Raw genomic sequence first — 60,948 nt, 5'->3', positions numbered from 1 at the left:
CAGCGTCGTGGTTTTGATGAAGACAACTAAAAGCTGTGACTGGCGATTTCTGGAAGGAAAATCTGTCCCTCTTACTGTGGGGACTGGGCTACATTTATCGTGAACGGCTCAAAGACACTGAGAGCTCCCAGCTAACTGCTCACGTGTCTGGGTTGCAGCAGCACCCCCAGCTCACCCTGGCAGCACCATGACCACCAGGAGGGACCCAGGGTGCTTGATTCAGACTCATCCCTGCATAGGTAAAGGCAAAACCAGGTTCAAAATCCCCCCACCCGTGCTGGCCGCCCACCCGCTGTGCCCGGTGCTGACTCAGCGGCGCACGCCCTGTGTAAACGCCCGCCAGCTGCTGCCCCGGCCGCTGTTTGCTCAGGCTGCACCGCTCTGTTTGCCTTGCGGGGATCACGATGCAGGGAGACAGCCTTTCGGCCGCCGGCAAATGGGGCAGGGTGGCCCCGGCAGCTGGGGGAGACTCTCCCCGTTTCAGGGCTAAAACCTGCCCAAGGTGCCTCCAGTATCTCAGCTACTGTGTTCCCCAGCCCCAGAAGCAGCAACTCATCAGCAAGACCCCAATTAAATCCCGCACGGAGCTCTGGGAGCCACAGAAAAATGCACCCGCTGCAGCGTAACCTGGCTGCCATACAGCCAGGAAAATTATTTATTATCTTTTCCTTGCAACAGAGATACAGGGAAAAAAGCACCCACCCTCCCCAGGTGCAAACAGCGGCAGCTGCAGCTTCCACGTAGGAATCTATGTACATCACAGTGTAAAGTCCATCGGAAAAAAAAAAAAAAATCCATCCAAGTCTTAAAAAACTCCCCAAGGATGACCTAAAACCAGGAACCAGAAAAAGTGGTTGAGAAAATAGGTTGGGCCCCTCCCTCCCTCTCACTATAAAATATATATAATTTCTAAGGCGACGTTTCACAAAACCAGAAGCGAGCTTCCTAAAGAGTCTGGGCTGACAGCCGACGGCACCGCGTGGGCACGGCTCACGTCGACACGCAAACCTCCACCCTCCCTGCAGCCTCAGTGGTCGGCGTAGTCCTTGGTCTCCACGCCGGTCTCGTTGAGCACCGTGGTCCTCATGATGGCCTCGGTGACCGCGTAGGGGTCGCAGTTGGCCGCCGGCCGCCGGTCCTCGAAGTAGCCGAAGCCGTCCTGGCCCACCTGGCGTGGGATGCGGATGCTGGCCCCTCGGTTGGCCACACCAGCGGAGAACTCAAAGATGTTGGAGGTCTCGTGGTGGCCGGTGAGCCGCCGGGAGTTGTCCCTGCCGCCCCGTGGGTCATACACGCAGATGTGGTAGTCGTGCCGCTTGCTCAGCTTCTCGATGGCTGCTTCGATGTGTCTGGGTGGGACCAGGACATGGTCAGGTTTGGTGTGGGGACCAGCAGAGCCCAGAGGCACTCTCAGGCCACCACATATGACAACATGCTTTTTAAATCAGACACTCCCCCCGGCTCCGCATGTGGCCCCAGCCCTCCCGCATGCAGCCCAGGACTCCCCCAGGGACTCACTTGAGACCCCCGTCCCTCCGCATCTCCTCGGTGCTGTAGTTGGTGTGGCAGCCGGCCCCGTTCCAGTTGCCCGTCATCGGCTTGGGGTCCAGAGTGGCCACCACCCCGAAGTCCTCGCAGACTCGGTGCAGGATGAAGCGAGCCATCCAGAGGTGATCGCCCATCTCGATGCCTTCGCATGGACCCACTTGAAATTCCCACTGGAAGGGGAGAGCGGATGTGTTGTGGGGACGGGAGAGATTTGTGCCTCAGCTGTGGGGCAGCCTGTGTCCCTGTCACCCCCCATGGGAGCTGCCAGCACGGGGAATGGCTCAGCTTTATAATTCACCCATCAGGAATCAGCAACGGGATGGGGAGCATTGAGTTAAGCAACAGGACAGCCTTGGCACGCCAAAAAAAAAAAGGAATAAGCTGCTCAGAACTAAGGAGAGAAAATCGGGGGTCTTTTCTCAAAATTGAAGTATCACGCCCTGCTCCAAGGCTGGCGCTTGAGCTGCTGGCATGCAAGATTCTCCTGCAAGCTGGGCACGGGACTAAAGATGTCCCCACGAGTCCTTCCTGGGGACAGGGTTGCACCACCCATGGTGACTAAGCTGGGATGACGCATCCACAGCTGCTGGCATGGCCTGGCCGGAGCACGGGGTGCTGGGGGCAGCCAAGGAGGACTCTGAAAAGATCAGGGCAAACAGCGGGGTCATTAAAAGCCCTGCCGCTGATAAACCCCACTTATCAGCAGGAGAATCAAATTGCCGTCGCCCAGTCTGGCCACCTGCATAAAGCAATCAGAGGCTCCCTTGTGTCAGCTCCTAAAAAACCCAAATCTCCTCCAGCTGCTGCCCAAGGCTGTGTCCCACAGGAGGTTCCCAGCACTCAGGGCAGGGGAGCAGGCCGCAGACACCCTCAGCTCCCCTTGCTGCTCCCGCAGCCCATCCTGGCTCATGCTGACACCGTGCTGGGCACCACAGGGTGGCCCAGCCCCACTTTCCATCACTGTGGACCCAACAGCAGAGAAGCCCCAAGGAGAAATGGGGAGCACAAGTCTGGGAGAAGCAGACCTGGAGCATCCTCATGGTCAGCATCTACGGGGCCGTGGACACCTACCTGGGAGGGCATCACCTCCGCGTTGGTACCACAGATCTTCACCCCCGCGTAGAGACAAGCCTTGTAGTGGGACTCCACGATGTCCCGCCCGTACACTTTATCTGCTCCAACCCCACAGTAATAGGGGCCTGGGAAGGAAACAGAAGGCACCACACAAATAAGGCTTTGGGGAGGAACGGCTGTGTGCTCCCACCACCGCCAGGCACTGGGACCAGCATTGGCTGCAGAGGATTTATGGGGATCAAATGGGGATTCTTGGCGCACCAGGCCACCGACCCCAACTCAGGGAAGCGGTGAGCGACCATCTGCGCAACCTCGGCCTTATCTCTGCAGCTCAACAGGACTTGTAACGTGAACTGGGAGGCAGCCAGGAGATAAGGAGAGCTTGGCTGGGTCTGCCCCGGGGCACCCCGTTGACCCCCTGAGCACTTCAAACTCCGGAGATTGTTCTGCCAGCAGCTGGCATTGTTCGTGCCTAGGACAGTCAGCTGGCTGCGGTTTCGCAGTGCTCTTCCTCATTCACGCAGGTCAGAGGAAGATCTTCTCCCCGCCTAGGGGAAGGGAGATGTTGCAAACAGCCCGTCCCTGCGACGCAAAGAAGTCAGGTTGGGAAACCCCTGGCCCTCTCCCACGAGGTGCTCAGCCTCGTGCGCTGCAGCACCCAGCTGGTCCCTTCACCAACAGCCGCGGGGAGATTTTTCCGGCCGAGCTCTCCAGCCCTTGACAAACAAGTTGTGCAGCCCAGAGCTGTTTGTGCAATGGGGTCCAGCAGGAGCGGTGCTGCCGGCCGGCTCACGTGAGCCACGGGGCAGTCAGCAAAACAGCTCCGGCCCTCCTTCTCCTGGCTCCCACGAGGGGAAATGTGCCGGAGCACCAGCGGTACGATGGGATGGGGTGCTCGGTGTAGGACAGCATCCCCCGGTGAGCATTTGGGCTGGGGTTCGTGGGAAGGCACTTACCCTGCGGGCCGGGGAAGCCGTTGTCGGGCCAGCCGTAGGGGTGGCCGTTGATGCCCAGCAGCGTGTACTCCTGCTCCATCCCGAACCAGGGGTGGCTGTCCTTCACCAGGTCCATGACCTTCTTGCAGGTGTGCCTCAGGTTGGTCTCTGCAGGCAGGGAGGTCTCGGTCAGACCCATGCCATGGGCATGTGCCCACCACACTCAGCTCTGTCCCACTCAAGCCTCGGCCACCTCCCAGAGCATTTCCCGCGGAAGCCTCAGGGAAAGTGGTGAGCGAATCCCCCTTCCTGCAGCGCCTTCTGCTCACCAGGTTCCTCCTTGCAGAGCCACTGCATGCCCACAGCATCAGGCCACAGGCCCAGGAGGTTTCATTAAACTACCCCCAAAACCACTGCCTCTGCCCCATGAGCGTCCTCCTCCTACACACCAAGACATCGGGACACGTCCCCAGCCCCGTCCCCCGGGCACCCGGCACATCAGGGAGCAGGGACTGACCACCTCCCATCACTTCTCTGCACCCATCCCCAGCTTAATCCTCCTCATTTCCCTCCAGCCCTGTGGTTTTGGGAGCAGCTGGGCTGGCTCGGGAGCAGGACAACATACCACACGAGGTCCTTAATGGCAAGGAGGAGCTGGAGGGCTGGGAGCTGCCCGGCTCCAGCACCCAAGGCTGGCTTTAAGCCTTGCTCCTTCAGAGGCAGCGCTGCCGGGCAGAGATCCCAATCCAAACCCTTCCCCCCAGGCATCCCCTCCTCCATCCTGGGCTTTATCAGATGGACTGACAGACACCGGGACTGCAGACTTCTGCCCTTGGCGATAAGCCCTTGCGTTTGCAAAAGGACGCCCCGAGCCACACCAGCACCTTCGCATTCCTTTCCTGCAGCCATCAACAAGGCGAGCAGCCACCAAGCCGGCGCATTACAGCGAGCTGCTATTCCCCTCCCCGAGCGCTTTGAACACCGCTTCTCACCTACAGTTTCCCCTTATTTACAAGCCTGAGCACTGATGCTCTGCACGGCCCCGCAGGGCTGGGTGCGCTCAGGATTAAGCCCTGGGCCACCCCGTGCCACCTATCCGCACGGAGCAGGACGGCAGCCGCCTCTCGCTGCTGCTCCTCGCCCTTCGCAGCAGCTGCTGCAACAGGTCCCTGCACGCACCCGCCTCTGCCGGGGCTCGCATTTCAGAGCCTTAGGCCAAGAGCTCAGCGCAGTTTGGCGAGGAGCAGTGTCAGTGCCAGCGGTCCCCTCAGAGAGAGGCACCCCACGTTATAGCGGGGTGGCTGGGATTAGTAGTTACTGATGATCCCAGTGCTCACCTGCAGGTTTCCTGTTGTACTTGAGCACCTCACACAGCACCAGCTTGTTGGGGTCCAGGCAAAAAGGGTCTCTGAACATGCAGACGGGCACCAGGAACATGTCGCTGTTGGAGCCCTCTGCCTGTGCTGTGCTGGAGCCATCAAAATTCCATTCGGGGACATCTGTTGGGACAAAGGGAAGAGCGGGGTTGGGAGGAGGTATCTCACGTACAGATAGTGAGAGGTGCTGCTGGCTTAGACCAGGCATGGAGCACACAAGAGGGCACCAAGCGCTGTGACACGACAGCCACCGAGGTTTTCACGCACATCCCTGAGCACCGGTGCATTCACCCACCCCAGTGCCATCGGGGTGCCAGCAGGATCAGCGCCGGAGCTTTTCCTCCCTGCCGGCCACCCTGTGCCAATGCCTGGCACGCACCGCGCTGCCTGCCAGCCCGGCTCCACGCCTGTTTGCCCGGTGGACAGGGGCGAGGATCTCACGTTCCCCTTCCCACCCAGGGCTGATGACAGATTGCAGATTAGGCAAACGGCAGCCTCGCAGCCGGATATTTACACTGCCACTTTATATAACCCCGTGAGACGGCTGCAGCGGGTATCAGCAGTGCCACGCAACCAAGGAAGGCGAGCGCTGCCTCCCACCGCCCGAAGCACCCCCAAACTTTATCCCAGCGATGCTCAGCGCCATCAGGAGGGAGCGGTGGCAGCGTTACCTTCGATGCTCTTGGGCTCCTTGTCGAGGGTCCTGCTCTTGCAGCGCACACCCTCGCCGCTGCCGTCGATCCAGACGTAGGTGACCTGCACCTGCCCGCCCTGGGGCAGCCGCATGTACTGCTCCCTCACCAGCTTGTTCAGCCTGGAGCTGTGCGACACCGACATGGCGACAGCCCTGCGGGACGGAAGCGCGCCGTCACCCCTCTGCCCCTCTTCCCCCCCTTTTGCCCTTGTTCCCCCCTTCCCCGCTCTAACTTTCCAACCGGCCCCCCTGCCAAAGCGCCCCCCCGCTGCCTGTCGCCCCCCGCCGGTCCCCTCGCTCCCCGTGTCCCCGTCCTCCCCCCAGCTCCCCGCAGCGCCGCCGCCCCCCGCGGGACTCGAACCCGCGGCCCCGCCGCTCACCGGCCCCGGCGCTGCCCCCGGCCGCGCCCGCCGCGCTTTATAGGCGGGGGGGGGGGGGCGGCGCGGGGGCGGCTCCGCCCGGGGGGGCGGCACCGAGCGGGGACCCGGCCCCTGCCGGGAGGGCGGGCAGGGCCGGGGGGTGGTTATGGGGGGGGGGCGGGCAGGGGTCTCCCATGGCTCCATGCTAAGCTCCCTCCCCAACACCTGGGGTTTGGGTCAAGCCACAGGGCAAAGGGTAGGGGGTGCTCGGGGTGGTGGTGGGTGCTCGGGGGTGTGGGGGATGCTCGGGGGGCGGTGGGCACTGAGGGCAGCTCGGTGCGGTAGCGCTGGGTGAGAAGCCGTGGGGCGCAGAACTGCCCGGGGACCACCGAGTCCAGCCCCTGGCTCCGCTCAGCACCACCCCAAACCAGCCCCTGTCTTGGAGCCTTGTCCAAACTCTCCTTGAGCTCCAGCAGCTCGGTGCCGTGCCCACGTCCCTGGGCAGCCTGTCCCAGCCCCCGACCACCTCTGGGTGCAGAACCTCTCCCTAACACCACCCTGACCTTCCCCTGTCCCAGCCCCATGCCATCCCCTCGGGTCCTGTCGCTGTCCCCAGGGAGCAGAGCTCAGCGCCTGCCCCTCCGCTCCTCACCCATCTTCCCTTCCTCACCATCTCCCTAGCATTCCCTCGGATGCTCTCTGACAGCTCTGTGTCCTTTAAATAACGAGTCCTGTTTATTCAAACTCCTATCTACCACCTCCCTCCTGGCGGTTTGTTTCTGTAGGGTCACACCACAGAGTTTTGACCCCCAGCCCCACTCCGGGGGCCAAACTCCTCCTTCCCCAACCCCCAGGACCATGCCCCCCAGGAATCCTGTCCTGCTGCTTGCACGGACAAACTGTGGAGCTAAATCACAATATTTTACATTTTCAAGCACCAGAGAGTCACTGGGGACCTTCAGAAGCAAAACCCGCCCACAGCAGTGGTTCTGCTCCGACTCGCAGTCGGCTGCAAGAACCCAGCAAACAGGTGGGAGCTGGAGCCGACTGCCTCAATACAGCGGTGATTTCCAGCTACCGAGCTGAAACCAAATCTCAATTAGATTAATTAAACAGGCGGCTGCCTTTTTACTTCACGAAGGTCCGGCGTTGCAGGGCTCCCCGTTGTCCCAGCAGGCAGAACAAAACTGCCCCGACGGCACGAGCACAGCCACAACGCAGCCAGCGCTGGCAGCTCACGGGCGTTATCTCAAATCCCCTGACAGTGTTTTTTGTGGGGAGGAGGAAAAGGATTTCAAATAACCCCCCAAAAGCCCCAGCTGCCAGAGCTGCAGGAGCACACCACAACTCCCCACTCTCCCTTGTTTTTCTGTTTTAAGAGAGGTCAAAATGCTTTAAAACATGCCCGAGCTCCAAAGCAGTGCAGGGTTTTGCTACCTCAGGCAGATTCATGCTCTCAGCTGTCTGACTCACCCCCAGGAATGTTTTTGTGCACAACAGTGAAACATCTCCATGCCACCAGGGCAGCTAGAAGCCCTCTTGCAGCAAACCCTCCCCTGCGCCTCCTCGCCGGGCACCCACCCGCAGCTCTGGTTTTCTTCTGGAGGTGTTTTGCTCCCGCAGGCAGATAAACAACCGGGAAGACACACGAAAGCATCTGCGATTGCACAAGCACCAGGAAATGAGATCGACAGACACAGAGGCAAAACCTAATTAGCAATTTTGGTCCCCGGGTTGTGACATCAGTGGCACCTGGACGTCACCCGGCCCACCACCAGCGGGTGCTGTCCCTAGGGAAGGAGGTCAGCACCCAGGGGTGTGCCCGAGGTTACCCGAGCGACGGTGGTGGAGGGCACGGGGCTCCCTGGTGTCACCCTCCTTGCTGGGTGACATGCAGGGACCTTGTGCAGGAGCCCCTCAAAGCACGCGGCTTCGAACCAGCCGCCTCCCTCAGCGGGGTGCTTTGGGGACACATCCATAAATCTGGCTGCGAAGCCCAAACATTTCCTTGTTCCTGGCTGGAAATTGTCACGAACAGGGCGGCAGCCCAGGAGGAAGTGTGTGTCTGGGTGTGCAGCCCAGGCGGGGTCCTGGAGGTGTTCCCGAGGTGGCTGCGTGGCCGTGTCACTGCCCCCTGCCCACGCTGGGCTGCACCGAGGCTCCTGAGCTGGAGTCCACGGGAGATACAAGGGGCTGGTGTTGCGCTTCCATGGCTGGGGGCGAGGAGGAGGAACCCACAGCCCCCGTCCTGGATAACAACGCAAACCTGGCCCCAAGAGCAGCCAGCACTGAGCCCCCTGCAGTGTTGGATGGGTCAAACACGGTGGTGATGCTGTCAGGTGAGCTGCACAATGCCAGGGATCAGCCAAGATCCACAAGTCCTCACTTTATGCCCAACAAAAGCTCTGGTTTTCCCTCCTGAATGTGCCCAGAAACGCTCCAAAATTGTGTACACAGCAGGCTCAAAAATACAGAGAAACAAAACAAAATGCCTGCTGCACTAACATCCAGTAGTAACTGCATGGTTCAGGGAGGAAAACTCATTTTTGGACAGCTGGAAGTGCCGAGCACCAAAATAGTTGCAGGGGAAAGACAGAACAAACACCGGTAATCCCTTACCCGGTCAAAGCCCAGCCCGACAGGGCAAACAGGGCGCGTTTATGGCTTGGGGCAGCAGGGACGGCTCCAGCCTGCGAGTGCAGGGTCCCATGCCTGCCCCAAACACCGCCAACGGGGCAGCTCACCAAATATTTGATGGATAGCAGTGTTGTTTAGCCACAAAAGCCTGCTAGGGGTTTTAGCAAGGTATTTCTGCCATACAGTGTTAACACCTGGTTATTTGCATTTTGCTGTCCACCCTGGGATCAAGTTTTATCTCACCATGGTCTAATTCCAGCCATTTCTATAGCATAAACTCGACGGTACGCTAACAGCAACGAGCACAATTCCAACCTGGATCCCTGAGCCTCTTTACCCTCCAGCCAACGAGCTCTGGGCTCTTTGCAAACAGCGGGCTCCTGCCCGCCCGCTCTGCGACAGGCACAGCAAACATCAGCCACCGCCAGGCACCGGGGCGAGGGATGCGTGAGCCGCCCAAGGTCAGCGCTCTGGAGGGATGGAGGCAGGAGCGGGGATGTCCTTGTGTCTGTAAATGGTCACACATTAAATCTCCAGAGGACTTTGGAGAAGACTATTTGGGGAGGGTTTTCTCCAGCTAGAGGACTGCAGGAGGAGCAGAACGGATGAGCCATCACCTCCCTCATGGTGGCTGTGAAGCTCAGAGGTGAGCATGGGCTTGGCAGGGGTCTCCCATGGCTCCACGCTAAGCTCCCTCCCCAACACCTGGGGTTTGGGTCAAGCCACAGCCTGGGGAGCTCTGGCCAAGGCTGAAATTCTTCCAGGTTTTATCTCCCTGACTTTGAGGCTTTATCAGCCCAAGCGTTTCCCAGCCTTGCCAAGATACACCAAAGATATTATTAAAGCCTTTGCTTTGTTAACAATAAAAGCCTTAGCAAATTTTCCAGGTTGAAACACTTCAGGAACACAACATGATCTACCAAGAATGGGTTAAACAGATACAAGCTGAGTGACTTTGGGCAAAGGACCCGTCACTGCCCACACCTTCCCCAGCCAAAAGCAGCAGGGTCCACACCTGGGGCAGGGGGTGCTGCAGCCTTGGGCACTGGTCAGTCCCCCAGTGCCCAGACACTGCACAAAGCAGAACTAGCAGGATGGATAATTTTGAATAAAAATCCAATTCTCCTCCAGGAATCAGGGTGCTGCTCCGAAATGAGGGGTGCCCTGGTTTCATGGGTGAAATCTGCAAAGCACCGCCTGCAGCCCCAGGCTGGAGCGCTCCCTCTGCCCGCTCCAAACAGCACGTGCTGCTCTGTCCCCTGCCCAAACTGTTTGACGACGGGGAGATTAGAGGGAAGGCAAAGAGCAGGGTCGGAGTGGGGGAGCCCGGCACAAACACCATAAAGGGATTAGAGGGCAGGGGGCTGGGGGAGTGCAGGGATTTTCCTGCGCACCACTCAGGAAGGGGCGGATTTCTACAGGTAAGGAGACACGAGGGGGATGCTGCGGGATGCTGGAGGTGGGTGTGCTCTCCCTAGCAGGTTTGCAAGAAATTCCCAGGGCCACTGCTGGGATGCGGCAGGATGTGGCCAGGGTGGGCCAGGTCAACCCTGAAGGGTTTAGCAGGGGTGACCTGGCACTGGTGCTGGAGGTGGTGCTGAGCATCACGGACCAGGCACAAGCATGGGTGATGTTTCCTCGGGGGGGTAGGGGGTGGGTGAAGCAGCATTTCTGCCTCTGACACACGCTCACTTTTACACTTTTCCTACAAAACATCTGAAGTGACAGTTTGCATTCACAGTTAGAACACATTTAAGCAACACAAATCTCGTTACGCCTGGATGTTTGCACCCAAACCACTTTCTCTTCATTCAAGCAGCAGTTACACCTTTCCTATACACACACAGATCACTCCTTAGATAACTCACAGATAACTGTCACACCAGAGCACACCTGGGCAACCCACAGTCCCAACTCAAATGGCACTTTGGTGGCCACCAGCCCTATTCTGGTAGCCCAGCTCCCAGCCTGGGCTCTCCCTGGGTCCATGAGCCTCCTGTTCAGGCTCACCCCAGCTCACTCCCACCCCGATGGGAATTGAGAGACCCCAAATTGGGATTTTCCCACTTTTTCTCTCATCAAGCCCTGCTCTGAACCAAGCAAGGATGGATTTTGACCAGGTCCATGCTGTCCTCCAAGCTGCAAATGCCAGCAAGGGGTAATTTTGGCACAGGGTGAGCCTCTCTGCCTCCAGATACGTGCTTTCTCTGGCACCAGCTGGATGCCAGCACAGCCAAGCCGTGTCCCTTCTCTGTGTATTATCCGGGCTGGCTGGGACAGCTCCGTGCCCAGCAGGTTTTGGAGAATGCCCTCCGACCACAGGTGACCAGGAGATAACACCCTGCAACACTGACCAGTTGCGATGAGCCAGAGATTTGCTCAAGATCACAGCAAAACCCAACTGCAGAGGCAGCGATTCATCACCAGCCTCACGTGAGTGAGTCAGCCTCAATGAGAGGCTTTAAAAATTTAATAATTTTTAAATTATTTTTAAACCATCGGCATTCATTTTAGCAAAACCAAACCTCAAGGCTCACCAAAACCCCCATAACAGCTAAGTGCTCTGAGCACAGCTGCCAAACCAGCACGTTAGCCCTCTCCATACCGCATGCTGGTTATGATCAACAGCAAGCGACGCACCCGAGCACAAGGGTGAGCAGCACCCGCAGCCTGCTCGTCCAGCTGCCTTCCCAGCCTGTATCCTGTTTGGCAACCCAAATTTACAGCCTTACACAGATGCAAAGCTTTTTCACTTCCCTCACCGCTTGCGCCGAGCCTTTGCTGATGTCAGCCCCGGCACTCACAGCAGCGTGACTTGGTTCGCCAGGGTCGGGGGGGGGACTTCAAGAGAAACAGGAGCAGGCATTTAGTTGCTGTTTTTGGTGGCGGTGGTGTTGATCCCCAAATGGTGCTTTTCTCTGCAGAAGTAATGTTATCTCTTCGCAACCACATGATTTCTGGAGCTGGATTTTTTTTCCCCTTAAAGTTAATTAAGTGCTTTAAAGGCAGTTCTCGCAGCTTGTAGGATTTGGCCTTCGATACACAGAACCTTGAGGAGGTGCCCTGTAGTGCTCTGAGGCCATTAGTGCAGCAGGGGAGAAAATTCTTTGGCAAAAGCTTTATTTTGTTTCTTCTTACTGCTAAAGGCCACCTCACTGCAACCCTTTGCACAAACACGTTGATTTTGGCAAAAGTTGGCTTTGAATTAGCCCAGAGCAAAGCAACCTGGTGTGCATGAGTGCTTTGGGCTTGTGGGCGTCGAACCTGCCCAGGCTGCAGCTCGCTTCTTGCGGGGTGCCCGCCCTGCCCAATTTAAAACAAACATGCCAACCCTATGGACTCCCTTGTTCTGGGGGAAGAGACTCCCTAAGAACTTTATTTTGGCCTGGTTCAACCCATTTTGCAAGCAGTTGCATTTGAAAGGAGTTCCTGTAGTTCCCTAGCAAAGCGTCTCCATCCACGTTGGCTTTATTCCCACCAGATGCTGCTGGTGCAGGTTTGCTTTGCTGCAATAGCAGGGCCTGGCGCTCCCTGCCCCCTTGGGTGCCCATCCTATGCCTTCAGCCCAAACCTCACCTGATCACTATTGAGCCCAAAGCAGAGCTTATTCCATCACCCAAACCTCGGGAGCATCGCCCAGCATCACCCCAGGGCACGCTGCTGACGCAGCCATCAGTTGCTGCCTGCCCTTCGGGACTTCTGCTGCTGGAGCACACGACACACGCTGTGGTGCCCGTGCGCTTACCCTAGCCTGGCCAACTGGCAGCACCTTGCATTTCCAGCTGCAAGGGGGCAGAGCAGGCAGCATCACTGCTCCCTCTCCTCATGTGGTGCCTGCACGGCCGTTGCATTGCCTGCTGCCCGGCCATAGCAGGGCTCCGCAGTGAATCACTCCTCGATTCCACCTCCAGCTGCTGGCTCAGTAATTGCTCCTGGCTCACAAACACCGAATACAAACGGTCCAGGACCAGCCAGGCTCTGTAACAGGCTGCGTGCCTCTGAGCCTAGTTACCAGCATCATTTTGTGCTGTGCATGCATTCAAGCTGCTGCTGAAATGGGTGCTGCCTTTTTGTGCTGGCTCTAAAGCTACAGGGCCACAGGACATCAGGGTAAGTCACCAAGAAACTTCAAACACTCCAGGTCCTTCTCTGCCCCTTGCAGCCAGACCCCACCACTGCCCCCTGCCCCTCTGCTAATGACCCCATGGAGCAGCCCCTGGGAAGCTCGGCCATGCTGCTGCACCAGGAGCGGCCCATCTCCTTCTGCATCCTCCCTGCCCCAGACCTGGGGACATCCCAAATCATCTTTGAGGGCTTTGGCCCCAATCCTGCCTTGAACACATCCATTCCCTTCCAGCTCCCCTGCCCTCCCTGCACTGCTTGTGAAGGAGCAGAGCAGGGCAGGGCACCAGTGGTACAGCCAGCTGAGCCCCAGCAGCACCCCCACAACCCACCCCACATCTCCACCTCTACAGAAAGCCAAAACAATGCCATGTTCAGCCCTTACCAAGCTGAGCCCAGGGCTGGCACCATGGCAGCTGAGCCCTGCAGCCCCTCATGGCCCCATCAGGATCCCCAGTCCCTCTCCTCAGGGCTTTGTGCCCTGGGGCAGCACCTCCCGCCCCCAGCTGTGGGACATGATCACCCTCATCCCACACCTGCCCCAGATGCCTGGGCTTGCTGCAGCCCTCCGGAGTGGGGAATGGCTGGGAAGGGTGCAGGGTGGCTGGGACGTGATGATCTGGGGGGGACTAAAACACAGAGCAGTGGGACTTTTGGGAGCTCCACTGTTGATTTTTCATCACTAGAAGGAACAAAGGATGGGTGGATGGATGGAGCTGTGTGTGGATGGGTGGATGGAAGGATGGATGGATGGGTGGATGGAGCTGCATGTGTGGGTTTGTGGCCCCAAACTCAAGCTTTATGCCTTGTTGCTGGGGTGTTCCCACATCCTTTTTTCCTCCTCCTGTGTGAACCCTGTGAATTCAGCTCTTCACTTCAACACCCTCCCCAGCTGTCCATCCCCAGAACAGGTGACAACCCTCAGCAGTCAGGCAGGGAGGGAAGCCAAGGCACAGCACACTGGGGTCTTGCAACCAGCTGGAGGAGGTGTGTGGTTCTTTGTTTTTTTCTCCTTGTAAATAGGACTCTGCCTCCAGTCTCACACACTACTGTTCTCCTTCTGCTTTCCTTTCCTGCTGCCCTGAGCTATGCTTTCCCAGCTGTGTGGGTGCCAGAGCAGGGATGAGATTGCACTGATGAGGGATGCCCTTGCCTGATCCTCAGTGCAGGCATGAAGCCACACACCTGCCCCACAACCCAGGCTTCCCCGTGCTGATGCTTGGAGGGGACATCCCTGTGTTCCAGGGACCTGTGGGCACCAACGGTGGCACTGACAGTTTTGACTAATCATTTTTAGCTGGACTGGGTTTGGAAAGGCTTCACAGTGAGGAGAAAATGAATGTTGTCTTCTAGGTGCCACCAGTGAACATTCCTTTCCCAGCAGGTGTGGATCTGGGTGGGTTTTGTCTTAGTTCTGGCGGGGTCTCCCCAGCCTGGAGGACACCACGAGCCAGCTCGGCGTATGGCTGGGCAGCGGGACAGGATTCAGTGAATGGCTTTTGTTAACCAGAAGTGGTGCCAGGGACATCTAAAGGCCACTCTCCACATAAATCCCTCTTGTAAACATTTCTTCCACATAAGCACCCGTTGGCGATCAGCCCCAAAGTGCTCAGAGCCCTCTCACAAGGACCGCAGCTTTGAGGCCAGCTTTGTTTGTGTTGGAAGCAGCAGAAGGCACTGCAAAGCTCCCTGTTTGCAGGGCTTGAGGGACACACAGCATTTAAGTCTCTTGCTCCTGGCTCCATGCAATCTCCCCCAATGCCCAGTCTGCAAATTTTCCATTTTCTGTTTTGTGTTCAGAAATAAACTTGAAAAAGCACCTCATTCCCTCCCGGAATGCCCCAAATTAGTGACAAGAGCACAGACCACAACCCCTGCAACTGTTCTAAAGCTGATTTAGTGATTTGCAGCCCCAGCTCTTGGTTTCTGAGCTACTGGAAGAGGAAGCAAGCTTTCACAACAGCACCAAGCCAAGACAGCATCCAGTAAATGCCGTGGCAGGGATGAGCTGGGCTTTGGCATGGTGTGTTCATCGAGGCAGTGGTTGTGCGTTATCATCTCACAAACAGGAAGCCTGCTTGCAAGTCACCAACTAAAAATGTGGGGAAGCGGCCATCGGCACTGCCGGGTGAGCAGGTTCTGGCAGCATTGGTTGCCCACGCGCCAGCTCGGAGCTGCTGGGCTCCTAACACAACGCAGGCAGCATGTCCCAGCCCCATGTGGCAGGCGAGGCCAAGGGCTTTCCCCAGCCCACGTCAGCAGTGTCCTTCCTCCCACTTTGCCTGTTGGGATGGCGCAGGAGGGCTCCCACGTCACAGGAACACCTCACCATGGCTCGTCGTGGGCTGGCACCGTGCCCAACGTGCTGATGGGCTGGTATTTCTCCAGGGGAGGGAAGGGTTGATGAAAAACTGGGAAGTCTGTGGAATTAAGTGTTTGTACCTGAAGTGACGGCCTTCTGCTGAAAACATCGATGTTGTGCAGAGCCCGTCTGTAGCAATCCCACTCCCATGCACACAACTTGCTGCTGCAGCACCATGCATTGCAAACCACAATGCAATGTGCCATACAACACACCATACAATGTGAAAACATGCAAACTGCAATGCAAACCTCAGCACCACGCTGAGCACCATGCTTTGCAAAGACTGACACATGGTTTGGGCTTGGTGTCAGTTGGGAAGAAACCACTGGTTTAATCCAGAGGTTAAACCCAGCTGCACTGTGGAAAGGCACCATCCACCCATGCTCCAAGACATTTCTGTGGTTTTTAGTGCTTTAGCAAGCTCCTCACCCACTTTGCTGTGCTGCTCAGTGAGCTTAAATACAAAAAGATAAACTAAAAGCTGGTGGATCTACATGGGACCAGGATCTCCATTCTTCCAGGTTGTACAGAGGGACTTGGTGCCATGGTAGTTTTCTGGGCTTGGGTTCACCAGGGCTTGTCCAGAAACTATCATGCTCTACAGAAAATGAGCAGTGGTGCTCCAGTCAGCCTTTTGTTCTCGTGACTACCTCTTACCCTTGAGTGCAAGGACTCCAAAGCTGTGTTGAGCACAGGAAGGTTGTTTGGAGGATGCGAGATGCTGAAACAAGACTGCCTGCAGCGGGCTCCAGGCCTGAGCTCAGCTGAAAACCACCACAGAACTGCCTGTGGTTGTTCACTAAATGGTCAGAAGGATCTGGGAGACCAGTAACAGGATTACAGAACCTGCTCCTTTGGTCACCGCTGTTCCCATAAGCGCAGTCAGTAACTGAACCCTTTACACTGTTCATCCTGGCCCAGTGACACTCTGCCATGTGCACAGTGAGCGGGACCTGATAGCTCTTCCCTGCCTTAAAAACCAAAACCAAAACAAAACAAACAAACCATGATTGTTAATCACAAGCTGCTTCTGTGCACGTTTAATAAATGGCCTTATGAGAGCTTCATGCCTTGGGCCAGACTGCAAAGACGGGGCTACAGCAGGCCACTCAGCCGGGCCTGCAAAGGCTGGGCCAGGCAGGGCCGCAGCCTTCACCCAGGGCCATGGTCTTCACCCAGGGCCATGTCCCAACCTGGACACGAGTGTTCATTGCTGGCCACAGCCTGTCACACTCCTGCTGGGCTTAGGCTCCTCTCTCCTCTTCAGTCCAGTGATGGAGAGTTGGTGGAAGGAAACCCCCATTTGCTGCCCCCAGCCCTTGGCCACCTTTCAGGGGTGAACCACAGCTCAGAGCTAGGGGGAAACAATGTGAGCTTAGACAGGGGTGGAGGACATGGCATCAAGATCCTTAAACCTGAACATGGCAGAGGTCAATGGTCCAAAACAATCAGTATCTTCAGCTTTGCTCAAAGCTAGAAACAGTCTCTGCCTTGCAAAAGAGGTGCCTGGTATGGCATCTGGATGAGGCTTCAGATCCACTAAAGGTGCAGCCATCAAGCAGTGATAATCTACATTTAACTAAGTAGTGGTGTGGTTGTGCTCGTTATAAGTGCACGAGTTCATCTCAGGAAGTTGTAAGAATCACCTTAACACATCAAAAGCTTAAAGGCAGTCTCCTTATAGCAAGTGAACAGGGACTATGATCCCAAAAGTTCCTTAGGATCAAACATGTCTGAAACAGACACAGTACTTGAGAACAGGACACTCTAGGCCACACCTGGAGTGCTGAGTCCAGCTCTGGGCCCCACAGTACAAGACCTGGACGTACTGGAAGGAGCCCAGCAGAGGGCCAGCCAAGATGAGGAAGGGCCTGGAGCCATTCTGCTGCAAGGGGAGGCTGAGAGCTGGGACTGCTCAGCCTGGAGAAGTGGAGGCTCAGGAGGGATCTCATCAACATCTATAAATACCTAGAGGGAGGTGCAACAAAGAGGGAGCCAGGCTCTTTTCCATGGTGCCAAGTGCCAGGACAAGAATCATAGACTATCCCAAGTTGGAAGGGACCCACAAGGATTGTCAAGTCCAACTCCAAGAGGCACTGGGCAGAAATTGGAACAAAAGAGGTTCCCCTGGCCATCAGGGAGCATTTATCCACTGTGCAGGTGATGGTGCCCAGGACCACCTGGATGTGGTCCTGGGCACCCTCCTCGGGATGGCCCTGCTGGAGCAGGGGTTCAACCAGAGTTACGTAGTCATGCTGTGATTACGTGAAAGGGGATGCTTTCACTGCAGTTAGCAAATACTAGCAGCTTAAACGCAGAAAAGAGGATTTGTGGTCATGCTTAGGGTAGAGTTGTTTTTTTTTATTGTAGGATGAGATACAGTCACATGCAAGACTGCAGATACATTTTGGTGCCCAAGCATTGGCTGCAGCTGTACTTGCCTGAACAGCTGCCGGTTTTCAAGCCAGCTGTCCTGGCTGAAATACTGACTGCCAGTTCATTAAGAGTAGGAAGGTGAATCAACATTCACCTGGAAAGCATTTTGCATCAAAATTTTTGCTATGCTCCCTGGTGGAACAAAAAAGGATTATCCTGATGTGGTTCCTCACCATCACTTGCTCACCTAGGTTTTGAATATGTCTTCAGCTTTTCTGTTTCTTTGGCAAATGTTCTGATCAGGGACAGGGACAGCCACCCTTTCACAGACACATACAAATGCCTCCTCATTTAGGTATCAGCTCAACACAAAAATATTTCCTCCTTCAAGGAGGAGCCTGAAACCAAGCTGCTGCTCGCTGCCACCCACATGCCCATGCAAGGCAGGACTACGAAGCTTGCCTGGATGTTGCAATAGGACCCATCCAAGAGCAGCATTACTAACAGTAAGGAACAACCTTCCGTCTGATCATGCAGGGGATTGACTATCATTATACTCACAAATCAAATAAAGCTTCACAACTCCCCCCTGCAAGGCAGGCAGGCAGGGATTAGCCAAATAATTAATTAGGAGAGAGAAGTAAAGTTAGAAAATGAGTTTCCTGGTCATTTCTGGGTGCCCTTGGTAGCAGTTTCCAGGATGAATGCATTATTTGTTATGTTCTGTGGGCAGTCAGCTGGCCACAACTCCGCTGGTGGACCAGAAGGGAAGGAGCAGGCATGGAGGCTGATCCAACAGCTGAGACATCCAAATCCAAACTGAAGTGGGATACTGGGAACCAAAACCTTGATGAAAATCCCAACCACAGCCTGATTCCTCTTAGGTGATAAGGTCTTGCTCCCTGTTGTCCTACCAGCAGCAGTCATTACATACAGCATCTTCCAGGAAATCCAGACAAAATCGAGCTCTCTGTGCCTGGCTTTGCTCATACAGAAAGTAAATTGTGGGCATGATCTGCGGCTGTAGGTTTTCAGTTGAAAGAAGCAAGACAGAAAAAGGAAGGGCAATTAGATGCATTTCAGAGATGAAGAAGTGAAATTTGGATCCAGTATCATGTTCACAAAGTGTATAGCAAGGCCTAAAAATAAACCCTGAACATCCAAGCCATTGCCTTATACCCAGCCAGCCTCTCCTCTCTCTGCCTCCTTCTTTGCCATGGTTTGCCACAAAAACTTGCTCAAGTGTGCAGCTCTGTTTATTCAGCACAACTCTGTTTGGCTGGTTCTGTTTTACAGCGAGGTGAATTGAGGCAGGGCACAGGGAAGGGCTGGAGCACACGACCCTAGGGGAAGTGACGTTACAGCTCTGCCCACTCTTTTAAACACTATTTCTGCACCTCACTTTCCATTATGAGCTTAGAGCTGCAGCAGTCAGAGCCTCCAACACTCTCACATCCTCCAGTGTGAAACCCAGGTTTAAAAGAAGCCCGCTCCCCCACAAAATTATATACATTTTTAAGTTACACTGTATTTCTGATCTGCAGAAACCCTGAGCAGCCCAAGAACTGCCAGTTCCTCCACCTCGGCTGACCCAGCACCCACCTCAGCAGTTCTGCCCCCACGAGCTCAGGCTCTTCCACTCCCTCTGCTCCTGCAGCAGAGAGCAGCCAGTTCCCACCACCCTGAGGGAAAAGCCACTGCCCTGGGGCTGCCATGCTTCCAGAGCACAGGCACCCATCTGCATGGCGTGATGGAAGAAGGAGAAGCACAGTTCCCTGCCACAAGGTAAAGGTGCCAAGGATGAGAGCAGCCACAGGGCTGGGGGCTGGCCAGGCAACATGCCCAAACATGGCCTTTGCATTTGGGCTCCAGGTTTCTGCACCCTTCAGCCAATACTTTTGTTCTCCCTGGTGGCCACTCAGAGTGTGGTGAAGCAAGCTCCTCGCAAGCTTTCAGCCCAGTCTTCGTGGGACAAGGGCAGACTGATGAGCAGGGCGCTCACACTCCTGTTCCCCAGGACCTTCCAACAGACTGAGTCCAGATTTCCTACCAGGCTGATGAAGCACCTTTCTCCATCCACACACCTCCCGCCTGTACCCATCATCCGTGGCTCAACATCTGCCACCTTGTCCTTCCATCTGGAAAGAGCAGATGCATGGGTAAGGGGGAGCCTGGCCCCAGCCCAGCAGTGCACAGGGCTGAGGAGATGCTGGTGCCTGGACAGGGGGCATCCTGTGGGTGCTGGGACCTGCGCCCTCCTCAGCTCCCCACACACGCAGACCCTCCTCCCCAGAAAAGCACAAAAACATTCACAGTCAGGAATTCACAACAGTTTTCACAGGAATTTCTCCTGATTTATGACTTGAGGTGTAAATTATCTCCCTATTCCCCCCTTGTACCCAGTAGGGCTTGGCTTTTTCAGCACTCTGAAGAAACCCATGTACGAGAGGTTCAATCACCTGGGGTACAGCCAGTGCATAGAGCTTCCTTACAGCCCAGGGAGCCCCTGCCTGCAGGAACAACCTCTTGGTGTCACTGGGGGAACACAGAGAAACCCCCAGGTCCTGCAGTGTTGCCAGGCTGAACTGCTGCTGGTAGCTCTGGGGACCTGGGACAGAAAAAAGGAGGGAGAAGCTGAGGGTTCAGTTCTTCAGCATCGGCCCTCAGGGGGCTCCCAGATCCCAGCAACACTCACTTGGTGCCCCAGCGTTTGCGGAAGGAGTCAGCAAAGCTCTTCTTAAACTTGTCATTGGCAAACACATAGATCAGGGGGTCCAGGCAGGTGTTTGCCATGGTGAAGACCCAGCTGATGTAGTAGGCAACTTCCACTTGGTGCAGGAGCTGGCAAGACATGTTGTAGTACTTCACAATGACGCCTATGGTCCTGCAGATGTGCAGAGGACCAAAGCAGATAGCAAAAATCACCAGAGACACCATTATCATCTGCAGAGACCTGTTCTTCATCTTCTTACCTCTGGAGCTTCTCTTGGCTGCTTTAGCAATGGCAGCTCCCAGCAGAGCACCGCAGGTCAAGGAAACAGCAAAGGGCAGGAGGAAAGACGACACAACCACAACCATGTTGTAGACTAAGTAAACAAAGGACAACTCCGACTGGTGAATATTCAGGCATCTTTCTGATCCATCAATAAGCGAAGTTTTAAGGATGAAGAAAAAAGGGAGCCCTTGGACAAAGAGGATGATCCAGACAAACAAGCACAGCTTTCTCAAGAAGGTTCTCTTCTTCCAGAGGGACTTACTCTTGTACCGAACAACCACAAAGTACCGGTGGATGCAGATGACCGTCAGGAAATAGATGCTGCCGTACATGTGGGTGCTGTGTAGGAAGACTTCGAGCTGGCAGAGAAACTGGCCAAATGGCCACTGGTTGCCAAGGCTGAGGTAGGAAATCTGGAGTGGAGCAACGGGGATGATGGCGATGTCTGCCAGGACCAGGCTGAACTGGAGGATCATGCCCGAATCCCACTGCTTGATGTGGAAGCAGAAGACCCAGAAGCTCACGCCGTTCAGCAGGATGCAGCCCAGCAGGAGCAGGGTCCCCAGGGCGGGGATGGCGGGGTGCAGCCCCTGAGGCAAGCAGTTCGAGCTGGTGTTCATGAAGGTGAGTGAGGCCAGCAGCTCCTCGGCCACCTCTGTGCTGACCTGCAAGGGTTGGGGTGCAAGAGAGAAAGCAGTGAAACCACCCGAGCTCATCTTCTTGCACATGAAGGCTGAGCTGCATCAGAGGCGGGTTTTCAAACACTGTCGTTGAGGCTGAAGATCTGTGGCCAAACAATGACTATTAATTACCACAGGCACCACAGAGGAGACCTGGCAGGTGCAAGGGGCCACGTCCTGCTCTTCACAAGCAAGCACGACCTCGTGGTAATCGGACCTGACCCCGCCACACTCAGCTTGGCTTCCTCTGCTTGTGCTGCAAAAGAAAGAGAAAAGGCAACAAAGGAACCACAGGAGCAGCTCACACATTCAGGGCTACTAACTGCTCACAACAGAAGATGAAATGAATGATGCTGTCACTGCCTGGCTCCAAAAGCCTCTGCATTTAAAATCCCTTGCAAGAACCCAGCATCACCCACACTACAATCACTTAGCAGGTTTTGTTACAGCGCAACTGGCAAGCGGCCGGCTGAATTACCCCACCTTCTGCTGCCAGACTTCACCACCCGGCAGACAGAGCAGCCCCTGCACACCCACCCCACTCAGCTGCCGCATCCGAAATCCTCGCACTGCCCGCCAACCACAGCGGGACACCCCAGAGGGTGAAGGGCGTTGCACAACCTGGTGCAGGGAGCAGCTCTGGTCTCTTTCTCCAGGAGGGAGGACCATGGGGCTGCTGCTTCTGTTGCTCTCCACCCCGCTGGGTTTGTGCTTTTAGGTCTCGTTATTTACTGCACAAGGAGCCAGGGGCTGCCTGGTGCCATCCTGGTGCTGTGCTTTCAGCCGATGGCACTTGCCACCGTGGGGTGACCCACGCTGCTGCCCCGCTCCTCGGCAGCAGCGGTGGTGGGGCGAGGAGTGGGACCACCTTTTTGGCACACAGCCTCCAAACCCGTTGGTGTCTCACCAGCAGGAAAACTTTCCCTAGCCACTTGGGTGCCTCAATCCTTCTGGATGAGCCTGAAATCAGACACTTTTCTTTGCCTGAGTTTAAGCACTTGGCTTTAAAGCCTGGCTCTCTTGTGAGCTGTCACTCATGCTGCCTTTAGGGAATGAGCCCACCACTCCTGAGAATCCCCTGGTGCTCAGCGCCACTCTGGGATGCAGCCCCTGTGCCCAGGGATGGACCACAGGGAGAAATGGGGTGTGAAGGTGTTTTCACAGCTAATGCATTTCCAGGCAAAGGCACCTTTGCACCTTGGCTTCTGTCGGCCAGAGAAACTTGTGATTAAACCAGACCTTTCTGTTTGCTCAGGGCTGGCTGGATGTGGTGGGCGATGGACATGGCCTGAGCAGCTCAGAACGGGCCAAGAACCAGCCGCCCACAGGGTGCCACTTCCTCACTGCAGCCTTTAACTCTTCTTCTGGTCAAAACAGGCATTTAAACCCATGGGCACTATCGGTTAATAACCAGCCCTGGCTTAGCCAACACCTAACGACAATGCCTTCTAATGCAGAGAGGTGTACGGCTATCGCAGACGCACCTTTGCGTTAACAGTTTGCTCACCTCTGTCTTTTTTTGCCCTAGAAGCGAAGCTTTCCAAAATTAAGCATTTTTTTAAAATAAGGTTTTGTTGCTGCTATCATCCACAAGGATTTGCAACCGATCCAGAAAACTCAAACCAGGGCTGCCCCGTTGCAGAGAGCTGGCAACAAGCAGAGCCCTTCCTTCCTGCCTGGAGCAGAACTGCTGTGGCCACAGTGACCGGCCTGGCTCTGGGGGTGGTAAACACCCCCCGGGCTCCTCAGCTTTGTTTTTTCTGTGCTAATGAGGGCTGGGGTTGATGCCTGGGTTCACCGTGCCCTCTAGAAAGTGAGTTTAAATATATGCAGTAATTTCTTCATGAAAGAAACAGAGCCTCCCTACTCTGAGTAAGAGGAGAAATTAAAAGCAGTAAGACGAAAACAACTAAGAATTACCCAAATAAAAAAAAAATAAAAAAATAAAAATAAAAAAAAAGAAAAAAGAAAAAAGAAATCAGCATTGATTTACCAAGGCAAAGCAGAAAAACGATGAATTTTCACTTACCTTGAAGGTGAATCACACAAGCCATTAACCATACACTTACCTCAAAAACAGCGCTAAGGATCAGAGCAGGACCTAGAGAGGAGGAATGCAGAGCAGCACCCAGCCCTGCCTCTCAGAAGGGATTTTGCTCCTTCTTTATGTACAAAATTCCGCTGGTTTAGCCTGTCACCCAAAGGTGAACTCCTGCTGCTCCACCCCAGAGAACTCTTTGGGGCCGGAGGGGAGCAGTCCCCAAGGGTCACTCCAGGGCTGGTGGCACCGCCGTGCTTGAAACCCTTCCTGCACCCAGCCACCCGGGGATTTCTCTGGCTTGACATGGAGGGGCAGGACTTCTCTGAGCCATTTCAAGGCAAAAGGGAAGTTTCTAAGAAAGCGGTGGTTTGGAGCAGAGCCTGCAGCCCACGGAGCCTAATCATAGCAGTGGGACAGCATCGACCGCAGTCTGAGCTGCATGCGGGGACTTCCACCTGCAGGACTGTGCAGCGCCCCACGAGAAGCCTCGAGCGAGGGCTGCGGTGTGGCTTACTGTAAGCACTTTGCTTCTTATTTTATTCGTTTTCTTTTAAAGCACAGAGCGTGGCCTCAGGGCTGCCTCCAGGCTGGCCCCAGTGCCTGTGGAGCCCAACCAACACCCCTCAGCTCTTTGCCATCATCAGCTCCCCCCACAGGAGTGCTCCTCGGGCAGGAGCTTCCCTGACGCAGCTGCAGAGCAACCTGGATATTTGTGTGAGAAGGAAAAAAATAAAGGAAAAGAACAAAGCAAAGCCTACAACCATCCAAAACAAGACTCTGGATTGCAGCCACGTGTTCCTCTGCGGAAAAGACAAGAAAATAAGCATTTGTGTTACAAGTTCAGCATTCGAAGATGCTTTTAGCCATACTGAGTCACCGCTTACGCTGCCAGCAGCCACTGCCTGTGCTGGCTCCCAGGCTGCGAAAGCCGTGAAGAGACATGTAAGGGCTGAATGAGAAAGGAGACGATGTAAACAAGATGTATGTAAAAGAGTTTATTGGAAGGAAACGGGAGGGTATTTACAGGGATAAATCCAGCATGTGATCAGCAAAGCAAGGCATTCCTGTCCCTTCCCAAGAGTGTGGCTGTTTGGACATCTCTGTCCCATTCGGGTCCGCCTGCTCCGTTGAGGCTGGGAGCCCGGCCATGTCCTGCACCACTCCAGGAATTCAGGTACACACCTCTGCATACTGATCGCTCCCAGCAGATTCCCCCACACCAGCAGAAGGGTCGGCAGAGCACCCAGCCATGTCCCCCACAGGCTGGGGGCAGGCTGGGAAAGCAAAGCCCCCCACCGCCCAGAAATGCTTTCCCACTGTTTTTCCCCCCAACATCTTCTCTTCATTTGTTGTTCTGTTCTCTGTGGATGCACCTGTGTGCATTGGGACAGGCAGTGGATGCCTCGGGGATAGCCACAGTGTCCCAGAGCTGAGGCACATCTTTGCAAGTTTATCCTTTGGGATGTGCAGAAAGCGGGTTCCTTGCTACTTCTAGCCGCCCCCTTTTCAAAAAAAAATCTCAGAACTCAAGACACAAACTCCATCTCACAAGGCCAGAACTTCATCTCCCGTAGAAGCAGAGGCCTGCAACCGGCCTGCAACCAGCCTACTTGCCCGGCCTGCCCGGGGCAGAGGACGGGTACCTCGGGAGCAGGGTGCCCCCAGCTTCCTCCTGCTCGGGGCTCCGGGTGCCCGGGTTGGGCACAGATCTCTCCCCTCACCCAGGCACCTTCTGCAAGCTTCAGCAAACGCAGCCCCCACCTCAGGAGCGCCTCGCACACAGCCGGGAAGCAGACGGACATGCAAATGCAGCAGGTGGCTACTTCAGCATAAGGCATGCCTGGTTCTGAGTCCCTTCCCTATCTACTTCTGAATAATGTGTCTGCGAGCCTGAGTCAGGCTTATAAATGGTTGGCAACGAGAAAAACAGGCTGTGTTTGAGCCAAACGTTACGTTCAGCAAACAAGGCAGTCAGTTTTGCCCTGAACATTTGCTGTTAGGAGCCTGGTGTCAGAATCCCGCCAGCGCTCAGAGATTCCCCGTTCTGCACATGACTGTAAGCAGGGCGGCAGGACGCGAGGACTGACTCTTGCCTCTAAAATCTAATTTTACGTCTAAATCACAGACTAATAAAAGAGCAATATTGTATTCTTTTGCCATCTATCTGCTCATTAGAAAGTCACTTTTACATTTGCCTCAGCTGCTGGGAATGCTGCAAGGAAATCTAATTACAAGGTCATTGCAGCCAATTGCCTTCAGTGGCATAACTGAGTCACCGGTTCGGGGTGCTTTCCTTCCTCCAGCCCAGAGCCACCCACTCAACGGTGGTGACGAAAAGCAGAAAGAACGTACAGACCCCCGTGGGTGAGATTTAACAATTTAACTCATTTCCAAAGCAATGAGTGCCATCTCTTTAGGTGCTGCTGTGGAAGCACGTCCCCCTGGGGCTCTGGGGTCAGGTCACCAGCGGGACACCAAAGCTTTCCATCACTTTGGGCAACTCTCACCAGCCATGCAGCCCTCGGGTGGGCGAGAGGAGACTGAAACCCTTTGGAGACTTCCTGCGGTTACCCAAGGAGCAAATTTCATTAATTTCATTCTGCCTTAAAGAAGTCTGCTCTCCGTCTACTCAGCCCTTTGGGAAGAAGAAAGAAAAGTCACCTTGCTGCGTGGGGTGAAAAAACCTCATCCAAGGCCACTGCTGCTGGCTGAGGGCATCTCCCCCGGCCCCTCGCCACACAGTGCCAGGTCCCCGCGAGGAAGGGGCTCTTTCCTTCTCAGCCACGCCAGGCTCAGGGGAAGGAGAAAGCTGCAGGGCGCAGCTCATGGTGCCTGTGGGACGCTCTCGCAGTGGTTGCTACACGGTGGTTGGTGTGGGCTGCACAAGGGGTGGTGTCTTTGGCCCAGAAAGCTCACTCCATGCTCCCTGACAGACCTTGGGGTGTCCTCACGCCTTCCGGATGATCCGTCCCGGTTTCCTCCAGTCCCGGTACCGCTCCCTGCGCACTGAATGGACCAACGGCCTGGAGAAGCTGGAGTGGTTCGGTCTGGTGGCGCTGCTGGCGAGGAGAAAACCAAGACAGTGTCAGAGGCATGGGTCAGAGCCAGGGATATGTCCCCTGCATCTATGCCCGGACATCAGAGACCAAGGGGTGGCAGCTGCAGGGATATGCACTGAAATTCCCTGCAAGAAGGGGGGCAAGGGGGTGATCCCTGGGGCTGGTGAGTAGAAATTTACCCTCTTTCTAGATCCTGCTCAGCACCGCTCCTCCTGTGATCCCCAATAACTCCCCACCATACCCACAAGCAGCAGAGGGGGCTGGTGGAGCTGTGACCCTTCCTGTGGCTGAGGAAAACAGAGCTGGGGAAACGCTGTGAGCGGGAGAAAAAGCTGCTTTACGCCAGAGCTCGTTACTATTTGCCATCCACAAAAGGAGGACGAGCCCTGAAATCCCTGCCTGTGCTGCAAGTGCAGCCAAGAGACAGCTCTGCCGTGTCCTAATTAGCTTGCTGGTTTATAACTTCATTTCCTAATTGGTTTTCAGATTAATTACTTTAAACTAGCAGGCTGGGGAGGTGGCAGGAGGTGAAGCTTCACCTGACAGTGCTGGCCTCCTCTGCCAGGGAGGTCTGGCTTCTGGGGCTGAGCTCTTACAGGAAGGCTTTGGGTGACTTCCTTGGCAACGTCTGCAAATCCTAAAATTCAATAATCCCTGAATCTTGGAAGGCACCAGCTCCTTGCTCACATTGCCCCTGGCAGGAGGTGGAAACGAGCAGTGCAGAAGCATTCAGGGTGAGTTGCAGCTCCCTGGCTGCCTGCGCTGGGACCTGTCCACCGAGCTCGCCCAGGGAACCGAGCTCTGAGTGCTCAGCCCCGTGCAGGTGTGGGCATGCGGCCACTTTCCATCCCCCAAACCATCGCAGATGCTGTGGTTTTCTTGGTGCCAGGGCTGCACCAGCTGCCAGCAGACGGGTGACCAGGGCTGGCAGGAGGCTGCTGTGGACAGATGGTGCCTGGCCCGGTGCTGAGCCGCGCGGTGGGAAAGCCGCCTCTGAGCTGGCTGGTGCTGCCCCTGCCCTGCTGATGGAGCTCTACAGATGTGACAATTTCTGAGCACTTCCTAAACCCATGCCGATACTGAAGGGTGAACATTTGGCTCCAGCTGTGCTCTCTGAGCACTGGGAAACCTGGCCACAAGGGCTCATCACCTGAGAAAGCTTCACCATGCGCTGCCTCGTCGTGGCAGTGTGTAGCAGCCGCCACAATCCCAGCCCCTGTACACACACTCCCTCACTCCATCACCGACACTGAGCTGGTTTTAAATCTGCTCAGCCCCTCCCCAGGACAATCTTACTTCCACTAAAAGGATGCCAGTTCATCCCATAATTTCCCACTTCTCCCCGCTGCAGAGCTTCTTCTGCTGAGGGTGCAGCCTGTGAATGCTGAGTGACGCACGCAGAGCTGGTGGCTCCGCTTTCCCAGGCTGGCTGCAGTCAGCTAAAGGAGCAAAACGATGCCATGGCCAGCACTTCTACAGGGGCATGGGGTGCCCAGCGATGCCATTTCCCCAGCTGTGCCACAGCCCAGCCACCAAAGCGACAACGGGGACAGGCACAAGGATGGGGCTGGGCTTGGATAGGAAAGGTGGGGACGTGCCCAGGCTGCAGAGCCCTGCACAAACCCTCCTGCCCAGTCCCAGCTCCCCAGCAGAGGCTGGGTCAGATGCCGGGTCAGATGCCGGCCCCCAGGGATGTTTTGTTTCTGGTGGGGTGCCTCATTCCCTTAGGTTCTCTTTGAAAGCTCCATCCTACGACATTATCCTGCCTGCTGAACGCAGGTTGTTTGGTGGCTGCTGGTAAATAAAATATTCATTAGGTTTTTCCGCATCACATCCGTTTGCTAGCAGTGGGTTGCCTCATACCCAGGCGAGTTATTCTCCAATACATCCCTGTGCCCTCCCCTGAAGCCAGCGAGGCAACCAGTCTCTGTCCACAGATATAACCCAGCCAGTCCATCGCTTTCAAGCTATTTCTCCACTGGAGCTGCCTCCACCCATGGCTGCGTTCCCAGTGCAAATCACGTTACTCGTACAACTGCACAGCACAAGGTGCAGTTCAGCTTTGCTGGTCAGGAAATGCAGCCAGCGAATTTATCCCAGCTGCAGATGAAGAGTCTGGCGTCTCCCGGCTAGTGCCTGCCAGCAGGATCTAGGGACAACCGGGGACAAGCTCGCCATCCCCTCCGTGGAGGCACCGTCAGCGCGTGCAGCACCCAGCACGCCAGGGCTGTCACTGCGGCTGGGATGCTGCACGTCACGGGATTAGGATTAACGGTGAGCCGCCAGCTCTGCTCGCTGTGCTGCGGCTGCCAGACCAAGAGCAAACTGGGTCACGGGCATCATCTTAGGTCCAAAGCCACGACGTGTTGGTGCCACAGCCCGAGACCTGGCAGGAGGTGAATTTTGGATCCCAGGGTGCAAGTCTCTGACCACGCAGCCAACACAGAACAGCCAAGATAATTTTCTTTATAAGACAAAATTAAGACCGTGATTACCCCAAGCATACAGTACAATGTTTGCAGAAACATAGTTGAATTTTAAAGGTACACAAGGTTTTCCTCTTATGGCCTTATTTCTAAAGCCTATTTTTGTTGTTGGTCAGAATACAAGAAAGGGATTTGTGTAGTGGGCACAGCCCAGAGAGAGGGAGGAGACGGAGAGATAGTGACATGCACGCTAGTGATTTAGCGAGAAATACTCTGATTACAAAGTCCCTAGAGGTTTGTGTCTCATTGATGAGCATCTTGCCTAAAGTGGTACCCACATTTTCATCGTCAAGGCTTGTTGGTCAGGAACCTGAGTCATGGGGAACATGCTGAGCTGCAGCACATTGCCACAGAAAAACAAATCACAGAAATTGCCACACAAAAACAAATCTGTACCTGTGTGTCAAACACACGGCATGCTCAGACAACACAGGCTCAAAAGATTAACGGACCTAATCCTACCTGTGTGCATTAACACACAACAGACAGGCACATGCACACATCTACAGGGAGTGTTGTAGGCACACAAAAGACAAGCTTCCCCACCAGAACATACCCGCTTCAGGACCGAGCTGTTCACCCTTTGAAAACACAACAACAGCAACTCACCTAGAAGACCAAACCGGACCCGCCTGCTTCTTTGGCTTGGCTATCTGCTTTTGGTACTCCATCCAGCCACTGACCAGCTCGTGAAGGATCATCACGTAGAGGAGGAAAATAAGAATCCTGGGATCCATTCGTGGCACTTCGGGATCTGCTTCATTGGGTACAGGTGACATCTGATCCACGGGGACCAGCTGGAGGGGCGCCGCTCCTGCTGGCTGGGCTCTCGGAATCAGTGAGGGCTGGAGGCAGGAGCGGGTGGCTGCCTTGGAGCAGCCTCACGGCCGGGTTTTGTGCAGAGGCAATTAATGCCGTAACGATCTCCCGGGGGGGACGAGAGGCTGGTGCCTCTTGCGCGAAGCAGCATCAACACAGCTGCAGAGGCTACGGACGCCTCCTTTAATGGGGTGGATCACATCTCCTGGGACTCCATCCCCGTGCTTTGTCTGCATTACTCCGCAGCCATCGGCTTCCTTCACGTTCATCGCAGGAGCAGCCCGGCTCCAGCGGCGTTGATTGGCTGCGGCGGGGGCGAGTTGGCTGCCGTGCCCGCAAGCCGGGAGCGGGAGCGCTGGCTGGCTGCGAGGAATACATTAAAACCAGTCAATGACTGGGGAATCTCCGAGCCGTCTCTTCCCAGCGGCTCAGGATTTTGGTCTGCAGTGAGCCAATGTTGCTTTGCAGCATTACAGAGTATTTTGCAGCTGAGAAATCTTTTCTGCTTGCTTTTCTTACAATCTTATTTTATTCTCCTTGTTATTAGCGCTCACTTAAATCTTTAGCTGTTATTCCCACTGTAGTAAAACCCTCGGGGTGTTCCTGATGAGCAGCAAAACCCTTCAGCCACAGCTCTCAGCCTTTTCCACACCAGAGCTCCCCTCCCAGCCCCTGGATGTCTTCCTGCCTGGCAGTGTAGGGCTGTGTTCAGCTGAGGTGCCTGTGACACTGGGGCCCCAGGGCCTCTCCATTCCTCCCGCACAGAGCCCCAGGACACCACACACTACACACACCTGGTATTTCCAGCAGGGCAAAAGCATAGCTCTGTCTAGTTCAGACACTTGTCTATAAGGAAGGGGAAAAAAAGAAAAAATAAGCCCTTTTTTTCATCATTTAAAATCAAGCCGTATCAATACCTGCCTTGTGTTTCCAAGTGCATCTTACACAAAATTTACATTATTCCAAGTGGAATTGTTCCACAGGAGAAACAGTAAGCCCTCAGCAATTAGTTAGCTACCAGGATTACCTGGAAGCAAGAAGGCAGGTTGAGCACCCTGCCTTTGTTCGGTGGGGCTGTGCCAGCCGAGGGGCAAACGCAGCGGCCCCCGAGGTCTGCGCAGCACCTGCAAGAGGGCACATACCCCTGGGCTTGTGCTGGCCGTGGTGCAGGGTCTGGCACTGTGGACAGCACAATCTGCCGAGAAGCACAACAGCCACATCGCACCCAGACTCACAACAAACTCACCACAAGGAAGTTTCTTCTCTGCTAACAGATTGCCTTACCCTTGGGCCTGGCACTCAAGGCAGGATGTTTCTCTCAGAAATTTTTGCCCTTTTGTATAGAGCTGCAGACAGGTGCACAGAAGCCAGGGACTGTGATAGTTTTAAGTACACCAAGACAAATACAATGAGCAGCAGGGGATGCTAATTACACTCTGTGTCTGCACGTGAAACAAGCCCAGGGGCAGTAACAACATCCCAGCCAAACGGGCACCTCAAAGGACTGTGTGGCTTTTGTTCAGCTAACAAACGCTGTTTCATTTACGAGTTCAGAAGTGCTGAGTAACTCCAGATTCGGAGGAAAAGCACTCCTGGATGGGAGTGAGCAAGTGAATGAAACACGCGAGGGCTGGAGGTGTTGTAGCAGCTCCGAGAACGGGAATGCTTGAGGTTCTCCGTGACAGGATGGCTGAGCCACGTCCCTATAGCAACAGAGAGAGTTGCCAGGCTGCAGGAGATGGGTTCTGATGTATGGCACAAGCCATACAGCAAGGGGGTTTGGACAACACTGATATTTTATACATATGCAATTTTTAATGAACAAAGGCAACGTTACTCCTTTGTTCCAGGGAAGAGCAGCATTTTACATGAAATTCAAGAGAGAAATTACCAGGGAAAGACCGGCAGGATAGCACATTACAACTTACTCCTAGTTTTGTATTAGGTGCTCCTACCAATGAATTGAAAAAATTAAAAAAAAAAAAAAAATCTTCTTGTTGCTGTACATTACACCTTGAGTGACTAATGCTCATTTAATAATATTGAAAATCCCAGCAGACTGCAGACTTAAATGCCTTGCTTCTGCTCTTTTGCCATCCTCTATATTCAAGCAATCGCTGCCTATGTCTGAAATTCTTAAGTCTTTAAAAAATTACCTGAGCTTTACCATACAATTTTAGTCTCCAGTTGAAAATGTCACCAATTCAGTCTTAGTGATATGCAAGGCAGAAAGCCAGTAACCCCCGAATTATTGCCAGAGCCCACAGCTCTTATTAAGGATTTTTTTGTTTGTTTCCAGACAGCTTAGTGACTTGTCAAAAGCTGCAAGTTCTTCTCAAAGGATTCAAAAAAAACAAAAACAAAAACAAACATTACGGTGAAAAATACTTGCTATGAGCAATCTGATCAACTCTACTGAAAATCATGGTTACTCTTATACCAAAGAAATGTGCCAGGAAATGGAAATATTTTCTGCTTTGGTCTGCTGCACCCCGCCACTAGGAGCGGCGAGTTACTGTTTGCTAAGGGATTATGCGTGGGACTGGGTGTGAATTCCCATTGCTAAACACACCAGGGAGCGTGCAGAGGGAAGCGCCACGCCTGACTGAAGCGTGCTGGTGCCAATTTGGGTCGGTGTTTTTGGAAATCTGCTTGTGAGGGAGCAGAAAGGGCCCGGCTGCTCTCCTGGCAGCAGAGACACCGTGTCCTGGGCCAGGGGCAGCTCACAGCCCCGCATCTGCTTCTCCTCTGCCCCAGCCCAAGCTCAGGACCAGGCCAAGGGCCCAGCCTTGTGGAAGCACCCGTGTGAGTCCAGCTTCCAGTCGGGCCAGTAGCCCCCGAGCAGAGGTGCAGAAGCAGCTCACAAGCATGCTGGGGACTCCTAAGGGTATGGAGCGAATATTAACTGGTCTGTTTGTTGCACACATTGGTAGTCAGCTTTACGAGACAGACATGCCAAAAAAGCATGGATACAAGGCTATCACATAACAGACACCTGCATGCTGAAACCTTACCTGCAGACTACAGCCTTGATTTGCTTGAGTTGTTCTGCAAATGTTTTTAATCCAGAGCCAGCACCCCTCAGATCCATCATCCCTCTCTCTCTCCTGCTGTTTTCAGACACCTCTTTACAAAAATGACAAGTAGGTCAAATATGGATAAAGGCTGTGTGAAAGAAGTGGCACAGAAGAAGAGTTCTCCAAGGCTGAAGCAGGATGAAACAGAGCAGAGGGAACACCAGCGAGCCTGGACTCAGGCAGGCTTGGAATAACAGAAGGAAATGAAGGCTCTGGGACACAGCACAACCTGCCCAGGTTTTGGTGGGACAGAAATCCATGACAAGGTCAGTGCTTTCAGCTCATGGCTTAAGCAGCCAGAAAAGCTGTGACAGAGCTGAGCCACTGGTGCATTGATGAAATCTGATGCTCCAGCAGCAGAAGCAGCAGCACACTGAGGCCTGCAATTCCTTCTGTGAAAGCATGACAGAAATGAGGCCAGGCTCCTTTATCTGAGACATCTGACCCAGCTAGTTGGGCTGGAAGAAAAATCCAGGATACCTGAGCCACCTGCAAGCAGCACAAAGCATCTCCACTGGCCTCACTGTTCCCATTCTTATGAGCCAAGGAACTGAGGGACAGGGCAGCGTCACTCCAGGCCTACTCAGGGCCTATTTCCTTCTTTATTGGATGACAGTTTGGGCCTCTTTAGCACTGAAGAGATTTTTTAAAAGAGAATTGGAAGGTGTCAGTATTTATCTTCATTATAGCCCCAAGGGCACACTGCAACACCTGAAGATCACCTTCCTTCAAGCTTCTTAGAAGCACTCATCACCCCATTTCTCCACGTGGGAGGTAGCACAACTGACTAACAAGCTGGAAAACCCACCCTTCCTAAAGTTCACGGAACTCACACAGTCTCTAAACTACATCACAGAAAGGCAGCAATTACTGGCAGTAAATCCAGTTAACATGATAGTCAAGGACTGGAAACACTGAACTTCCCCCAGAGAGGTCAAATGGAAAGATCAGGACAAACAGCTCCTACAACGGGCTGCGGGGTCCTGGTCTAGAGCTCCTGTGGGGTGCAGAAGATACAGCGATCCCTGCAGCTAGCAGTCAGAGCACTGGGCTGACTGGTGGAAGTACCACCATTTTGGTATAGGGCAAGTAAAAGTGGATCTCAGGTCTTCAAATACCCCTATTAGCGACAGGGGTGCTTCCTGCATCTCCGTACAAAGCCCATGAATGTGGTGGTGCTGGGAGAGGTGAGATGGAAAACAGATTCCCTTCTCTGCCCTTTGGCCTCTCCTCAAGGAACCTGCTCGTGGGAAGTCCTTTGTAATTACATGATTGCTTACCGGAGATTAAACAGAACATGGTGCCCATTTGGAGTAGGCCATGGGCTGGTAACAGATCTGGCTGCAACCTACGCAAACTGATGCTTTGCTGTTGCTCCACTGGCATTGTTTCATGAGTCACCAGTGATGCAGGCCCAGTTACTCCGACATCTTCAATGAGCCTTCAAGAGAAATTTGGGGGAATAAACTTCACCTGCCTCTGGCTCCCCCTTTTCTCAAGCACATGCAGTGTGCTTCCTTCCTGAGCTCAGAGGACATCCAACAGATTTGGAAGCAGAGGGGAAATACAACTGGCCACAGAGCCAGGACAGACCAGAACTCAGCCTTCACAAGTGTGTAGGCTACAGGATTTTCAGTTAAAATGAAAAAGAAGCACTGCACGATTTGTTAGCACCTTCCACAGCACTAATCAAAGGCAAATAATCTGCTCTGAGACAGTTTTCTTCTGAGGATTTTTAATTGCTCCTACCTATGCATGTGCTTGAAAAATGGGAATACAAAACTTGTGTTCTTAGTCACCAGATTGCTTTGTATGTTAATGACTCATCACCAGGATTTTATCAACATTTCATCACTTTCTAATTCTGTTAACCCTGATCAGCCAACACAGCTTTGGCACAGCAACTAGATGCTATAGGAAAGAAAAACAAAACAAAACACAAAATTCCAAAATAATTGGCTCCCGGGTTCTGGACTTCTTTCTCTGACACCACCACGGGAACCAGAAAGCGATTCATTCGACTCAGGCTGGATGTATGGTTACAGGCATTTTCTTACTTCCTTGCCATGGAGCTGACATCCACAGCATGTGGAGAAGAAGAAAGACCCTGCTGCTCACTTCTGGGCAGCTGCTTTTAACACAAGCAGGTGCTGTGGTCTAATGCTGCTGCTTTTCCTCTTTCGAGCACAGGCCAAGTCCTGCTGATCGGGAGAAGCAGCAACACAGCTCCTCTCCGAGTAGCTGTTTATAGGCCCAGGTGAGACACCTTTGCCCATTGTGCAATTGTTTTGCAAGAAAAGGAAGCTGGTTTTGCTGCATCCAGCTACTTTGTGTCCTTCTCACCGAACCCCCCCTGCAGGTCCAGCAGGCCCAAGCCCGCCCACGCAGATTGTTCAGTTGCTTTCTGTGCAGTTATCCTTCAAGTTGGACTAACCTCATTATCTTTAGGAAGGTCTCTAAAAGCCAATGGGCACTTCTCTCTTCACTCGTGGTCCTTCTTGCACTGCAGAAGGTGGCATTAGCCAGGTTTAATAGCTGATTCCCCTAGGAAGTAAGGAACTTCCCAACCTTACAAAAATCTTTCTAGATGCTGACTTACAAACCCAGCACAAAAGTAAAGGCAGTTTTTAATAGAACTTGCATTAAAGAATTAGAAGAGGCAAATACCAGCTGCTCACACCTTTGTGAGCACCCTGAGCTGGGGCTGGGACACAAGCCCCCCACCAGCCAAGCAACGCACAACGGAACACCCTGCTGCCCTGGCAGACAGGCACGATGTGTCCCTTGGGAACCTCTCCGGAGGAAAGGGGGAAAGTTTCTGCCCTCACCTAGATGGGAATGATCCTTGCTAGTTATACCACATTGTTTGCTGGGATCACATAAGGGAGAGGAGAGAATGGTACTGAAGGCAACAGCCAGAAGACAAGGTAGCAAGTACCAGGTGCCCCAGGGCAAGAAGCAGAGAGGAGAGGAACTGGAGGAGCAGTGAATGCAGGCTGGTAACAGTGGAGCAGCCATGGAGCTGAAATCCATCCAAGGTGTCCTCAACACCGTGACCTGTACTTGGGTGGAGCTGCCCTTAATCCCTGCCTTACACCCTCCTGGGGCTCCGGGAAGCTGACTTGCCCCTTGTTTGTGCTGCTGAGCCTGGCTCTGGAGGAGGGAGGGTGCTGGCAAGGATGCCCAGAACATGTTTGTGGGTTCTGAGCCAGGGCAACGGAGCTTGGACGAGTCCACAAGCCCAACAGTGTGGCCTGATGAGATACAAAGGTAGAAAGCAAGCTGGGGAGCAGACGCCTCTTCAGGACACAGTAGGATCTAACAGAGCTGTGAAGACAACTTTGTGGAAATACTTACTCCTCCTGAAAAGCTGCTCCACTGAGACGTCTCTCCAGAGAGACAACTTATTAATAATGGCATTTCTATTCCATAGCTTTTTACCACTGTATAAAAGAAAACATAAATCAACGTGTGCCATCTGTCAAAACTGCAAGAAAGGCCAGAAACTGCCCAAATCACCCTGCATCGTTCAGTCTCCTCCCTGCTGAGAGAAGAGCTCCAGAAGGCGCAGGCTGTGGCATGGCTCCTGCCCCACACAGCCCTGCTGCCCGTACAGCCGGTACTGCTGCTGGTTGCCTCTCATCACCACTTCCCTTGGACCAAGACATAACCCCAGTGTAAGGGGATCTAAAATAGCATTTAGAGCATCCAGCAGTACCTGCTTATACACCTACAAGCAACACCTGTGTTGTTCTCCATCCTGAAATGGCTGAGAAACATTCCTTTCTGGAAAAGGAATTAACAAGATTTTTCAAGTCTCTTCATTTTCTGGACTAGATGCTTTTCCAAAATATAAGCAAGACTTCTATCTCCAGGGAAGCTGGATAAGGGGATCCTTGCTCACATGGAGGTCTCCCACTCACCAGAATGAAGCTGTAGGTGACTGTGAAGCCCAAACTATGCAGCAGCTCCCCCAGAAGAGTATCTTGGGGAGGGATAATTCAGTTTTCTGTTGTGTGACATCTGCTCCAGACTTTGCGACACTCCTTTTAAATGCCCAGCTTCCTTCCAGCCATCTGCATCGCAACCCATTGTTCCTGACCACTTTTCAAACATGTCCCTGCCCACAGCAGTAAGGGGGAACAGGGTGTTCTGCCAACAAGCAGATGCTCGGGAGCATTCAGACATGTGAAGATGCACAACAATGCCTTCAAATTGCTGGGTCCCCACCTCTTTTTATCCTTGAAGTTACAGCTTAATGGAGCCCACCCTTCCAACAGTCCCAGCTGTGGATTTTGTGGGACTATGTGGGAAATAGTCAAGGGGTTGGAAATCCAGAGCTGGCAATCAGCGCTCTCTAGGAGGCTGATTTCATAACTGTTCTTTTCCACCAATTTAGGTTTAATCCAGAGAAGTGCAGCCGTCTTTTTGAACAATAAGCTTCCTTCTATGGGAGGAAATTGGTGCAAGAGCGTTTCTTGTTGCACCCCTAATGACTCTATGGAGACACTGTGGCCGTAGCATAACTGAAGGTTCTTATAGAGAAGAAGGCTTCTGAGTACTCTGTCACAACAGTAACCATCCCGTCTGTCAAGCTCACCCCTTTTCTTGCTGTCCTTCCACTGCTTCCGAGAAAGGAGGTGAGAGAGAGAGTGGCTCTTAAGTTTTAGAGCTAAAGGACACACATGGCCCCTCATCAAAAAGCCAAGGTTTAAATCCCTGAACTGGATGGATCTCAGTGGAAAATCAGGAGCTTTAACAGTAAAGACATACTAGAATAAAGTGCTCAGGTTCTTCCTGAGCCCAGCAGGACTTTGGTAGATGCTGCCAAGGCACAGAAACAGCATCAGCAAGAACCACATTTTCTTCCTAACTGCCAGGTTTGCAAACTAGCATTGGTCAGGGAAAGGGCATCTGCCAAGCCAAGGACATGCCCTTCCCCAGAAGGGAGCAGTAAATCAGACAGAGGGGTTGCCCCAGCCCCAGGGAAGCAGGGCACCAGGTGAAGTGAAGGCAAGACACATGCAGAAGCAGGGGTACGGGTCCAGCCTAACATCAGGTGCTGCAGGCTGCTCAGGGCAAAGTCAGAAGAAGGCCAACAAAGGACCCTGCTCCTCATGCCAAATAAGAAAACCACCACAGGAATTAACACCACCCAAAGACTTGCTGAGAACGGGAAATTCAGCAACAAACTTGCTGAACTACAGACAAAGCCAAGATGAGCAGGACCGCCTACAGAGCACCCAGGATCTGACCTCATACCGTTCCCTGCTGTGACCTTCCACTCCCCCCAAAGGGGTACATCAAGCCCTGGTACCTCCAGTGCGGTTTTGCACTTCTCCATGGCACAAAGCTCATCAGGCTGAAAAGATGCATATAAAGATGCATATATCTGCTTCAACAGTGCACACCCCAGCAGCCCATCTTGGAAATCATAGCCAGAACAATTTGGTGGCTTTCCAAGCGCTTCAGCAGTACAGAGAAAGATCCGGAGTGCTCTGTGCTGTCTGGGGCTGACAACCTCTGCTCCTTCCCAGGGAACTGCTCGGGACCTCTATTCCTCATTTGCTCCTTCCCAGGGAGCTCTGTTCATTGTCTGATGATGCACCAGTACAGCAGAGGAGGTACCAAAGAACACATCATGTGAAAACACAGCAGATGCTTCCCTGTGGTTCTGTGGCTGCTGAAATTATTGAGACCAGAAAACCTGATTATTTGGGGTTTGAAGTTTTAAATACTGAGAAAGGGAATGCTGTGATGTTTGTATGTCTGTAACTTTTCTTGCAGGCTCACTTTGGTGAATTTTCATACCTGTTCCCCAAAGTGATACCGGTAAGGACCATGCTGGGGCAGTGTTTGGGGAGGCACAGAGCCTCCCCTGCAGGAACCTCCCTGCCACTGTAGGGTCCTGTTGGGATAGAGCAGAGGACCAGTCACTTGTAAGCCTGATGCCCAGCTCCTTGCTTTGGCCCAAAAATCAAGCTTTACCTGAGGTAGCACAGTGGGCTGAGGCATGAAATTAGAACAAGAGGAGATCAGTATTTCCTAGAACATTACAGTAAGAGACATGATGAGACCAAGTCATGTAGCTCAGTTTAAGGCAGGGGAGATGATGACGGTAGGGCATCGTTTTCCCTGTGAAGGGCCATACACCAAGGTCTGCCCAGCCTTGAAAGATGAAGGCTGGTCCCTGGCAAGTGCTGACAGCTGTCCAGGTGCCAGGAACCGGCTGCTCCCCTAGCAAAGCAGAACCGCATCACGTAAGGAGCAGCGAGGGAGCTGGCAGCAGGAGCCTCCTCATCCATACCATCCTCACCTGCTGGCCGACCTGTGTCCTGAGCCAGACATCCAGGGACCTCAAGGGGGAAGTTCAGGACAGCCCAAGCTTTCCCTCTGCAAGAACAGGCCATGTGTGCACTGCACAAGCAGGCCAAATTCTTCTAACTCAAGCATCTTCAAAGTTAAACCTATGGCAGGTTTCCTTTACACTTTTATATAGAGAAGTGGCCAGGAATCACCTACAAACCACACAGTTCTGACAAAACAGAGGACACTCTCAACAGCTGATGGGTACCCGAGGAGGGGTCTTCACAGTCCTTCTGTCCAAGCAGATTTGTTCTGTCTCCTTATAGCTTGGGTCCACAAAGAGATTTCCTGCATCAAATCAGTACGTCACAGGACGTTGTACAGTAAGCGTCTTTTCCACTCATTTTGTATAAAGTAGACCCAGTTCTCTGCTAGCGTAGGCCTCAGTAACTGAATTTCAGGGCTGCTTTTAGCAACTACAATATTGCAGTTACAGTGCTCTATCAACCTGCTAATGTAGCTCAATCCAAATAACTTGTTTCACAGCTCAACATAAAATTTCAGTTAAATGTTAACCATCCAAAAAGCCTGAAGAACCTCTCTGGGCTATTAGTTACTATGATCTCCCTGGAAAAGCACACAGAGAGGACCAGATTGCTCAAGCTAATTAGAATCCATTGCAAAAATTCATTCCCCAGTCAGGCGCAGCAGGTTTGGAGAGAATACACCATTTTTCCGTACCGCAGGTATCGCATCCCCGTCGTAAAGACAAACTAACGTAAGTGCAAACAGGGAGCAAGCAGTTCCAGCTCCCTGCTCCCTGCCAAGCTGAGGGACTTCGGGCGGCAGGGAAGGGCAGTCGGTGGTGCGCTGCCCTCCAGCGAGCATCCTCAGCACTGCACGCTGCTTGCAACCGCACTGCATCTCGGCATCAACTGCAAAAGGCTACTTGAAGAGGGAAAAAAAAAAAAAAATTCCCACGTACAGCCCAATGGTACTGCACCTGGCAGCGCGCCGCTGGGCAATATGTCACAAAAGCATCAGCCTGTGGAATTTCTGGAGCAAAACTATTCTCACCTCAAAGAACGGTAACAGACTTCAACACTCACTTCTGAAAATATTTTCTGAAAATTGTTTCCTCTAACTTATCACATCTTTTTGCAAGAAAGCTGGCCAAGAGAGTACAGACTGGCAGCCATTCCCATCCTCCCCTGCCCACAGATTTCCCCTCCTCAGCTGAAGCAACAACCTGCACAGTTTGGGTTCTGGGCTTCAATGTCTTTGTGCCATCTGAAAAAACAGGGAAAAAATCAGCACTGCGGATACAGGCTAAAACATAAGAAGCCTTTCCACATAGTAGTAAGTAGCACAGTTGGTTGGATTAAAAGAAGTTCATGCTTCAGGAGCAGAGCAAGTCAGCCTGCGGTACATGGAAAGCGACAGGGAGAACCCCTACCATAAACCTCAAATAAACTCAGAGCCTGAGTAGAACATGGACTCGAGAAGGTTCATTGCGAAAGGTTCACCAGCAGTGTGGGATGTTGCTTTGTGCAAGTTACATGACAGTTTAAACGGTTTAAAAACAAAGCTTTGTAAGAAAGGAGTGATTGTAATAACCAGTTCCTGTTTCCAGCAAGTCTGCCAAAAGCAATACTGACCACAGGAGTCAGAGTGGAGATGAGGTGTACAAAGGCAGCTTGGACTAGAAGGCAGCACCCTTGTCTGTACACAAACCCAACCTGCCTTCCCAGTTTTCCCACGAGATACAGGCAAGTCCCTGCATTAATGGAAAAACAAGGAGGCACGGAGGCAAGAAAGAGAGATGATGCTCACTTTCCTCATGCAGAACCCAACCTCAGGAGAAAGAGAATGTCACAACGAGGGAGTCAGCAGCTTTGGGGAAGGATTTCCATCTCCACTTAATGAGCACCTTTTTGGTTTTTTTTTGGACAAAGCTTCAGGAAATGAAGTCTCATGAATATGACTTGGCATTGGGAGCGCTCAAGTCCCTAGAAAAAAAAAAAAAAAGGCTGATGGGAAAATAAAAGAAGGGCAAGAAAGTAACTGGGCACAGCCAGCACGGGTGGGCAAATTCCGAGGGTTAATTGTGCCTGACAAACCTGATAACCTTCTAAGAAGGGATACCTGGCTTGGTAGACGAGGGGAGAGCAGCAGAGTTGACCTTGACTTTAAAGGGCTTTGGACACAACTGTCTGAAGAACACATACAGCCAAATCCCTTTGCTGTGGTGCAGATTGCCACGTGGAAATCTGGCAAGACACCAGGTCCAGAGGGTTGTGACCAACAGCACAAAGTCCAACCAGCAGCCAGTTACACATAACATTCCTCAGGGGTCAGTAATGGGGCGAATATTATTTAATGCCTCTACTTGTAACCTAAAGACAGAACACACCCTCAGCAAGTTTGCAAATGGTATCAAGTTGTGAGAATGGCTGACACACTGGGCAGAGCTCCTGTTCAGAGGGAACTCAACAGGTTGGAGAAATGGCCTGACAGAAACCTCAAGAAATTAAGAGGTAAATACAAAGTCCTGCTCCTGAGCAACATCATCTAGGTAAGCACTAGTCTGAGGGTGAACCAAAGACCCTCAGAGGTGCCTTCAATACCTGAGTTATTCTGCAATTCAGAACAATTCATGCAGACAGCTTCCTGCTTAGAGGAACAGTGAGAATCTTTTCAGATATATTGTGCCTGCTGAAATCAATGCAAAGTCACTTGTAAACTCACACAGCTTATTCTTTTCCCATGCTCACCTTCCTGCACACTCTGCCTGACATTTACACTGAGGCAGCAGTAAAAGCAGAACAGTATCAGTACAGACAGCAACACAGATAAGCCATGAGGATACAGGCTATTTTTTCAGTTAGAATTTCACTTTAAACCTACACTCAAACCCCACTGCCACTTGGGAACATAGTAGTTCTGGTTTTACTTCACTGGCTCCAAGATTCACTTAAAACTACTCCTTTGAAGAAAAGTGCGGAGAAAAGGCAAGCAAGAGCCAGACTCAATTTCTGGCCTTCTTCAATAAGATGGCTGCTCATTGCTTCTTGGTCTACTGACAGTGATAGACATCCCTGAGAAACACAGCATGTCTTACCACGTAGCAAAGAGCTAGAACCTCAAACAGGAAATCATATCAGTGGAGCTTATTTCCTCTGACATTTCCATCTGCTGAGCATCTGATCTAAAGACCCAGAGGAGCACACTAACAGCCAGGAAAAAAGTTATGCTTAGCCTTCAGGAGTTCACGCTATCTGCTCAGCCCTAAGTTAGACTCTCATTTATCAGTTCTTGAAATAAAGTTTAAGAATACAAGATGCAAAGCTTAAAAATACGCCTTTTGTTTTTGAAAAAAAAATTGTACAGTCAGTTTTAAGTGATCTACAAGAAGACACTCAGCTATCTTTAAGAAAATTAAACCTCTGCAATGCACCGCATACAGAGTTTTCTAACCAGCAAGAGCCAGTGAGTTGGGTAAACTGCAGTGTTTCCTGAAAGAGCTTCAGTGGCTTTTTTTGTTTGTTTCCACCCTGTAGGCAGAGACATTTGACAAGGCAGTACAGTGCCTTCACGCTGCTGAGCACTAGTTTAGTTTTTCTCATGTCTCACTCTTGCACTACAGACATAGCTCAGCGTGAGGCTGGTGTGGGCACAGTGGGCAAGGGCAGTTCCATGGAGGGAGTCTCAGTCACTTCGGCTGGACTAGGCTTGCGAAGCTCCAGTTTCTCAGTGAGTTGGTTATAAAGCTCCTTCACAGCTTCCCCACTCTGCAGAAAGAGATTTAGAGAAGGGGAAAAACAGGAGAGTCAGACTTCATTCTTGCTACTACTAGCTACAGCACTAAATATGCTATTACCCTCAATGTTTTAACACAAACCAACATAGAAAGAGGAAGTTACAAGGTAATTAAGACAACTTGGAAAGCTGCTATCTGAGCAGAGCACACATTCCATTAAGCAACGTCTGGAAAGGCAGCCGCTTTCATTTGCAATTAATTTTCCCTTTCTCATGTTTCCCTTCTTACCTGTTTGGTGGGTTCCAAAGCCTTCTGGAGAGACTCTAATTTGGCAGGCGCCACTTTGTGATGCAGATGAAGCAGCAGTCTCAGCACATGTCTATGTACATTCTCCTTTCTGCAAAAAGCAATTTTAAAGCAGAGTAGCTGATATAAACAATCACAGTCTCGAAGAATGAGAAGCCGATAGCAACACTACCAGCAGAATACCTAACACAGCCACAGACTGCCAGCTTTGTTGTAATCTCCCCAAATAATTGAGAATTGCCCACATGCCAAAGTGCTAACCCTGCCTTAGACTTCCAAGCAAATCATGTAATTAATTCAACAAGGGTGGACCAACTGTAGCAACCATGGGGAAGGAGAGGTGGATTTTAAGCACAGACTACAGCACGTGGCAGATATTTTTGTCTCTCAGCTGCACTGAATAGGCCACGTGCACACAGAGGAAGATATTTGGCCCTCAGTGCATGTGGAGGAAATGGCGGTGGCAGCAGCAGCACCGAGTACTGCCATGCCTGAACAGCAGTTATAGTCACATCTGGGGAAGCCTCCCAGATCTGGCCACCAGCTGAACCACACAGACTTAAAATAACTAACAAACAGGTTTGCTGTGTGCAGCTGATACTGCAAAAAGCTGCAGTTAGTGCTTCATAGTCACAGCTATCACAAAACACGAAGGATATTATCTTTTGCAACTCCAACTTGAGAACAATGAATTACAGTTTAAGCAATGATTTACAATTAACTAATAATTTTGCTGTTCAATTTTTTTTAAACAAAACAAGCCTTTCCTAAAAGAGAATAAGATTTCAACTATGCATGAATAATTTATTGAAATTTTAAACAATATTTCAAAGTACAGCCTCTCACAGCTATCTCATAAACACATCCGAGGAAAATCAGATTTACCTTGAGCAAGCAGTGAGAAAGAAGCCATCAAAGAGACTGTTGCAGAACTCCTCGAGTGCAAATTCATCACCCAGCAGCGTGAGGTTACCAGTGAGCAGATGCAGAAATATGTCACTGAAGGCCAGGTCACTGAATGTCTCAACTGTACAACATGAAAAAAGAGAGACTGAGACTCACAAGGATGTGCCAAACCTTGACTACATAGCAGATGTTCCTGTTGAAAACTTGACTAAAACTTTCCTTATTGGCTTTTACAAGAGGTAGCCCAGGCAGATGGCTATGACCTTCCACATTAGGAGCAGAGGTCTGAGAAAAGTATGCAGAAAACCTGTGGTATCAAGACTGAAGTCAAACAGAGCAGCTTGCTGCTGCCAAAAATCACAGGGTTCCCTGCTATACTTCATAGTTCTCTGCTTACTGCCACATCCACCTTGTTGCACTTCTCAGACCTCGAAGTGAACAGATGCAAATCACTTACCAGTGGAAAAAGTCACCCATGTAAATGAGCTGGCAGTTAAGCAAAGAGTACAAAAAACACCAGTGAGGGGGTGAGGGAGAGAGTGGGAAGTGAGCCCCCCATTACTGGGAGCAGCGATTCCTAAAATTGCTTCAGAGCTCTCATGCAGCTTAACCCGGAGAAGTCAGGTAAGTCAGAAGAATTTAGGGCTGTGTTCAGTCCTGTTTTGTTACAGGTTTTTTCACCACATAAAGCCAAGTCCCAAGATTTTCTGGTCATAGGCAATTACTGCGAGCAGCAGCAGAATTAAGCCACCTGCTTTTTATCTTTCAGCTGCATTCCTAATAGCTCTCAGCTAATCCCATTGTTAATACAGCCTTTGATGTAAGGAACTACTTCCAGCCACTACCCCTACATTCTTGGATCAGGAGAAAAGTATCCTAATTGCAGACAAAAACAACCATGTCATTCTGCAGGGCTTTACAATTAAGTCACCAGAAGAGCCAAAAGCTGAACATACGTCTTTTGTCTCTGAAACCAGTTTCATTTCAGATTGTTACTTGCCTCCTGGGTCTCCAAGAAAGGCAAACAGCTACAGAATAGAAGACAAGATCAAAACGTACCTAGTGCTGGCAGAAGCCTGAGGAAAGCATTCTTGTTCCTCTGTTTAGTGATGTGAAGGATGTAGTATAGCCCAATCTCACAAGCTATTCTATTATCCTGCAAGAATCTGTAACAAGAGAAGCAAAGTTTCTTAATCAATAAAACATTTTTTTTTCTTTAAGAGAGTTTAGAATGGTGATGGACAGGAATCAAGCAGTTACAGGAATGACTAACCTCAAACCCACTGAAAGCAGGTGCTCAGTGACTGAGCAGATAGATGATCATCACTGGCACGGTCCAGAAAAAAATACTGTTCAGCCAGCATCGCATTGCCTTACAATCAAACAATTGGATCTGATCGTGCATATTTTAAGTAGTATTAATGATAAGTGATCATCCAAAATGGGTTTTAAAAGAAGTCTTAGTATTCAAAAATGATACAAAGCACAACAGTGTTTAAGGTTTCCCACAGGTCAAACGTCAGCACTGTCATAGAGCAATTTTAAGTACAACTACTGGGATATAGTACTCTATACTCTAGCATACAAACAAGAATTGTGCTGGAAATTAGTGCAAGATCTGAATATGATAGAGCACAATGAGGATTTTTAATTATCTCTTTGAAGTCCCTGGAGTGATAGGTTGTCTACAAAGAGTGTCCATGTAACAAAAATGCAAAACTTATGATTTACAATAGCACTCTCCAGATGGCAAGCACGGGCACTTATCCAGCTGCACCCAGATGAAATTGTATCACTCAAACACTCATCATTCACTGCTTGGGAAGTTATAATCAGCGCATTTGAAAGGAGTAATATCAAGTACTTTCATACTCACCCTGCTGAAAAAATGGTCATAGCAAGAAATAGTATTTTATGTAGATGTATTTTATTTGAGGAATTGTGGTGCAAACCTGTCCTGCAGAAGGTAAAGTTCAAGCTTGATTAACCAGGACTAAATCTTACCCAAAAAAAACTTCAGTTTACCACATGCAGTATTTTCTCCTGTCAGTGTTGGCTGGCTCCTTGACGTTTTGCTTTAGCAACAAGACTAATATGTAAAAGGCTGGAAAGGCAGATTACGTACTTGGTGAAAGCTTCAGGAATGGTGCTGGGGTAGGGAATTGGCCCCTTCTCCTCCGAGGGCAGTTTCTGATCTACATTGAACGTGTGGTCATCCACCACAAAAGACATCAGCATAGGCAAGAACTTAGTGATCAGCTCAACTTCCTTAGAGGGATTGAAGAGAGGGGAAAGAACAATGTTTTCGTCAATCAGTTCATGCCACCTAATAGTCCCATGGCACTGTAACAAATATTAAGGCAGTATCAATAGCCCCACCCCACACCTAGGAAAGCAAGCTTTTAGACATCCAGTTCCCTTCAAACTTCTTGAAAATTTCACTTCCACATGATCTACTGGTAATGAGGAAAGCTGTATTTCACCTCATCTATGGAAAGAATTCGAGCACAGCTATTTCTCTGGACAATTACGTAGTTTCTCTTCCAAGAGACCTTTTCCAATCTGCAAGTACTGCACGTTAAGGACACTACCATCACTTTTTCAGATATTACAGATCATTTTCTTCATTGCCTTAACTGACAAGGATGAATGTGTAAGTAGAGTAGCATTAGAAAAGAATTTATGTGCATCTTCTCTCCACGCAAGGCAGAACAACCCCTGTTCTATCAGATACACAGGACAGAAGGCTACAGAATTTAATAGTGGAACAGTTCAATTTAAAAACAGTAAGGGCCAGACATTCATGTACATGAGGAAGCAGGTAAATGGAGCTTACAGCGTGTCCATTTGAGCTGCTGCTCTGTGACCCCCTGCATGCCTTTTTCTAAATCACTGATGAGAGGAATGCAGGAAGCTGACTTGAAGATTAAATCACGGACTCTTAATGCAAACCAAATAAGAATCAAATCTAAAGAAGCTCACCATTTTTGGTTCCTTGAAGACTTGACTGTCAATCATGTCCCAGGCCCCCTGTCCCAAAGACAGCATCCTAAGGAGCAGTAGCAGATCTGGACTTTCCTCGAATTTTAAGGAGCGGGGAAAAAAAGCAGATAGTTTGATATTCCACAATTTGCACTTTCAGATATTTCTTTGGAAGCAGTGGTTTACAGTCAAAGCACTCCTGGACTAACAGTCTTCTCAACTGTTGCTAGAGGCATTCAGTTCTCAAATTTAATCGATAGCTGATTCCTCAAATTGGAATCAAACAGCTGCAAGAACAGCAGGCACACCTGAGAGCTGTTTTTTTTGTAACATTTTATAACGTTCCAAGAAGTATGCAGCCAGTGTGATCAGGACGCTGTTTTTAAATGTGTCCAGCCAAATTAGGATACTGAAATACAAGGTGACAGGATGAATCAAGTCATCTCAGCAGAAGTAAAAAATGGGAAGTGGAAGTGTAAGAACAACAACAGTTTTTCATTTATATTGTGCCCTAAAACCAAAATGATTTTCAGTCTTAAACTGCCATGAAGAAGTGTTTTCATCCAACAACAAAATTTAACAACTCAGGGATAAAAACAACAAATGCCTCACACAGGGAATAAAGGCTGCTGCTGTTAGGTAAACTGATGGAAGGACAAAGCAGGGATGTATGTATGTGCATAGCTGTTAGGACAGAACGAGCCACGCAAAGAATTTCTTGTCAGTTCAGAGCTCCAAAATGCCCGTCTCCAAACAGTGCTCCTGCAGAGCTCTAAGGCATGTGCTACAAGTGGGAAGACAGTGTTACATATCTCTTATTTCAATATCCACACACATTTGAGAACTTAATCTTATTTCTTCTGTATTGCCAGTCTTTTGCTGATGAATGCTATTAAATTAAGAGAGATTCACACCAGCTGCAACACTCACCCTGGGTAAGGTGTCCTGCCCAACCAGGTCCTGGAGGTGCCTTATGGTACTCAAGGCTAAGGTGTTAATTGCAAAGGGATCACACAAGATCATTGATAAGTCCCTGAGAGAAGAAGCAAAATTCAAATACATGTCACACATAACAATCACCCCTGCAGCCCAGTTCCATATCCCACCATAGGACACTAGCTTCTAAAGAAAATGTGTCTCACTGGAGTAAGATGCTTGAGCCTGTTCTTGTAATCCTGTCAGCTATCACACCTAATGTCAAAGCAGTACATGCATTTCTGCACACTTTTTAAAAAAGAAATAACAAACACAAAAAACACATGGAAACTGCTGTTAAAGAGGAGAGACACAAGGCAATTACTGCAACAATATATAATGGAAAACCTGAATTTCTGTCCCTTGTTTCCTACAGGTGTCCCTCCATGAAGCTTTTCCTGCCTTTGTAAAAAAGCTGTGAATGTTTCTTCAGCTAACATACTCCTTCAAGTCAATGAAAATAATTACTAAAGATCTTTTGTGATTAAATCAAACAGGAGACCTCACACAGCCCATTACCAGGCCATAAAGGAGACTGCAATAACCACTCAAGGGTAGTAACTTAAGCAGTACAAGTTTTTTCACCAGAATGTGTCTGCAGTAATGCTGATGAACCCACTGCATTTGACCAGGCAGAACTACTAGCTGCTATCTAGCTTTAGGGAAGAATTAACACCTAAAATACAAGCTAGATGTTGTGACTGCTGGAAACCTATTTTCAGTTTCTCAATAAACAGCCTAAGTGGCTTACCCCAAGACTTGTTCTTGTCCCTTCTTCACTCCATCCAAAAATCCTTGCAATTCCCGAGCTCTCTTGTTGTCCACAAACTTCTCCCGAATGCAGGCATCAAGGCACCAGGTGAACTGTTCAAAAAAAAAGAAGAAAGCTTAACAACAACGACAGAGCTCATTAAACTGGCAATAGAAAACACAACATCGTAGAAAACAGACTTGGAATGACCTCCAAATCTCTGGAGTTAATAAGCTTTGTTAATATACTTGGGTATGGTAGCAAGCTGATCACAAATACAGAGGAGGTCAAACATACAAACATCCCAAGAAGAGGTCAGAGGAACCGACAAAGTTAAACTGTTGTCACTTTCTCCCCTCCCAAAACAGGCATTCCCTGGCAATTGAGGCTCACGCTGAAGCTACATCAATTAGCAGCACTAATGTGGGATACTTTAGCCATGGCACTACAACTCCCACCTTGTCTGTAAGCAGGGGTTACCTTCTGGAGCTGTCTCTGCTTTCGTATCAAATGGAAAAGACAGTTGAGTAAGACACTTTATCTGGCCTAAAATTTTATTTATTTTTTTCCTCTTTACGAAAACAACACACGTTTTTCTTAACATTTCAGCTGTCAAGACAGAAAAAACTTGCTCAGTTTTCTGAGCTGCTTTCATCGTGGCTTACTTTCCTCACACCAGTCACTGCATTATACGGTGGCAGAACGCAGTCACCTGAAAACAATCCGTAACTTGAACAAGAACTGAACTTTTCTATTCGGTCACTGTCTGTATACTGATTTTGAGACTCTTAATCTGAATATGTCAGAGCATGCAGCGATATTGATCATCACTCTAGGACATACTGTCTGTAAGCATAATACACATAAAACTTGGCAGTATTACTTAGAAAAAGAAGTCTTCTTGTAGATCAGAATGATGCCGACCATGGACAAAGGACCAGTAACAAAATCCTGATGTGATGCTAACACCAGGCCCACCATACCCCAGTATTCTAATAGTTTTTATAATTCGAGATCCAAAGCATCTAATGTTACACACACAGTTTACTGACAGATGGAGTGTATCACACCAGCACAACAGGAAGGAAAGCAAGCTTGAAGAACCTGGGGCTAGCTAATGTTTTCGCTTATTTTTTGCAGCATCTACATAGGTCAGATTAGATGCTATTTTTAACGCTCCACAAGTACCATAAATTTCAATGATTTATGGGTTATGAAATGAAAGCAAGCTGCTGGTTAACCAAGATGAAATTTTCACCTGAAGTTCCAAGGACTATAAGATGACTTTTGGATTCAAGGTCTGAACTCCCTTCACAGAGAGGACTCATCTTCTCTGGTCTGAAGTCCTGCAGGGCAGCAGGTATGCACAGGAGTGGGCGAAACAGAAAATTCTCCAGTAACACTCCCATCTGTCCCACATGATTAATACCTTATGACAGGGGTCAACGGTGCAGATTTCACTGATTTCCAGGTCATGCAGCGACATCAGGAGCTCTGCCCGTAGCGTGCAGTAATGAACATTCCTTGTCCGAAGGAATAAGGTTCTCAGAAACTGCAACACCATATCGTAGAGCTTCACATTCTTCCCAATCATCTGAGTCAGCTTCTGAACCACCTAAACCCAAAGGGGAAAAATGTGTACTCAGTACCAAGAAATACCATGACCACACACACACAAAATGTAAGTTATTTCTTCTAAGTGATCTATCAAATCTGAAACATCTGCATTGGCCTGAGCTCCTTAAAAGCAATTATTTTAAACCAGGATTTCCAAGAGTGCTTCTTCAAGAGACCTTCAGCAAATCTTTCACAGCCAGAAGACAGAGCCAGAGAGCCAGGAAGCCAGGCATTTTGAAAACAGGCTCTCTTGGGGAAAAAAAAAAAAAAAAAAAAGCAGCAGCATTTGCAAAGTTAAGGTGCTCAGCTACCTGCTATCAAGTAATGTTATCTACAACTACTGTAACATGGAAAGCAGCTCAGTTTTCTTTGAAAGACTTGTTGTATTTCTATCTATTTTCAGGCTGTGGACATGAGAATGAAGGTGAAGTGGTGAAGTCTGCAGTATAAACCTGAAGCAAATTGCACCAAGTACCTGGACTAGAAGTGGGCTTCTGAAAGCAAAACAGATCCAAACCACATCCCCCACATAACAGATGTGGTACCCTCTCTGAAATGAAAGCTTTATACTTCCTTACCACTGGTATTCCGTAGCATTCTCAATAGCAAGGTCCTTACAGAAACTCTGGTATTTCCCTTTTGGAGAAAAGTCCCCCGAAGTGACACATTGCAGCTGATCCAATCTAATGGCTTGCTGTTGCCACAAAGAGACCCACTCCTAGCATCTATGCCACTGTTCCCTGACACATCAAGGATGGCTCACACAGGCAGGCACTTTGCAAAGGGTTTGGTCCCAGATGATCTCTTCTTTGAGCAGATTTAACTCACTGTCTTGGAAACCCACTCACTGGTTTTATTTGCTGAAGATTCTGTAGCACTTACTGAGCTGAATCAGCTTGTGGAAGGGTCTGATATCAGCAGAGCTGGAGGGAGGGAGGGGAGGAGCACCACCTGCCTTTCCAGCAGCAGTGTTAGATCAGCTCTGCCCCCTCATGTAATTCCATCCAAAGAGCAACTTTTCTGAAAGCCAGCTTAGGATAGGAACTTCCAATGTTCCTTTCCAACTAAGGAAAAAAAAAAAAGTTGGTCTCTCTCTGTCCTACTTTAAAAAAAAAATAAAGAAAAGAAACTTAAGATAGTCAAATTGATTTGATAAGAAAAGCTCTGTCTCCAGAACAGCTGAGGGATATTAAAGCCAGACTGAGCAATACAGAAAAACATTTAAAAGTTCATAAACAGCTCAGAACTTAATCAATTATTACACTGCCTCAAGTAACTATTAAAGTAATTCCTGCTGCTTTGATCAAGATGTGTAAGGCATAATGGAATGTATTTCTTGCAAATGCTTTGTCCAGCCAAAGTATTTTGTTGCAAAATACTTTGCAAATTTACTAGCAAAGTTGGGTGGTTGAAACCAACACTTCACTGTTTGATGAGGTTGACTGAAAGGTGACAAACAACATTCACAAGCGTGTTGTAAGAGGTTTCCTTGTCCTTACCTCTCCCTGACGTCTTGCTTTGGGAGACGGACTGAAGAAATTGTTCAAGACAGAAATTTCGTTGCTGAAGAGAATGTTTTCTTTCTCCAGGATATATTGCTTCAGCAGCGGAGATACCTCATCACCAAACAAAGCCTGGTTATCCTGCCAAATCTGGCGCTTCACCTCCACTGCACATGCTTTATACAAATCCTTATCAGCCATTACCAGCTTCAGCTTCTTCTCAGGGACCTAGCATCAACAGAGCAGTTACCTAACTGTAGAGAACCTCGCCTGGCTGACTGTCCAAGCAATAAGTAACTGACTGCAGAAGACATCTAAATCACCATCCCAGGCAGTCTGGTAACTTACACAACAATTTAATTAAATGAAATATCACAGTCTCATCTTTTTGCCTTCCCTAGTCCAGGAGCAGCAAGCTAGTCCTAAGACACTTAAATTCTTAAACAAGCAGGTTACACATCAAGTTTTTCATTTCTTTCAAAGAGGACAAAAGACTTTAATTAAGTGTATGACAGTAAGATTTGGAGTCATGATTCAAAATTCAATACTTTATAAAAGCTCTGAAAGTAACAGCTCTGAATCCATTACCTTAACTACAAGATGATACTTTTAATAACGCTATTCATAGAGATTTTTGTTTCACAGATCTGAATCTCAATCCTGCCTGCTTCTTATTGCATTCTTCAAGTCTCACTTTCCACTTGCTATGGATTTTCAGTCAACTATAGAAAAATTGACATATCAGTGAATTTGACTTCTTTTAGAAAGGTGCATGTATTAAATAAAATAGGGCAACTGTCCCACCCAATTTTGAAGACGTAAAATGCTTTTTGAATTAACAGCTCAGTACTGATCTGTTAAAAGCCATGAGAATCAAGTACGTTTTCCAGTCAGTTCCTAACACTTGCAGAGGGTCTGCAGCCAGAGCTTGCAGCCCAGCCCAGCCGTATAACAGAGATGTAACAGTGCAGGCCAACCGGAGCAGCAGTTTTACCTTGGGCAAGTGCTTCATGACACACATTACCACGGGCTGTATGGAAGGCATCTTGACCAAGGAAAAGCTTTTCTCCAGGAGATCTTCCAGCTTCTTGTACCTGAAAACACAGAAGAGCAAGATGCTCTAGCTACCATTTAACAGCAAAGGACCAAAGCTGCTAATCTCAAACACTGGAACTTGAACCCCCAGAGAAGTCAACTCTCCTTTGCAGAGAGTTTTCTCCTTTTCTTGTCTGTTGTATCTCTCACGTTAAATTCCCGACTCACTCCGAATAACCAACAAGCCTACCGACAAACCTTTCCTCAACTTTCCCTTCCAAAGCGATGGCTGAGACCCGCTCCAGCAGCTTCTCCCTCAGCTCGTCGAACACTGACTGGTGGAACTCCAGCCGGGGGGTGCCGTGCAGGTCCAGGAAGGGCAGCGCCGACTGCAGGGAGGGCAGCAGGACTCCATTTTCTGTCTGCCAACACAAACACGGGACAGAGGGTGGTCAGGGAGCGACAGCGAGGACTGCTAAAGCCGTGCTGGTTTTAAAGGAAAAGAAAAAAGGGAAAAAGAAAAAAAAAGAAACCAACACACAAAACAAAGCACAGACCACCCTCCCCCGGTCTTGTCGCCCCCTCCCCACACACACAGCCCCGGTCCCCGGGGGGCTCCCGCCAAGGCCCGGTGCAGGCCGGGCGTCTCCATGGCGACCCGCCTCACCTGGAACTGCTCGATGGCCTTGAGCGGCTCCGTGCAGTTGGTCAGCGTCTCCTTGAGGTCCTCGCCGTTGGCCACCCCCAGCTCCTGCAGCCCCGCGTACATGGCGGCCCCGCCACCCCCCCCCCCCCCGGCCCGCTCCCGCCACGGCCCCGCCGCGGTCCGTCCCGCTGCCGGGTCCCCCAGCGCAGCTTGGTCCGCCGCCCTTCCCCTCCCGCCGATCCCGCTGCGCCGCACCAAAGGTTCCGGGCTGCCTGCGGCCGCCCGACCAAAAGAAGCTTTTCTTCCCCGGCAGAAAGCGGTGAAATCGGGAAACGCGACCAAAAACGGCACGAAGCGGGGAAGAGGCCTTTCTCCGTCCGTCGTTTGGCTGCCGCCAGCATGAAATTTCAGGATAATTGCTACAGAGTGGGGAAAAATCAAACAAGCCTGCTTTCTTACTTTGTCCTCCGTGAGCTCTGCAGCCGCGCACCAGGGCTGTGCTCTTCCCTTCCTGGCTGGAATCCAAAGTTTGTGTGAGTTTTTACACAGACAGCTCATACCTCAAGCAAATTACCCAGCCATGGGGCACAGAAGCAGGTTGCATTACTTTCTCTCTTGGCTGTGTCGGTGTATTTACATAGCTAGAGTTTGCAGGAGTTCAAGTCCAAGTCATCGCAGAAAGCCCTTTGGCAATTGCCCAGCAGTTAGCAGAACAATCAAAGCAAAACCTACATGATTTAGAGCCCCCAAAGGACTGGTAGCAAGGGCAGGACTAAGAGTCCTGTGTCTCAAGGGTGCCTTTTTTTTTTTTTTTTTTTTTTTTTTTAACATTACCACAGATTTACTCTGAACTACTGTGACCAGCCCAAGTCCATAAGCCCTCAGACGGCCACCCTGGTGCAAGCAGCTGCTGCACACACCCCACGTGTGTGCACAGCAGTTATTTGAGACAGGAGGACGCCTGGGGCACTTATTTTGCTTGCTACGCTGCAGCAAGCTGAACTGCGGTACAGATCTTCCCCAGCGAGCCGTGTGAAAGTTTCCCTGTCCTTCTGGGCAGACATGAAAGCATGGGAACATCAGCACTCTGGTGATTTAATCCATGTCCCCGTTGCAAATTGAAGCATGTATGCAGACAAAACAGCTGCATATGTATTCCAGTTGCACCAGCAACATCTCAACTGGAGACTGAATTCTGCAGGAAAATAAAGACTTAAAACAACTGTCTCCAAATACACCCCGATGGTGTCGTTCTTCTAGTCATTCTGCAGGTAGAGGCCTGGCTGGTGAAGTCCTCTGGTGGCCATGGCAGCAAGGTGGCCTTGCCAATAAACAGTTTGTACAAGCCAAAACATTTCTTTTAAAGCAGTCGCAGTTTTATTACTAGATCCAATCACTGGGAAGTAGAGCAGAACAGGCTGAAAGAAACACCTCTCCTGTGGCTAAGAGATTCTTCTTCAGAAACTGTGGTTTCAGGGATGTGTCTTTGTGACACAGGAAAGGAGGAAGTGTGGGTATGTTTTATAAAGTCTGGGGGCTGTCTTTCTGATGGAGACATTGGGAAGGGGCATGCAGGCATAGATGCTGATACTGGCCTGGGGGCCAAACGGCCTGAGCAGCCCCGGCTGCCTCCCACCCACAGCGAGGAGCAAGCAAGCCGGAGCCTCCTGTGTGTGCAAACCCCAAAATGCAGATGTTTTCCCGTCTCAGCTGCCACCTGAGCGCAGACGAGGCACCACGAGCAGTCTGGAGGCAGTGTGCCAGCGCTCTGCCCCATCACAGATGAAGGCATCCTTGCAGGGAGCGCCTCAGGTCCACGCCAGAGCCAAGCACGGCCCTCGGATGAAAAGGAAACCCAGCCACGAGGAGTTTCCCCATTTCTAATTTTGGCAGCTCCTGCTAGCACTGCCAGGCGCAGAATACCAAAGCGATGAGTTTGCCTGCTTTCTGCTTATTAAACAGGAGAGTTCACCCCGCATTTCTGTTTACCCTCAACACCATCGCCCGGGGTGGTTTCGAGGTTCTGGCGATGCCTCTGCCAAGCGAGCACCGGAATCGCACGAAGCTGTGGTTGCACTTACTGCGTGCGTGGCCAGCGGAAGGGCGCGCTGCCCGGCCCGTCGCAGCCTGGCCCACGCGCTCCTCATGGTCCCTGTGGCTTGGGGCTGGGCTGAAGCCAGAGCCTGGCCCTGGCCCCGCCTTTCTCCTCTTTTTAAAGCCCGTAGAAAGCAGCCGCTGTCAGATGTGGGCTTGTGTTCGCTGCTCCTCTGCTTCCTCTTTTACTCTCTGACGAAAAGTGCTTCATGTCTTGGCGTGAGCTCCTTCCCCCCTGGCTGGTGATCGTAGCGGGACTGACGGGCATCGTGCTGCTCTGCGTCTCCACCAAAGACGTGCCCGTCACCCCGCTCAGGACCAAGGTAAGGGCGAAGGGCTCCAGCAGGGGTGGTGAAGCTGGGGGTCAAGAGGGGCAATAAGCAAAGGACACTATCCCTGGCTACGGGGCTGCTGCTTAAGGAGAATCTGCCTGTTTCCTTGTGCCTCTCCCTGGTGCAAGCCAGGCACTTAAACTACGAACTGGCGTTTTGTTGCTTTTTGGATTCATTGAGCTACTGACTTCCTAGCCTGAAACAACAGAGCATGAACCAGAAGGCTGTGAGGATGGGAGAGCATCCTTCAGCACAGTGTAGCTTTTCCAACCAAAACCAAACCAAGCCCTTGGGTCCAGGTGCCCAGCGGCTGAGGGGAGGTGCCGGCTGAGCATCGTCCATCAGACAGCAGCCCCCAGCAGGAGCCACCCCACAGCAGCAAGGAGCTGTGGTTTCAGTGGAGGGAAAGAGCTGGGTCCCTCTTGGAAGTCAGTAGGGTTTTCTCTCCTACTTCTCTTCTGTCCCTTCCCCTCTTGATTTCAGCTGAAGATCCAACCTCCTCTACACAGCAGTCAGATCTGCCCATGCTTCGCTGCTGAGGTGTGCTTAGTCACACACTGTGGTTTATTCAGAACTAGGCTAACCTACAAGTTTAGAGACACTATCCACCCCCAGGCTTCTCAAACAAAACTGGATTAAAAAAAAAAAAAAACAAACACAACTGTTACTCCGTGCTTTGCCAGCAGCTCTTTCCTTCCCTGATGTTGAGCTGTGGCACTAACACAGCAATTCTCTCCCCTGCCTTGCGCTCCCAGCAGCGCTCTCTCATTTTGAGGGAGGAAAAATCCTGACTTCTCCACCAAGACCATTTGTTTCCTCCTCTCCTGCGGCAGCTGACATGTCCCTGCCAGAAATACGAGCTGTCACTCGTGTGGGAGGATGCCAGCAGGCTCGGGCAGGGAGCTGCGTCCCCCTTCCGCATTCTGCTCAGGCTCCAGCCGCACCAGCTCCAGCCCCGGCGCCAAGCCTGGGAGCTCCCAGGAAGGGCGCAGGAGGCAGCACGCAGGGCTGAGCCAGGCTCCATCTTCTGCTAAAACCCTTCCGACGGTGCAAGCACCAGCCTCTCCAGAGCTTTCTCCTCCCACTCAGTCACAGCTATGAATATTTCTGGGGAAGATGCAGCTTAGACCACGCACTACCACATAGCTCCCAGATCTCTTACACTGCTTTCCTGTGTAGATGTCCCAGACTGGAATGGGGAAGCGATACCGTAGGCTAGCACGAGCACTATTTTAAGGGCATTTTGAGAGCTGCACTGCAGGGTACCCCTGTGGTCTCTCCTTTCCCAACCCTCATGTACAAGGTGCAGCTCAGTAAAGTTCAATTAGTGGCAAACAGACCAGACCCTGGGCTGCAAGGAGACTAAGAAAACCCTCAGCCACACTGATAGGCAATAGGAGAATATGACAGTGCACAAGGTGTTGAGAAATCTCACACTGGTTGCTGCTGTTTCTGCCAAGACATCATCTCAGCCTCCATGGGACGGCTGCATTGGACAGTGCATGCAATGGTTAGTCCAGATATGCTGCAGCTCCAACAGATCTGGCACACATCAGGGCAAAGCCAAGCCATGCTGCACTATCTCCAGTAGGGAAGTGAGTCTCAGGATTCTTAGAAGCAGCAGAAGGCCACAGCCCTCTGAGTTCTGCATGAAAGCCTTCTTCCTCTAACATATTAACCCAGCAGCAATCTGAGTCCCAGATTCAGCTGAGAAACTGTATAGTTCTGTCTCGCACTGCACTACGACCTGTTTCTCCTGAGCTCCAGATGGCTCAGCTTGCCATGGAAGCCCTCTGCCTGGTTTCAGGAACAACTACAGAGCATGCCACTACAGAAATTACGTAGTTCTGCGTGTTTCTCCACTTCTGCTGCTCCTCACGTATATGTTCGGAAATGCAGATGCTTCGCTCTAAATGCCCATCATCTTCTGCCTTCACTCTTTCTTTGAATATAAAAAGCTAAATCAAATACTGCAGTGTAGGCACATGGGTGACCCAGAGTACCTACAAAACAATAAGCGACCCTACAATAACAAAGACGTGTGCATTCAGTGTTTATCTAGAATGATTTTGGGGTTTTCCAGTATGGCGTTGTTCTGGATGCTGGCCCATCCCGCACCATCCTGTTCATCTACCAGTGGACCACTACCAAGGCAAACAAGACTGGGGTGATCACAGAATGCAGTTCCTGTGTCGTGCAAGGTAAGATGCCCGATCCACGATTGCTGGGCTCTGGGATTAGCATGGGATGGAACAAAACTGAGAGGTCTGTGCGTGGTCCACTGCTGCAATCTCCTCAGCTCCTGTATCATTTAGCTGAAACCTGAAATGTTGGCAACAGTGAAGCGCAGGCTGCTTACTTTCAGCACGGGTCCGCTTCAGCGTGGGCAGATTTATCCATACACAGCTGGGCATCAGAGCACTCTGCAGCAGCAGGTGACAGCTTTGGTGGCCTGCTGCGGTTGGGGGAGCACACAGAGGGGTGGTTCTGACATCCATGTGGGTCAGCAGATGGGCCAAGGTTGCTGAGGGGAGATGGTGACAGCAGTGGAGACAAGTCTGGCTGCAGGGAGACTCCTGGTAACTTCTTCCTCCTCCCAGCTGTACTCTGGGCAGTGAGTGGTGTAGCCCCACAAGAGGCATGACAGCTCCAACCCCTTTGATACCAAAAGTATGAGTTCAGCTTGGCCTTAGGTGTCACATTTTGGAGAATACTGGGGTATTCCTCAATAGTTTGGGTTGCTTAAACCCCACAGGTGCCAGCTAAAAGAGTTTTGTGCCTTAACGCGCTTGGGTTTCTTCTTCCCTATCTCTAAATCTTGCTTTGATGTTGAAGCATGATTACAGCAGGGTGCTGGGAAACCCTGAACTCTCAGTAGCAGGGCAGCCTTGCAACAAGCAGGGAAGGGATGCTCTTGCAGACTGCTAGCAAAACAAACCACATACAGACGATGCACTAAGGGCTCCCTGAAACCTTGTGTTTGTCTTGACTGCTGCCACATTCACAGGCTGGGTTAAAAAACCAACTGTAGCTCCGTGCTTGAACACTTACTTGAAGCTGCTGCAGCAGGGTGTCAGCAGCATCAAGAATTCCTTGTCTGCAGGTCTCCTTCCACATGTGAGAGGCAGCCCTTGGTCTCTGTGGCAGCACGGTCACTGCCTGAGTGGCCACAGGCAGGCTGCAGCTCAGCTCCATACAGGGCCCAGGAGAGCAAAGCCCCTGGGGAGGGAGTCACGCAGCCAGCAAGGCGAAAGGGCCGGAGGATGAGGAAGCAAGGCTTTTTCTGGGTGGTTGTTCAAAACCAACATTTCAGACCACACTGAATCTCGCTGGAAAGATGAGTCAAGGCCTGCACACAGCTTCTGTCTGCACAGCACCAGCTTCCTCTAGAGCAGAGGTGTCCTGTTTGTAGATATCTGGTTCAGAAGCCACCTCCGCCAACACAGAAGGAAGTGGCTGGAGGAAGGAGGTTACATCAGTTTTGATGCTGCCTGCGTGGCAGTGTGCCCTTTGCTTATCTTTCATAGCAATTAATTTTTTCCCTCTGAGCTGAGACAGCCTCAGCTGCTGCAGCAGTCATGTGGCTGGTGCAGGGTCACTTACAGGGTATCTTAGCAGCACAGCTGGGGCTAGATTCATGTAATTTGGTATTTACATATTGACCATTTTGCTCCCAGAACAGCACGATGGAAGAAGTGGGAGGGCTCCTTTGTTCCACCTGTGACAGGTCCTGGCTTTGTGCATGTCCTGAAGGACAGCATGCTTTCTAGTAATGGCTCTCACTTCTCCCACATCTTCCCACAGAAAAATCCATTCTTTCTCCTGATCCTCAGGTCCAGGAATCTCCAACTACTCAGATTCTCCTCAGAAAGTAGGGAAGAGCTTGGATACATGTTTGAACTGGGCCCAGAAAATGATCCCGGCAGAGCAGCACAGCCAAACTCCCCTCTACCTGGGAGCAACCACCAGCACGAGGCAGCTGAAGTGAGTGCATGTTGCAAACCCACACCCAGAGATCAGCACACGTCATGCGGATCAGTCTGTAAATGAATCTCACCCTGTCTGCTCTGCAGTGTTTCATCCCTAATCTGCTGGTCAGGTAAACCTTCTTCAGCTCCCCATGTACTCGAGGGGAGCATGGCATGGCCGTGTCCGTACCCCGTCCCCCCACGCAGCCATGAAGACGACAGTCTTGCTACTGCCACTGGTCACCTTACACACAATCAGGGCTGGGGGAAACGTCTGTCAGTCTGGAAGCTGAAGTGTTTTTAGTTTAAATGGCAATCCACGTGAGTCTGCAGCGGTGCTTCTTGGCAGCAGGTTGGGAGCAGTGGTGGGAAGGTCCACCCTACCATACACACTGGACCTGTTCTCAGTCACCTTACTAGGACCTCTGTCTCCTTCTAGACATCGGGGAAAAGTAAAGTCTGGAGTTTAGTGGCAAGGCCACAGGATCTCTCAGAAGCAGAGGGTACTAAGCTCCCAAATTCTTGACTGGTGGCACAGCTGCTCAAACCTTCCCTCTGCGTTTTCGTTGTGCAGGCTGTTGGCACCAGTGCTGTGCGAGGGCAGAGGGAAGTAGCAGGAGGAGGATTATCGTTGTGCCTCACAGTGCTGCTACCCAAAGTAGGGGGTGCAGCAGGTGTCCTGCAGCTGTGCGCTCTGTGGGCTGCCCCTGGCAAAGCCCTGTAACAATTGTGCCTTCTTTTTCTTTTCTGTCTAGCCTCAGCCATCCCACCCTCTCTGATGATCTCCTTGCAGCCCTGACCATGGCCCTGAAGTCAACGCCCTTTGACTTTCAGGGGGCACAAATCCTGTCCAGTCTAGAAAAGGAAGCATTCAATTGGATTGCTGTTAACTATGTCCTGGAGAACTTCTTCAAGGTAAAGGATGATCCTTCCTGGGAAGTACGGAACTGAGCCGAGCAATTCCCATTAACAAACAGCAACAGAGACATGTGGAGGGACCATTAAAAATCCCTGCACTTTAAACAACGCTTGAGCACAGCTTGCACTGACTTTTAGAGAAGGCAGGTTATATCTAACACCAGCTGGCTGGGGGGACGTGATGTGAGAGGGTTAAAACCAGGCTGA

General features: G+C 51.2%; 4 protein-coding genes and 1 long non-coding RNA gene across 8 annotated transcripts in view; 1 reads left to right on the top strand and 4 right to left on the bottom strand.

The window, feature by feature from the left end:
* Nucleotides 1-616: 616 nt before the first annotated feature.
* LOC118175451 (glutamine synthetase) lies at nt 617-13,210 on the bottom strand. 3 transcript variants are annotated; one of them, XM_035341709.1, is made up of 8 exons: nt 13,131-13,181; nt 6,958-7,068; nt 5,605-5,780; nt 4,895-5,056; nt 3,579-3,725; nt 2,620-2,747; nt 1,519-1,718; nt 617-1,349 (listed from the first exon to the last, which is right to left on the bottom strand). In XM_035341709.1, exons 1-8 carry the CDS (start codon nt 13,154-13,156, stop codon nt 1,028-1,030), a joined length of 1,272 nt encoding a protein of 423 aa, XP_035197600.1. In that variant the 5' UTR covers nt 13,157-13,181; the 3' UTR covers nt 617-1,027. The 3 variants fall into 3 exon arrangements, with proteins under 3 accessions (XP_035197600.1, XP_035197601.1, XP_035197602.1); XM_035341710.1 differs by lacking the exon at nt 6,958-7,068 and having other exon boundaries at nt 13,131-13,210; XM_035341711.1 differs by lacking the exons at nt 6,958-7,068; nt 13,131-13,181 and adding an exon at nt 6,008-6,066.
* Nucleotides 13,211-19,825: 6,615 nt separating this feature from the next.
* LOC118175452 (P2Y purinoceptor 2-like) lies at nt 19,826-23,467 on the bottom strand. Its single transcript, XM_035341712.1, has 2 exons — nt 23,231-23,467; nt 19,826-21,146 (listed from the first exon to the last, which is right to left on the bottom strand). Exon 2 carries the CDS (start codon nt 21,099-21,101, stop codon nt 20,178-20,180), a length of 924 nt encoding a protein of 307 aa, XP_035197603.1. The 5' UTR covers nt 21,102-21,146; nt 23,231-23,467; the 3' UTR covers nt 19,826-20,177.
* Nucleotides 23,468-24,182: 715 nt separating this feature from the next.
* Nucleotides 24,183-33,519, bottom strand: LOC118175415. 2 transcript variants are annotated; one of them, XR_004754965.1, is made up of 4 exons: nt 33,124-33,519; nt 32,581-32,692; nt 29,357-30,412; nt 24,183-26,261 (listed from the first exon to the last, which is right to left on the bottom strand). It is a non-coding gene; the product is annotated as an uncharacterized LOC118175415 (long non-coding RNA). The 2 variants fall into 2 exon arrangements; XR_004754966.1 differs by having other exon boundaries at nt 29,357-29,929; nt 33,124-33,505.
* An 8,104-nt stretch (nt 33,520-41,623) lies between these two features.
* Nucleotides 41,624-53,645, bottom strand: NELFB (negative elongation factor complex member B). The gene is made up of 13 exons (XM_035341660.1): nt 53,451-53,645; nt 53,042-53,205; nt 52,743-52,842; nt 51,746-51,976; nt 50,059-50,244; nt 48,630-48,742; nt 47,834-47,936; nt 46,904-46,999; nt 46,047-46,189; nt 44,981-45,087; nt 43,901-44,042; nt 42,998-43,106; nt 41,624-42,740 (listed from the first exon to the last, which is right to left on the bottom strand). The coding sequence occupies exons 1-13, from the start codon at nt 53,550-53,552 to the stop codon at nt 42,603-42,605; spliced, it is 1,734 nt and encodes a 577-aa protein (XP_035197551.1). The 5' UTR covers nt 53,553-53,645; the 3' UTR covers nt 41,624-42,602.
* Nucleotides 53,646-54,994: 1,349 nt separating this feature from the next.
* Nucleotides 54,995-60,948, top strand: part of LOC118175371 (ectonucleoside triphosphate diphosphohydrolase 2-like) — a 14,312-nt gene continuing 8,358 nt past the window's right edge. Inside the window, exons 1-4 of the mRNA XM_035341602.1 lie at nt 54,995-55,846; nt 57,939-58,056; nt 59,689-59,839; nt 60,579-60,738. Coding sequence (XP_035197493.1) covers nt 55,733-55,846; nt 57,939-58,056; nt 59,689-59,839; nt 60,579-60,738 — 543 coding nt within the window. The 5' untranslated portion in view covers nt 54,995-55,732. The remainder of the gene's footprint in view (nt 55,847-57,938; nt 58,057-59,688; nt 59,840-60,578; nt 60,739-60,948) is intronic.

The sequence above is a fragment of the Oxyura jamaicensis genome, chromosome 17, assembly GCF_011077185.1.
Source record: "Oxyura jamaicensis isolate SHBP4307 breed ruddy duck chromosome 17, BPBGC_Ojam_1.0, whole genome shotgun sequence".
NCBI lineage: Eukaryota > Metazoa > Chordata > Aves > Anseriformes > Anatidae > Oxyura > Oxyura jamaicensis.
The sequence above is the reverse complement of the archived record's forward strand: the minus strand, read 5'-3'. Positions and strand labels throughout refer to the sequence as shown.

Excerpts from the sequence above, each read along its gene's own strand:
- NELFB (XM_035341660.1), bottom strand. The coding sequence starts at position 53,552 with ATGTACGCGGGGCTGCAGGAGCTGGGGGTGGCCAACGGCGAGGACCTC. Across the intron at positions 46,190-46,903 it reads TCTTCAAGGAACCAAAAATG|GAAGTTGAGCTGATCACTAA; the intron begins GTGAGCTTCTTT and ends AATCCCTCTAAG. Across the intron at positions 42,741-42,997 it reads CTTTGGAACCCACCAAACAG|AGTGGGGAAGCTGTGAAGGA; the intron begins GTAAGAAGGGAA and ends CTCTTTCTGCAG.
- LOC118175451 (XM_035341709.1), bottom strand. The coding sequence starts at position 13,156 with ATGGTGCCAGCCCTGGGCTCAGCTTG. Across the intron at positions 7,069-13,130 it reads CCAGCCCTGGGCTCAGCTTG|CTCGGTAGCTGGAAATCACC; the intron begins GTAAGGGCTGAA and ends ATTTGGTTTCAG. Across the intron at positions 2,748-3,578 it reads CGGCTTCCCCGGCCCGCAGG|GCCCCTATTACTGTGGGGTT; the intron begins GTAAGTGCCTTC and ends TTTCCTTCCCAG.
- LOC118175452 (XM_035341712.1), bottom strand. The coding sequence starts at position 21,101 with ATGAACACCAGCTCGAACTGCTTGCCTCAGGGGCTGCACCCCGCCATC.